Source organism: Tripterygium wilfordii, chromosome 16 (assembly GCF_013401445.1).
Source record: "Tripterygium wilfordii isolate XIE 37 chromosome 16, ASM1340144v1, whole genome shotgun sequence".
NCBI classification, from domain to species: domain Eukaryota; kingdom Viridiplantae; phylum Streptophyta; class Magnoliopsida; order Celastrales; family Celastraceae; genus Tripterygium; species Tripterygium wilfordii.
In genome coordinates, this window is record NC_052247.1 from 9,682,371 (window position 1) to 9,754,079 (window position 71,709).

At 37.4% G+C, this 71,709-nt stretch overlaps 5 protein-coding genes and 1 pseudogene across 10 annotated transcripts; 3 read left to right on the plus strand and 3 right to left on the minus strand.

The window, feature by feature from the left end:
* Positions 1–865: 865 nt before the first annotated feature.
* On the minus strand, positions 866–6,170 carry LOC119981473. Of its 5 annotated transcripts, none has more exons than XR_005464125.1 (6): positions 6,065–6,170; positions 4,719–4,875; positions 4,368–4,547; positions 3,492–4,041; positions 1,553–3,111; positions 866–1,110 (listed from the first exon to the last, which is right to left on the minus strand). XR_005464125.1 is itself a non-coding variant. In XM_038824605.1 (5 exons), exons 2-5 carry the CDS (start codon positions 4,827–4,829, stop codon positions 1,892–1,894), a joined length of 2,061 nt encoding a protein of 686 aa, XP_038680533.1. In that variant the 5' UTR covers positions 4,830–4,990; positions 6,065–6,170; the 3' UTR covers positions 1,231–1,891. The 5 variants fall into 5 exon arrangements, 1 of the variants encoding a protein (XP_038680533.1); XR_005464126.1 differs by having other exon boundaries at positions 4,719–4,955; XR_005464124.1 differs by having other exon boundaries at positions 4,719–4,990.
* Positions 6,171–13,801: 7,631 nt separating this feature from the next.
* Positions 13,802–16,147, plus strand: LOC119980634 (protein INAPERTURATE POLLEN1). 2 transcript variants are annotated; one of them, XM_038823419.1, is made up of 3 exons: positions 13,802–14,932; positions 15,067–15,158; positions 15,323–16,147. In XM_038823419.1, exon 1 carries the CDS (start codon positions 13,952–13,954, stop codon positions 14,819–14,821), a length of 870 nt encoding a protein of 289 aa, XP_038679347.1. In that variant the 5' UTR covers positions 13,802–13,951; the 3' UTR covers positions 14,822–14,932; positions 15,067–15,158; positions 15,323–16,147. The 2 variants fall into 2 exon arrangements, with proteins under 2 accessions (XP_038679347.1, XP_038679346.1); XM_038823418.1 differs by having other exon boundaries at positions 15,067–16,142.
* Positions 16,148–25,269: 9,122 nt separating this feature from the next.
* Positions 25,270–30,351, plus strand: LOC119980397 (probable trehalose-phosphate phosphatase F). The gene is made up of 14 exons (XM_038823079.1): positions 25,270–25,399; positions 25,497–25,555; positions 27,419–27,536; positions 27,637–28,114; positions 28,241–28,381; positions 28,479–28,550; positions 28,651–28,782; positions 28,948–29,004; positions 29,114–29,215; positions 29,318–29,395; positions 29,484–29,553; positions 29,678–29,748; positions 29,856–29,948; positions 30,027–30,351. Exons 4-14 carry the CDS (start codon positions 27,821–27,823, stop codon positions 30,081–30,083), a joined length of 1,167 nt encoding a protein of 388 aa, XP_038679007.1. The 5' UTR covers positions 25,270–25,399; positions 25,497–25,555; positions 27,419–27,536; positions 27,637–27,820; the 3' UTR covers positions 30,084–30,351.
* Positions 30,352–32,604: 2,253 nt separating this feature from the next.
* Positions 32,605–36,308, plus strand: LOC119980804 (acid beta-fructofuranosidase-like). Its single transcript, XM_038823596.1, has 7 exons — positions 32,605–33,187; positions 33,598–33,606; positions 33,745–34,601; positions 34,909–35,070; positions 35,165–35,400; positions 35,520–35,607; positions 35,899–36,308. Exons 1-7 carry the CDS (start codon positions 32,743–32,745, stop codon positions 36,118–36,120), a joined length of 2,019 nt encoding a protein of 672 aa, XP_038679524.1. The 5' UTR covers positions 32,605–32,742; the 3' UTR covers positions 36,121–36,308.
* Positions 36,309–38,100: 1,792 nt separating this feature from the next.
* On the minus strand, positions 38,101–45,447 carry LOC119980775 (annotated as a pseudogene).
* A 12,704-nt stretch (positions 45,448–58,151) lies between these two features.
* LOC119980829 (terpene synthase 10-like) lies at positions 58,152–61,069 on the minus strand. Its single transcript, XM_038823625.1, has 7 exons — positions 60,703–61,069; positions 60,316–60,586; positions 59,839–60,226; positions 59,397–59,615; positions 58,992–59,130; positions 58,641–58,886; positions 58,152–58,557 (listed from the first exon to the last, which is right to left on the minus strand). Exons 1-7 carry the CDS (start codon positions 61,033–61,035, stop codon positions 58,267–58,269), a joined length of 1,887 nt encoding a protein of 628 aa, XP_038679553.1. The 5' UTR covers positions 61,036–61,069; the 3' UTR covers positions 58,152–58,266.
* Positions 61,070–71,709: the final 10,640 nt, after the last annotated feature.

The window sequence follows — 71,709 nt, forward strand, 5'->3', positions numbered from 1 at the left end:
CAAGTGGTCCTAATAAAGATAACCTTATAAATCTAAGAGAACCCTAATAATTGCATTCCTACAGTCCATTGCATTCTACTGAGTTCAGAGTTATCCATACCACACTTTAATTCTTACCCCAGTAAATGTAGTAATTATTGGGGTGAAAATTAAAACCCATTAAGACCACCTCATACTTCACATTTATAAATCGAAATACAAATTTATAAATCGAAATACAAAGTGAAACCTAGTCGCAAGTTCAATTTCAGAAAACAACCTCTCGACATATATCTTATGTGAGGTAAGATATGTGTATATTTTGTTCATCCTCGACTTCACCCACTATGGGAGCCTTTTGCATAGAAAGTGAACAACTAGGTAGTAGGTACTACCAATGAGAGACTGATTAACATTGCATCACATGGGAAAAAGAAAACAAACAAACAATGAATAATGTTGACAAAGATTGAGAAAACAATGAACTAGAAAACAATGATGAGTTCAAGAGTAGTGTCAAATGCTCAGTGGTTCTAGTGGAATCTACAAAGCCCTCTGATTTGATTGGTTTGAACTTACTTTTGTGGTGTGCTGAAAGGCCAGGTTACTTACTTTGAGGATGGATAATAAGCCTAGCCTAGCTAGCTTGAAAAATTACTACAAATAATTGAAATGAAAGGGATTGTGAGGCAACTGGGGATAGTTTATAGATTAGGTCATGGCAGGCATCGTGGCACAGTAGAATTAAAGTATTGACATGACTCCTGAATTTTTATGAATGAATCAATTTAATCCCTAAACTTCGTTTAGAATCAATTTAACCCCTGAACTTTTAAAATTGTATTCCGTTACAATTTTCGTCTATTTAACTGATGTGACAGCAAGTATGAAAACCACGTGTCATATAAATAACGGAAAACATCTATCACATCAGTAAAAATTGACAGAAAATGAGCTCAAGAGCTAACAGATTACATTATTGAAAGTTGAGGGATTAAATTGATCCTAAATGAAGTTCAAGGACCAAAATGATCCTTTTATTAAAGTACAGAGGCCCTTTGAAAACTTCTCCCTTAAAAGGAATTCCACAAGCACATACAATATTGGCTTGCCGTTCAATCGCTCACGACCCTGTAATAATAAGCAAGTAAAATTAGAGAAAAGAGAATTGCACCACAAGCTTCACAAAAGATATCAAGTAAGCATCTTGCAATCAACAGCAAAAATGAAAGAAGTAGAAAAACATGATGCTGTCCGAGACCCTGTACATACTGTATGCATTAATCATTGAATCACAACCCAAAAATTAACCATTTTGATAGAGTCTACATCGCTTATATGTGAAGCATAAGTGCCAGTTATGAGGGTGGGCTTTGCACTTGTAAATCATAACACCAGGTTTTCTTGCGGGCTTGGGCTAACGTGGGCTGCGCTCACATTGGGCCCGCAAGAAGGCTTGGTGGGCCTTGATGAACTTCAAAAATACAATAGGGTCCAAGCTGGATAAGTTCGAGCTTGGTTTGTATTACAATATGGAGCTGTATAAGATTTTCAGTTTCAAGCCAAAACATACCTTGCAGAGCGCTCTAAAGGGCCACATTTGTGCTACTTGGCAGGCTGAAATACCGGGTTTTAGTGAAGATGATTCCAGATTTCACTTTCTGTCTTCTGAGGTGGTAATCCCCATGGAAGTTCAATGATCCTGCTTAAGATCGCCGCTGGGAAAAAAAATTAATCCACTGACATGTTGGAGAATTCTAAGATGCTGCAGTGACAACTAGACTAGTGATAATGTGCACAACAAATCATCTTGGTGTAACGGGAGGGTTTCTTTACCATGACTTGCATTGCATGTCATGGCTTCAAATTGTGGAAATAGCCTCTCCATACTGTTCCACTTCAAACTGAACTGTCATGAAATATTTCTTCGCCCAGTGTAATTGAGTCTTGAGCGTTTGTTTCTCACAGGGGTATACCAGTCCCCTTTATCAGCCGTTTTCGCTCTCATTTTCCGATACTCTCTTGATCTCAGAACCGCCTCCATGATATTCATATCTTCACGAATTTCGTGCCTGGAAAGAGAAGCCAAACTGGGCAATATCTCCTTCTGGAAGTCTTTCATTCTTCTTCCTCTTCTCAACTTCATACTAAAATCCCTTGTTTCCGTTTCGTTTACTTCAAATAGCTTTGATGATACAGAATCGTCATCCTCAGTACTTTCTGTTAGCTTCAGAACCATTAACTCGTAAGAATCAGAAGAATACCGTGGTAGCTCCTCCTTGTCATTTTCCGTCTCATTGGTCCCTGCTTGTTTGCAAGGATCTAGGCAAGATGAATTGTCCAAAGAGATTTTTAAAAGTGATTGTGCTCCTATTTTGATCAGACAATCAACCTCGGCAGAATCTTTGTTGTCACAGCTTTTATGTTTCAAGTCACTACTGTTAGAAGATCTTCTGTCATGCTCAGTTACTGAAGTTTCTACAATTTGAGATCCCAACGCGGTTCCTGAATATTGATTTGAACCAGAAATTTTTGAATTTTCAGATAAAACCTCAGATTGCCTGGTCTTTCCACTGTTCGAGTCATTATCAGAAATGCAGATAGACTTGCGGGAAGCAGAAGATTTGTCACCATGTCCATCTTGAAATGTACTTGGGCTTTGATGAGAACCACCCAATGCCTCATTAGCTTCTACATAACCGTTCTCGCACCCTGCTTGTCTAGTAACAGCAAACATTCGAAATTCCGATTTCAACCCAACCTCTTCATTCTTATCGTCACCACTCTGGTAGTCAATGTTTTCACAAAGACCAATCGATTGCCTTGACACGGATGAATTAGAACCAGAAAGACACACTTTGCCATCAATTTTTTCATTTGATTTGGATTTCCCCTTCCAAATTTCTTTTCCCATAATTTCACTACTGGAATCCATTAAAGCAAGATTGACAGCATCACTTTCTCGAACCACAGCCGAAGTTTTATATTCAACAACAGGGTTATTTGAGTAACAAGACAAGTAATCCAGCTGAACTTTGCAAACGTCTACATGACCTAAGTTCTCCGAAGTAAAAACCTGCTTTTTGTTGAAGAGGCTTCCCCTTAAGATATCCTTGTGATGTTCTTTAAAAGCTGCAAAGGGAATAAGATTGGATCATGTTAGCCAAACCAAAAAAAAAAAAAACACATTGCTTGGGTTGCATTAGACTAGAAGCTGAGAAGTACAAAGAAGCCTATAATAAATATAAAGACGGGTGCATGTGTTAAGTCAAGAATAAGATAAAGGACATACCATATGAGCACAGTTAATATGCATATCACCATATTTCCTTCCTCCCTTTAAATTCTAAAAATGTTTGGTGGCAATCCTTAATATTTGGCATGAATTTGTTTTAATCTATCTATCTATCTATCTATATATATATATAAATGTAGGGATTTCTTTTTGGGCCCAGATAATTGCAACTTCACCCATGGATATAACCAGTATTGTACAGGAAAATTTTCAGTACCTTTATTGAAAGAGCTCCGATCATGAAAGCATTCACTGTCATCTACCATGGAGCAACTCTCTCCAATCTCCAGAGCTAGATCTTTCGCAACACTTTTTGAAATGGTAGGATCAGATATGACAGAAAGCTTTGACTCAATTTTGGTCACCAAAAAGGGTATCGGGGCAGTGCAGCCAGGAGAAGTTCCATTTTTCGTGTCACCATTTGGTATCATCTCCGTCGGTTCGTCCAAGTCAATGATGTTTTGCGGGCTGGAATAAGTCTTTTTACCAAACAAAGTTCTCATTGGACTCCTTTTTCTCCTATCTTCATCTCCAAGGCTCAGGGAGAGCTCCAGTGACTCTGGATCTGAGCCATTACCATCAAAATGAGGATTTTTGAATTCCATATTTTTATCCCAACAGTTATAATTCTTTGGAAGATTTTTATCAACACAGCTTATAAAATCTTTGGCAGGAATCTGTAGATCAAGAGGCCTCCACTGAATCCTGTCACATGCACCATGCCGCCGTTCTACGAACTCTCTCCCAGTAAATTGCGTAGAACCCCCCTGAAGAACAAGCTCATCACATCAACGCTACAGAACTGAACATTGCCATTATCATCGAGTTCAATAATGGAGGATAAATAAAATGCATCCACTCCAATGCCACGCCATTAACAAGTTGCACATCTTCTGATGGGAATTATTGCCAAGTGAAACCATCTTAAAGGAAAATGCATAGAATCATTATTAGTACTACTATAATGATGTTTCTAGCTTTTAATTGACCTTTTTATTGAACTCCGGAAGGCAAGTACCAAGATATTTGGATTTATGCATCAGAACTATAAGAACACTCTGTAACATATTGAAAGTTAATAGCTATCACTTACCTTGGGCATGGACGAAAACCTTGGTTCTTTTTTGAGTGATTCATAATTTTTGGGAGGCGTAAGAGGTACTAAAGATGACCTTCCACTTGCATTATAGAAATAGTGTTCATCAAACTCTCCATAACCTGTATCCTGCATCAGTGTCTTTTGGATCTTATATAACTGATGGAGTTCATGGACCTGCAGTTTTTTAATCGGTAGGATGATAGATTAGTAACTGGTAGTCTGGTATATAGAGTAAAATGAAGGTCCCCTAGCATATAAACTTCTATCACAAGAAGCGTAACCTCATGGTAGAGCAGCTAAAAGAACACGAGCTAGCAAGTTATTAAAAAATGTTCTAAGCTATACCTGATTCCTAAATAAAGCTTCCTGGTTGAGCATTTTCTGCTTTAAAACTTGTTTAAGTGATTGGGTGTCCCTTTGCACACAGTTCAGGTCAAAATCTCCATGCACCAACATTTGTCCCTCGAGAAGTCAGATCTAATAGCCTTCAGTAAATTATGTGCTGCAATGTTTTTGAAGTTTTATTTTATTCTCTATGCTCACCAAGCTTCCAATGAAGGCCAAAAGAAGATAATGATGAACCTAGAAAATGTAACAATGCTCCAGATACCCACATTCTTAGTGGAAAAAAATAAGTGTCAGTATAAACATTCAGCAGCTATTAGTTAAGCAATGAGCGCGTGCTAATTGGTAGAGGAATGAAAAATACAAGCAAAATGAACTTCCAAAACACAAAGTCAAAAAATAGCATGATTTGAGAGCCAGAAAGTTAAAATGGTGTAATCCCTTTACTACAACAATTATAAAAGGCAACTCCCCTGCCAATCATCAATAACCATGATCGTGCAACTCAGCTAACAATTATTTCTGCTTTCCGACCAGGGTTCTCTATTATGTTAGTTCCTCTTATCTCAGAAAAATGAAAGCAGAGAGTAATTCCATGATAAAATTATATTTACCACCACAATTTGAAAAAAAAAAGGTCTAAGAAAACATTTACATAAGGAAAACAAACTCAACAACTTGCTTTTATACATCTATGCATAGATAAGATTTTCTTCAATGATCGTATGGTAGCCACCAAATTCGCCTCACAAAAGCCCGTCAATTTTTGATAGTGAACTCTCAGAAACAGCTAAAAGGGGTGCAATCATGTCTCAAATATATATAGAAATGGTCAGAAAGAATGCAAAAATTCTTAACAACATAGAAAAATATGTATCCTTGTCGATTCTTGATAATGGAGGGACATGTGGCCTTTAGGGGGGTCAAACTTAAATTTTTATGACATTAAAAGAAAAAAAATTATTTGAAGGGGGTCAACTGCCCCTCTCAGTATAAAGAGGCTTCACTTTCCTACAGTGCAGAGGAAATCTTAGCACAGTCTTCCCAGATGGGATTACAACTATATTCAACACAGTCTACAGGAACCATACAGTACACTGTACACATACGGTTCCCAATCCTATTATCAATAATAACAAAAATTAGAGAGATGAAGACTGAAACTGAAATAAACCCATGAACATCATAACAACCAAGAACACAAGTTCAATAATTAGATGCTGTGACATTAATCAAACTGAATATCGGCTATCACAAAACAGACGGTGAAAGCTACAATTTTTGACGAATAAAACTAACAATAACAAAGAACAAAACCAAACCCAGAAAGAGTTAGAGGAGTATACCAGGGAGTCCCAAAAATTTCCACAGGAAAAACCCTGCGTTTACTTTGTACGATCAAAGCCAATGTTTCTAAGGGCAAAAGATTCGTCATATACAAGAACAGAGAGACAAAAACAAGCGTGCTATGTTTTCTTGAACACTTCTCAGCAGTATATTGTTTACGGCTGCCGAGATAGTGGTGAGCATTTTCATTTATATTGAGTATACAATGTGAAACCCTAGAGATGGACCACTTACATGGTTGACAGCTGTACAATTAAATACATACCTAGGAAAGCAAATCAAGAATATATTAAATCTACTAAATCATGCTCTAACACACCCCTGCAAACTTGTGAGTGGTAAGGGTCGTTCAACTACTCCAAGTTTGTCTCTGAGACATTGAAACCGAGAATGGGATAGTGGTTTTGTCAAGCAATCTGCCACTTGATCATGAGAGGGAACATATCGTACATTGAGCTGTTTGGCTAGAACTTTGTCTCGCACAAAGTGAATGTCAACTTCAATATGTTTGCTTCTGGCATGATAGACTGGATTAGATGCTAACGCACTTGCACTTAAGTTGTCACACCATGTGATGGGGGTTGAAAAACACTTCAGAGACAGTTCTCGAAGAAGGGATTCGAGCCATGATAGTTCACAAGCTACTTGTGCAAGCGCTCTATACTCTGATTCTGCACTAGACCTGGCCACAACGTGTTGCTTCTTTGAGGACCATGAAACTAGAGTGTCTCCAAGATAAACACAATGTCCTGCTGTTGATCGCCTATCATCCACACAACATGCCCAATCTGCATCAGAAAAACCTTGCAACAACAACTTAGTACATGGTTTAACATGCAGCCCCATGTCCTTGGTACCTTTCAAATATCTCAAAACTCTTTTCACTCCCTGCCAGTGGATAGTAGTAGGAGCATGAAGAAATTGGCTCAACTTGTTAACAATGAAGGCAATGTCTGGCCTGGTATTGGTCAGATATTGAAGGCCTCCAACAATGCTTCTATAGGAGGTTAAATCCTTCAGAGGTGTTCCAGTGGTAAGTGACATTGGTCGTCCAACAACAGCTGGTGTGGGGCATGATTTGGTCTCCGCCATCTTGGTCTTCCTAAGCAAATCATCAATATATCTAGTTTGTGTTAAGTACATACCAGTGATGTCTCTTCGCACTTCTATACCCAGAAAATGGTGTAGATGTCCCATGTCCTTCAGAGCAAACAGGTTGTGTAATTTGTGAACAAACTTCTGTAAAGAATCTGCACTGCTGCCTGTCACTATTATATCATCGACATAGATGAGGACCAAAATGATTTGATTTTTATCTATGTAGAAAAAGAGTGAAGTATCGCACTTGGAGTTCCGGAATTTCCACCGAGTCAAGGTGTCCTTAAGCTTTTCAAACCATGCTCTAGGAGCCTGCTTGAGCCCATATAATGCCTTTTGCAGTTTACAAACAAGATTAGGTTGAGACAGATTCTCAAAACCTGCTGGTTGATGCATGTACACTGTCTCCTGAAGAATGCCATTCAAGAAAGCGTTATTGATATCCAGTTGTCTCACCACCCAATTCCTTGAGACAGCAAGTGTAAGCACAACCTTGATTGTAGAGGCTTTGACAACTGGACTAAAAGTTTCAGAGAAATCTACCCCTGGAGTTTGGGTAAAACCCTTGGCTACTAGCCTGGCCTTGCATCTCTGGAAGCTCCCATCAGAGTTGTACTTGGCCTTGAACACCCACTTGTTCCCCACAATATTATAAGAAGGAGAATATGGAACCAGAACCCACGTTTGATTTTTCTGAAGGGCTGCAATTTCTTCTTGCATTGCACGAAACCAATCTTGAGAGCTCAAAGCTTCCTGTAAAGAATGAGGGGCAGCAGGGACTGTAGTTGTAGAGGCTGAGTACATGTGATAGTCAGCAGAATGCTTCTTGGGTTTGTGAATGCCGACTTTGGCTCTTGTCACCATATGATGTCCCTGACCACCACTAGAGGACGAGGGCAAAGTAGTGTTTGGGTGCTCTAAATGCCCTTGTTGATCAAGCTCTTGTGACACGGGCTCTGAATGATTGATAGACTCAGGTTCTCTTTCAAAACTAGGGCCTTCATGAGATTCCCGTGGACTGTGTTCTCCTCCAGTGGATGTTGTTGCTAAGGAGTTAGCAGGGACTTGTTCTACTGTTTGAGGTGCTTGAGAAAGGATTGCACTGCTTGACTGGAGAGGAACAGAGCCAACAGAATTGTGAACAGGTTTGGGAGGTGGTGGAACATAGGACAGTGAAGGAAAACAGTGAGACGATGTAAGAGAAGTGAAATACTCGGGCTGACTGGTATTAAGAAAGCCATTCTTGAAAGGAAAATCAAGTTCATTAAAGGTCACGTGTCTGGAGATGTAGATTCTACCAGTGGAACTTACACACTTGTATCCTTTATGGGCATCACTATACCCAAGGAAAACACACTTTGTAGTATGGAATTGAAATTTTTGTGTGTGATAAGGTCTTAAGCAAGGAAAACATGCACAACCAAAGGTTTTGAGAGAGGTGTAATTTGGTTGTGTTTTGAACAATGTGTTGATGGGAGTATTTCCATCTAGAACAGTTGTGGGTAGTCTATTGATGAGGAACACTGATGTTTGGAAGGATTCAATCCAATACTTTAAGGGCATATGTGCTTGAGCAAGCAGAGTTAGACCAGTCTCCACTATATGCCGATGTTTCCTTTCAGCTCTACCATTCTGAGCAGAAGTGAAAGGACAAGAGTGTCTGAAGTGAATACCATGTTGTTGGAGAAAAGAAGTAAAGCTTTGATATTCACCTCCAAAATCAGATTGAAGACACTTGATCTTTCTGTCTAGTTGATTTTCAATAAGAGTTTTAAATTGGATGAAAGCTCCCAAGGCATCAGATTTGTTTCTGAGTGGAAAGATCCAGGTAAACCTGCTGAAGTCATCCACAAAATGGATGTAGTATCGAAAGCCATTTGTGGATACTACTGGTGAGGGACCCCATAAATCAGTATGCACAAGATCAAGAGGATGGACTGCACAAGAAGATGATAATTTAAACGGCAAGAGATGAGATTTTCCATGTTGACAAGCATCACAAAAAAACTGTTTTTCATTAATAGAGAATTTTGAATTACAGCTCTTCAAAATCTGATCAAGAACTCTAGAGGATGGGTGACCTAGTCTCCTATGCCACACCTCTTTTAGGGAATTTAAAGACTTACAACTACCAGACTTAGCTACAAAAGATGAGTTACAGCTAGAGTTCAGGGTTGACGGCAGAAACTTAGGAGTGGCCTTGATGGTATCTGAAGAAAGAGGAGCCAAAAACACAGATTTGTTGGGTGATATGTCAAGCTGGTACAATCCATCCTTAAGCTTCCCTCGAAGTAAGATTGTTCCCGTTGCCTTGTCCTTAACAACACAACCACAAGAATTAAACTCCACAGTGATATTGTTAAAAGCAGTAAGTTGAGAAATGCTAAGAAGTTTTTTCTTGATGTCAGGAACGTGCAAAATATCTTTCAAATATAATGCTCTATTGTCAGATATATGCAAAATAGAATTTCCTACATTCTCAATTTGAAGCTTATCACCATTACCAATAGTGAGAGTAGTGTTACCAGTGTATTCAGATCTCTGTCCAAGATGTCCAACATCATCAGTCACATGTGTGCTAGCCCCACTATCAGCATACCAGGCAGGATCACTAACAGTCTCAGAGTTGGCCACATAAGCAGAATTGTTGTTGTTGTTTCCTTGTTGGTCTGGTGGTGTTCCCTGGTAGGTATCATCATACCTATAATAGCATTTGACAGCAGTATGGCCTATTCTGCCGCAGACCTGGCACAAAGGTCTAGAATTGCTGTTTCTGCCCCTTCCTCTAGGAGGCCTTCCTCCTCTATGACCATAACCTCCAGGAGGTCGAACGTAATTCGGGTTATGGTTGTGAAAGGATCCGTGATTCGGACTATGGTTGTGAAAGGATCCTTGATTTCGGAATTGACCTCCTCTATAATTACCTTGATTTCTGCCTCTTCCAGTGAAATTTCCCAAATTTCTTGCTCCAGCAAAATTAGCCGATGGTTGACCTAAGTTAATAGAAGCAATACCAGCATTAATCTGTTCCAATCTCTTTTCATAACTAAGTAATTTAGCTTGTAGATCAACCCAGCTAATGTGCTCCTTCTCCTGAATTTGACACACTACAGGATTGTACTCTATTGAGTCAATTCCAGTCAGAATTTGTTCGACCAGATCCTCCAAGGGAACCGGTTTTCCAGCTAGAGCAAGGTTGTCAGCATGCCCTTTTGCCGTCTTCAAGTACTCAGACATCTTCATACTGCCTTTTTGAAGTTTCTGAAACTCTCTTTTGTAGTATGTAATGTTGGATTTAGTTCTAATTCCAAACACATCTCTTATTGACTCCCAAAGTTCTTTCGAAGTCTCACATCCCATCACTTCTGCCGCAACATCTATTTCCATCGAGTTGTATAACCATCCTAGCAGAGTCTGATCTTGAACATTCCATTCTTCATGTTCAGGGTTTTCAATCACCTCTTTTCCTTCTCCAGCTATGAATTTGGGTGGACACTTCCTGACCCCAGTGATTAAACCCTCCATCCGATTTCCACGAATGACAGGCAAAACAAAGTTTTTCCACAAGAGATAATTTTCATGGCTGAGTTTAACAGAACAATAAGAGCCTAGTGAATTACCTGCCTGTCCTGCTGTTCTTGAGCCAGCTACCATTGAGACAGTAGACATCTCTCTGCCTTTAGAATTGCTGAGAGTTGAGAGTTGTTCTTTCTCAACAGATTTCTCACTGTTAGAAGAAGTATTGGGACCACCATCCTTAAGACCATCGCCATCCGTGCTGCCAACCATGGTGGCTCCGATACCAAGACAAAAACAAGCGTGCTATGTTTTCTTGAACACTTCTCAGCAGTATATTGTTTACGGCTGCCGAGATAGTGGTGAGCATTTTCATTTATATTGAGTATACAATGTGAAACCCTAGAGATGGACCACTTACATGGTTGACAGCTGTACAATTAAATACATACCTAGGAAAGCAAATCAAGAATATATTAAATCTACTAAATCATGCTCTAACACAGAGAGAAGAGATATGCTTAGAAAACCTAAAACGAGAGTGAATCAGATCACAAAGGCAGCGGTCATTGATGGGAAGAGAGAGAGAAAACACAATCACTCTCTGTTTCTCTCTCTCTCTCTCTCTCAATAAACTCCCCTCGGTCCTCAGAGAGTCCGAGAGCTACATATAGAAAAATCGGGATGCCAGTGGATTATATGCAACGTATTTCGTTTATTCTGGTATTTATGTCCACTTTGTGTCCTTTTCATATATCTTTGTGATTCCTTCCCCTAGATTTGCAATTTCCAGTTTGACTAAATCATTCTTTATGTCCTCGAAGTTACATCGTCTTCTCAATCCTATCCTTCAAGTTTAAAATTTCTTGATTATGTCCTTAATATTATAAAAAGTCACTCTACTATGTCCGAAGCATCACTTTCCGACGACTAAGTGCCGGAATTTGCCAAGCTGACTATTGAATGACACTGTGGCATACAAGCAAGCTGTCCACGTGGTGAATGATGTAGCATTTAATTAAAAAATTAATCTCTTAAATAATTTGATTTTACACATGTAAAATAAGAAAAAATATATATAAAAAATGCATCAAATATCTCATGAGTAGTTGCAGTTTAACAATATCAATTCTATGTTTGCGTTCAAATCATTCATTCTTGGAGAATCAATCTGACAATCTGATTCAGGAACTTCAAATGGATGGATCTATGAGTTATGATGGTGGATCTATGGGTTTTGGATGGGTATGGAGTTTTCGTGGGTATATAGGCACGAATCGCACGATGATGGGTTTGGGTTGAAGGAGATAAAGATTAAGCAGAATCTGTTTGGGTTGAAGTCTTTTAGGTTTTTTCCAAGTATTTAGATTACTGGGATAAAGACTAAGCAGATCAAGCCCCTTCTACCTCTATTTCGTTTTTTCCTTGCTTCCCCTTCTTTCGACATACGGTCAGAGAGGAAATCTGACTTCAAATCAAGATCTGGAGCCGCAACTTCGTCCAGTCATAATCAACAACCATAAGAACATCTACATGTTCCTAGAAATTTACAAGTTTGGCAACATCCTCTAATCAATAAGCAAATATCTTCGTCTCCTAACCCGCAAACTTCTCTCTCATGCGTTCAAGTAAGATTGAAGGTTAAGAGAAGAACTGGAGCACAACAGATCTAGATACAAATACCCAACTCCAATGACTTGATTTCACGAGATCCTCATTCTTGGTTTCTTAAGATTTCTCTCTCTTTGCTCGTCCTCCTCAACAGAAGACGATTTTTCCCTTATTTTATAAATTAGGGTTTTTTTGATGAGTTGGGGTTAAATTTATGATGTGGCATTTTTTTAAAATCAATTAATGATGTGGATATGCCACCCTGTCATTCCGGTTGTCATATTTGCAAATTCCGGCACTTGGTCACCGGAAGTGGCGATCGGGATATAATTGGATGACTTTTTAGAACATTAAGGACATAATCAAGAAATTTTAAACTTGAAGGATATAATCGAGAAAAGGATACAACTTCAAGGACACAAACAATGATTTAGCTTTTCTAGTTTTTTGGCGGTTTCAACGGCAACGCTCACATTCCAACGTTTTAAATATCGGAATAATATGATCAACGTGGGACTGGTATTAGGGTGTAAAAATCAAATCAAACCAAGATTCGAACCGAAAATCAAATAAAAAATACTTATTTGGTTTGACCATTTTGGTTCTCGGTTCGGATTTAAAAATCTCATTTCGATCTCAAATTGAAAACCGAACTATATATCAAAGTTGATATATTAACTAATACACATACATTTTAATTGACTAATTGAATCTAATTGAAATTGACTAATGGAATCTATATATACTACTTTTCAAATGCTCTAACAAACGAAACCTATTGACTTGTTTTCTCCTCGCCCGTTAAGGACTTGCTGGCATTTGCCATTTGTTTTCAAAAATAAAAACAAAAGGTTTCAGGTAGAGGTCACCATTTGATCCGCGGGTCAAAGCCCGGCCCGACCCAAAATTACATCTGGTCTGGACAGTCCGGCTCGATGCCTTGGGCGGGCCTAGGCTCCATTTCTTAAGACGAGCCTGGCTCGAAACCCGAAACCTCGGGTCGACCCGAGCCAGAGCTCGAAGCCCGACCCAAGGCCCGATCAATGTTCTACATGTATGTGTGTGTATATATGTGTGTGTGTGTTTGTGTATATATATATGTTCTACATGTATATCTATATGTGTGTGTATATGTTCTGCATGTGTATATATGTTTTGTGTGTTTATATATATGTTCTGTGTGTATATATGTTCTTCATGTATATATATGTTATGTGTGTATATATGTTCTGCATGTGTATACATATCTAAAAAAAATTTTAAAAAAATAGTTAAGGCAAGAGCCCGAGCCATTGTTCAAAGGCCCGAGCTTTATGGGTTTGGGCTGCATTTTCCCAATAAATCCGCCCTGAAACCCGATGATCAATACCGAACTTGGGCCAGGGTCAAGCCAAGCCTGGGCCTGAAAAGGTCGGGCGGGTGTATCCCGATGCCGAGCCCTAGTTTCAGGATTTTAGCCTTGTGGGCCCTAAAGTCTTAACCTGGCACATTCTGTTTATACCGGAATTCTGGCTCATAGCATAACAAAACTGAAAACCCCACACATTCTAAACATCCACCACCGCTACCTCCAATTTCCCTCCATAAGCAATCAGTCTCTAGACTCTCTACACTGTGACTGTTATATTTTGCTCTCTCAAGAATCGATCTCTGCAATCTCCATGTCCAAGATGTTGAAGCCTTTCTCGCTCCTTTCACGAAAGAAACCAGCCACTCGACCTTTCAAAGACTACTACTTGGACTGGTTCAACACCCTCAAGAACCACCTTATTCCGCTCCTCGACCGCTCTCTCTCCTCCTCAGCCCCAGCTCCGCTTCTCTCATCCTACGTTCACCTCCTGCTACACCACATCCTCTCCTTCTATGACGCCCTGGACGCCGCCGCCACTCCGGACTCTATTCCCCACCTCCTTTTCCCTTCCTGGCGAACCCCAATTGAAACCCCCTTTCTCGTTCTCGGTGACCTCCATCCCTACCTCTTCACCAATCTCCTTCGCTCCTTCCTTGACGATCAAAGCGACGATGAAGTTACACAATCCGATGTCGAAAATGAAGAAAGGAGCCAACTTTATGATGTGGGTGATCTTGATTTCGATCTTGAACGGCCGTGGCAGGTTGCGATGGCATGGAAAGACGTGTCAAAGAATTTGATGACCCAGATTGAGCAGATTGAGTGCGGGGTAAGGCTAATGGTGCCAGCTCTTTTGGATAGAGCGAGGAAGGCCCAGACTGGTTTTGTGCGGAGGGTCGCTGAGGCTTGGGTGGATAACGAGGGGAAGAAGGAAAGAGTGGTGGGGGTGGGGGAGGCTGTGAAGATGGAGATGGAGGAGATGGTTGTTGTTTTTGCGGATGCGAATAGGTTAAGAAAGAGTGTTATCACGGAGATTGTTGGTGCGTTGGATGTGTTTCAAGGAGCTCTGTTTCTTGAAGGTTTAGCCCAATTTCTTGTTGGGTTTAGGGACCCTGATTTGCTTAGTGAATTTGAGAAGTGCAAGACTCCAATCAATAAGCAAGCTCGCTTGGCACTTTGAACCTTCTGTCCTATTTATGTTTTTCAAGTTCTTTGGATGTGTTCGAGGATTGAATGGTAGAGTGTTTTGTTTCTGGGTCTTGAAGTTTGAAGGTTTTCATAGTAGTCCAAGGTAAGCATTTTCTTTTACAATCCGGGATCAATTTCATTTTCTTAATATCTAGATTTCTATATGTTGAGCTTTGTGATTTGCTGTTATTAGTGCTACTCTTAACACAATTTTCTGGTCGATAATTTTGGTGGCAGGGCATTACCTAGTTGATGATTCAAGATAGCTGTATTGCAATCATCCGGTGTCTTTTCATGGGGCATGAACTCTTCATTCCAAAACTTTCCTGGTAAGGGAGAGAGCAAGTTATGTTCTTTTGAAGTTACTAAAGGGTCGTAGTATATGATACTATAGAAGATGATGCTTTGTTTGTGGGGAATCAACAAATTGCAATACATTGAAGCCACTGGGTCTTGTCAATTCACACAGCTTTCAATACTTATTTGTTTGTAGAGTTTTGGTGATAAAACCTTGGTGATTTTCACAACTATGGCCATCGATTGTGCTTCCTTTTCTGCTTGTACCATTCTATGGGTTACTGTAGGAGCGAAGAAGACTGATTTCTGAGGGATATAGCCATATAGGTAGTAGGAGTTGCATAGAAGTAGTGGTGCAATATCAAACTGTATAACCAAACAATTTATTTAGGAGGATCACAGGTTCAATGGACTGCCCATTTGTTAGTAGCTGGAATACTCATTCCTATTTTGTCCATTCATCATGTGGTACCTGGGCTGTGGCTAATGCCTTATAAATGCTGTTTTGTTTCATCTCACATTAATTCATACTTACAGTTTTTGTTTGTTGGGCCGTCATGTTGTACCTTAGCTTGTCTGCTTGGGAGATGGATTCAGGTGGGTTGGGAGGTGTTGCATAGTATTGGGTTCCCCATCTTTGCCCAACACCCCAACATATAATTGGCAAACAGAGATTTGTGATGAATCCTTCCTAATCTAACACCTCCTGAAATCAGCTGCCAAAGATTGCTTGCAGGAACCAAGGATTGCGTTCCACATCGGTCCTTGTGATCAAGTGTCGACGTGTCAGTCGTGCAGAAAATGATTGGGATCAGGTGTCGACGTGTAAGTCGTGCAGAAAATAGTATCAACAGGCTGTATAAGAAAAATTGTGCCACATCATCAATTGGTTTAATCCCCACCAGACTCGTTGATGAACTTGAAGACAGAAGATAGAATTTCCGATGTTCAAATGAGATAGAAATGTATTGGCTAACTGGTGTAATCACACAAGTTCCACATTAATTGCCATCTATTAACAGTTTGACTTTTAGTGTTCGCTCTGTGACCATGTGTCTGGGCTTGCTTTCTTCATTCCTGGATGGATATATACAGGGGTGGAGTCCAGGATTTGATGTTGCGGGACTACTACTAAAAACGATCTCTTTCATTTGTATGAAAAAGTTTACGGGGGTTCGGCCCCGATTTTTTTTTTTAGGGCTATTTACAACATTATAATCGATGTACATTCATCTTGATATTTGGTGGTATAAATTAACTCAAAACGTTGACATAAATGCAATGGTAAGTCACCTGCATGAACTCTAATATTGATGGTGAATGGTTGATATCTTCACGAGCGACTTCAATGTGAACAATAATATGATTTGAAGATAGAAAGATAAAGCTAATAGAAATTAGAAACTGTATTCAATTATCTCAAAGAGCAACCGTGTAGATAAGAAATCACTTATACAGTTATACTTTCGTGATTCAAACAGAAAAGGAAAACAAGCAATGGTCATAATGGTATGACTCGTTTACTGTACAAAAATATAAATATAAGTAAAACTGTGTTTCATGTAAAGTAATCTCAGGAACTAGCTAGATATTTTTTAGTCGTGTGTTATTGATAACCTTGAACGAGCTAGATGGTTAACACTGGCAGATTTCTTTTAATCTCATCTGACAGAGATTATATACAAGCATGACAAAGCTTACAACGTGTTTCACGAGTGCATGAGAGCTAATTATTGGAGCATTCAACTTAATCAATCCGTTCGCACATTCATCTTGAACGTCGGAGACACTGAATTAGAAAAATATCCATCTCTACACGATCGCTCAAATAATTTACTAAACTTGTCCATATATGCATGGGCGTCCTTAGGTGGGGTGACATAGGCCGTCCTCCATAACTAAATTTAGAAAGAAAAAAAAAATTAGCTCAAGTACACCACTAATGTAGATGAATAAAGAATTAATATTTTAATAAAGTAGATAATCTAATTCAGTATTGGTTGAATAAGAAATGTGTAAAATAGAGAAAGTGATATTTTGTTAATCTATTAATTAAAGAAAATTGATGCGGATGTTCTAATGCAAGGGAATAAACGAAGCTGTCGAAATTTTTTTTATTACACAAACACAAACTCATTTCAACGCAAGCTGTCTGTATTTTTTGAATTAATACGGCTAAAATGATGCCGTATTAATTAACATGAATTGAAACCTCCCTCTAATTTCTAAAGCTTTGTTTTTTTTTTTTATTACAAAGGATTTAAACCTCAGCACTTCATTCCATAGTAACAAATGTTACACCTAATGCTCTATTAGTAGCCTAAGAATTTACAAACACCAGCAAAGGAATTATAAAATCGAAGAACAAATACTGGACAAACACCGGACAATATCGAGATGTATCAGAATAACACTGTTTCGGCTAAACCCGGACATACTAAACAAAAACAGAAAGCAAAACAACACACATGGATTGGATCAAGATTTTTGACTTCCCTTTCATCGATCAAGAAATACCATCTCTACCAAATCTAGGAGTCCATCACTGTGCACCAATATGTGTCGTTGGAACGCATCAACAAATCGGTGTTATGAAGAATCCATGACAACTGGATGAGAAGAACCATATTTCATATCTATAGGAAACGGTATGATGAAGAAATATTGTATATTCCTTATTGAACATAAGAGAGATTGTAGACTAAATCTACGAACCAATAACAAATAAGCAAAATTAGAAGAACATACTATAAAAGGCGTATGGAAGAGGAAGAGATTGTGGTCTCCTCTTCATCCTCAAATCTATACAACCCATTCTTCTTCTTTTGACGATGAAGCAATCCGGTACACCGGAGAAATTTTGATTGAAGGAAAATTTGAGAGAATATTTAAAAGGAAAATGTTAATATTCCAGCAAATTTTGTCCCAAATCTATGTGGCATTGCCACCTAGGATGCTTACATGGATAACTATGCTTACATGGCACATATTTAGAATTCAAATATTCCCTCCTCTCACACTACTTTTCTTTTTAAAAATTTGAAAATCAAATAACCCCTCTCATATTTCCCTCATTTCTCCCACTCTCATCTTCTCCCATATTTTTTTATGCACAAATCAATGTAATTTCCAGACAGACCTGCGAGTTACACTGTTTTTTACTAAACAAACCTACAGGTTACACTGTTTTCTTACTAGACAATCCTGCGGGTTACACTGTTTTCAAAATAGGTCAAATACAAGTTGGGGAGAAAAATAGTCTATAAACCAATCAAGAATAACAAGGTAGATACATTGTCTCAAAAGCATATTCATTCAAATGGTATTCAAACATATTATTACATTGTGATCAAAACAGTGTAAATTTCAAAATAAGCCAAAAATAAGCAAGAAAAAAAATAAGCCATAAAGGCTAGTTTTTACATTGCTGGAGCTGGACAAACCTGCAAGTTACACTGTTTCTTACCAGACAAACCTACAGGTTACACTGTTTTCTTGCTAGACAATCTTGCAGGTTACACTGTTTTCAAAATAGGCCAAATGCAAGTTGGGGAGAAAAATAGTATACAAACCAGTCAAGAATAACAACTTAGATACATTGTCTCAAAAGTATATCCATTCAAATGATATTCAAACAGATTATTACATTGTGTTCAAAACAGTGTAAATTTCAAAGTAAGCCAAAAATAAGCAAGAAAAAAAATAAGCCACAAAGACTAGTTATTACATTGCTGGAGCTGGCCGGAGGTGCTGTTGGAGATGGCTGGATGCCTGGATTGGAAAATTACATTGTTGTTAGAACAATGTAATTTGCTCGGATTACCGGATTCCAGTAGCTATTTGGTCTGAAAATGGGTGGGTTAGGAGCGCCTAAACGCGTGGAGTCCAAATATGAGGTCAGTTGCCGAAGATGTCGCCGGAGGTGGCCGGATCGACTCAATTTGTGCCGTGGTTACCTCCTCCTTTGGATGCCTTTTTTCGACCATATGAGCGACGATGCGTGGTGCGGAGGGTCGGGAAATAACTATGGTGGTCGGGCGCTTCCGTTGGGTGGGTCGATGGCTTCGATCGGTGGTCGAATGGAAGAGCTCTGGTTGGTTGTGGTGGTTGTCTCGTGTGAGTGAGGGAGAAAAGGAGAGAGAAAGTGGAGAGCGAGAAAGTGGAAAGAGAAGAAAGGGAGAGGGAGAGTATATTTATAGACAAAAATGCTGATATGGCATGTGATGTGTAATGCCACATGGGATTGGGAATAATTGGGATAAAAAATACTGGGATATTTAGCAGGACTGTATTTAAAAACGACCTTTCAGTTGAAGATACAGTCACATTTTCCTAGAATCTGCCTCCGAGTCAGCTCCAAATCCAAGTCAAGGAATTGTTCAGCGCCACGTCATCCGGCAACTTTCCTCGTAATTTGCGACCTTTGATGTGGGACCCCTGCAGCATTTCCACAGCAACTTCCTTTTCGTAGTCGCCATCTGAGGCGTCTGTTCCACGTCGGTAATTGTTAAAAAAAAACAATTATTAAAGGCCGAGCCCAAGTAAAACGAGTTTTTTACCCAAATAACACTCTCCCCCGTAATATATCCCAATATAACATCTGCGGGAAAGTATTTCCCAAAATAGCACTACATGCCACTGTCAGTGGCGTGTTCTTTGTATGTTTTCAACGATCACGCCATCTCTGATGGCGTGAATAATGTATAAAAACCAATCACGCCAACATAGTTGGCGTGACTATTTGCTTTGTAAAGGTCACGCCAACAAGGTTGGCGTACCCTTAGAAGAAAAAAAAAAAAAAAAAAAAACTCTATATATATGTGTGTGTGTATATATATATCTTAATGCATATATGTATAGATATATACATATACATGTAATATATATGTGTACATGAATTTTCTTATGTGGACTAAAAGTGTGGATCAATTTTGTGGACTTGTTTTTTAACCATAGATATGGTGGATCTCATAATAAATATGTGGCCCCCACTTATGTTGTGCTTTATCACAACCATTGGATTTTGATTCACAAAGTTGGTTCACATAGGAGAATTCCTATATATATATATATATATATATATATATATACACACACAAATAGAGGAATTATCCTATGTGAACCAACTTTGTGAACTTCAAATCCAATGATTGTAATAAAACAAAACAAAAGTGGGGACCATAAATTTTCTGTGGAACCCATCACATCTATGGTTGAAAAGTTGGTTCACACTTTTTGTTCACATAGAAGAATTATTCTATACATATATAGATGTATATATGTATGTATGTATATATGTATGCATGTATATATATGTATAGATGTATGTATAGATGTGTGTACATATATATATATATATAGATACATATATATGTGTATATGCGTGAATGAAAATATCCATTAGTCACTCCATTGCCAATGGAGTGACCAATGTTAATTAGATCACGCTATCAGAGATTGCGTGATCATTTAAAATGTTCAAAGAACACGCCACTGATAGTGGCGTGTAGTGCTATTTTGAGAAATATTTTCATTCGGGTGTTATATTGGGACATATTTTGAGTGAGAGTGTTATTTTGATAAAAAAACTCCAAGTAAAACCCGTTTGCAGTGTGGGGCCACTCGAGTTTTGTCCTCTACGGTCAAGACAGGAAGGCATTCGAGTCCATGGAGTAATCAATCATAGGGTTCGCTTTTTTGCGAATAGCAATGATTTTCTCTCTTTGAATTTATCGAACACATTTATAAATTAAGAGTGAATTTTGTTGTTACTGTTTTTTTGAAGGATACTATGAAGATTTTGTTGTTATTGTTTTTTCGAAGGATACCATTTGACAATATTATGAATGATATACAGCCTGTTTGGTGAAACAGGCTTTAAACTCAGTTTCTTTCCCATAGCTTTTTCGCTAATATTGAAAATCAATATAACCGCTTTACCAAAGAGACACATAGAGCCCACAAATCGTCGCCATGAGATTATCGAACATAACGATTAAATAAAGGGTAAAGAACCGATGAAATCACATTCAAATAACTGATTGTCGATTCAATTATATTAAAGAAATATGTAATTTTTAAATAACTGATTGTCGATTCAATTGTAGGTCAGTTACAATTATTCAATTTTTTTTATTAACAGCCGTAGATGCTAGGAATTTACTTCTATATATACCACTAAGTTGGTTATGCCAATCCGATATGTAGTCTTGACACTTCCTCACATTTGTATGTCGTGTATATATGTCAAACCCAATAAGTGGCCAGGTAGAGGCCACATTCAAATGGACCGAGTATTTGCTCTAATACTATGTTAGAAATTCAAGTTCAAACACATCAATGATATTGTCCGTGTTGTGCCAAGAATCTGCACGAATTTGTTCTTCATGGGTTGTTATCATTTGTAGGATTTTACTTATATACCACTTGATAGGATTATGTCGACCGATGTGGTATATAGTCTTGACAGCATTCCATTGCCCTTAATTCAAGCAAGGTCAATAGTTTATTATAAATTTTTAGCTTTCCGCCTAATAGTAAAGATGTTCGGATCAATAGTTTCTCCTCCTCTCTCCTTCTCTCTCAACTTTCCTCCAAATTTTGTCTAAGCCTACCAGCTGTCTCCTCCTTTCATGTTTAGAGAGGAAGAGTCGATGCTCTTCTCCACCGACTCCTCCTCTCCGCTAGAATCTTTTCTCAATACTTTTCTTTCTTTGTTTGTTACAAACTTTCAATAATAAGGACAGATGGTGGGATTATCCTCTAAATTTCCATATGGGATATGGTTTTGCTTCAAAAACGATGTATAATCAACGATCCTTTAGCACGTTCTGCGTTCTTAGTTCCAAGATCAAGTATGGATAGTCATGATTTTAATTCTTTTGATTGTAATCCATATTTTATGGTAACTGGAGTGCCTATGAGTCTCATATTCTATTTTATGTTTTGAGTCAATGAATATATTTCGATCTCCATGACCATTTTAAAAAAGATGTTCGGTTGCCATGTGTACCAAACGTTAATATTAAGGACTTTAAACAAGTCTAGTAATGTGAACATTGTATAACTAAATTCAAATTAACAATACCTGCTAGACATGGTAGTCACGTGGATCATGCAATTTGCATCAAATTATAGCAACAAATATAGCATTAAAAATGCTAATTAATTTCCATGTTTTCATTAAGGTGGCTAGGTTTAATTAATTAATTTTTTTGGTAATATTATACACCTTGAATGGTTGGTTGGTTCATTGGTTGGCATGGGTTGTGTGGGGTTAATTAAGAAATGACATCCTTTACTTACTATTTGATATTTCAATTTTCTCAATAACTTAATGAAAATGGCGTGGCCAACACTAACAAGTAGACGTTTAGGTGGAGTAAGGCATCTCTCTTTTCATATACTTACTTCCATATTATTCAAAAACTTTGATCTATAATTATATTTCCCAACTCTTCCTTCTTTATGAAAATTATGCTACTTTAATTTTTCAAAATCAAAGTTAATTAAGGCCACATCATACTTTCTAGGTATTTACATCTAAATGCAATTACATACTTACATTAAGGGTGTGTGTGAACTAGGGATGGCAAAAAATCGGTTCCGAGTCAGAAAATATCACGTGTTCACGAAATACTTACATGTTTGGACCTTAACTCGGAATGGATTTTGGACGTACTTAATTGATCAAACCCAGATTGATTTAAATTTGGATAATTAAATCGGATAATAACCTAATCCGAGTTAGGGTCTGGACAAGTAAATTGAACAAGATTTATGTGTTTGGACTCGTACTCGGTTTTAAACCAGACAAAAAGTTTGTGTTTGGACCCGAACTTCAATATATAACTTATGTCTAAACTTAGTTTAATCCGGGTTGGATAAATTCGATCATCCGGATCATTATTTGCCCCTAGTGTGAATTAATTGGCCCTCCTCGATTATGGCCAATTTATTTATTTGATGAACATTATTTGCACCTCATTTTTTTACTAAATACATCACACTTTAGCGTGTTTTAAAATGATTAATGGAATGTATTTAATAAAAAATAAGTTGCAAATAATGTTGATCATATATTTTTCATATTTCTACCAATAATTTTTCGATTTGATTTTTGAAAATTTTTTTTAATAAAAGGGCGTAACGAATATAATAGAAGATTCCGTCAAAAAAAAAGAAGGTTTGGGTCCCACGATCACTTCTTTTCTTTTTGAAAAAGACTTCTTTCTTTTCTCTGACCATTGAATTTTACTCTCGTACAGTCCCATTTGACATTAAAAGCTTTTTTAGGCCAACTTGCCAGGTCGGATCGCGTCTCTCGTGACTCACTGCCAACGAGATTTGTGAAAATACCGTTTTCCCCCACGTGATAGGTGAAAATAAGACCCTCCAAAAGCCGCCATCAACCGCCACATGTATATACTACAATGATGATGTCATGCGCTGTAAAAATTGTGAGAGAGACGTCAATACAATTAGGCTGGAACTGGGTCGGTTTTATCGGTCAAAAGATCCATTATCGACCGATCGATAATCAATCATAAACCGATTCACATAATAGGGCCGAGATAATATAACCCGACCCATATATAAATGGGTTGGTAGATGGTTTTTAAAATACGGTTGGTTGATAATTATCGACCAACCGACTATTTAAAAAAAATAAAGAAAATAGTATAAATATTAGTACTTAATCATTATTATTGAACTAAAATTATTAGTTTTGTTATTGTTATCGACCAACCAACCCATTACCTGTCGGATGATAATCAACCATCAACTGATAAAAAATGTCGGTTGCCAATGGACATCCGACCCATAAAATTCGAGCCGATAATAATTTTCACTTTTGGTTAAAATCGGTTGGTCGGGTTGGTTACATTATCAATCGATAATAAACTGATATGACTCAGTCCTAGCCCTAAATACAATATGGTATAATTTGTAATTTCTATCCTTATTCTTATTTTTTTACTGCCTTTATTAGATTTTTTTTATTTGTTAATTTTGTCCTTATTGATAATTGTTTTATTAAATTAGACACTCCTCTCAAAACGTTGGAGAGCAATCCCAATCCGGTTGTAGCCTTTTGTTTAGATGAAGCCCACAGACTCCAAAAACCTCAATAAAGAGGAAACTTCTACGTTTACTGGGGGTGGGCCGGTTATCATCTCCAACGATGCTGATCGCATGCACGCGACGTGAGATGAGATCTGCCCGTCGACTCCTCCTGGGTCCCACAAGAAACGTGGCTTCCATTGAGGGGGCGGCTCAACATAGGGCCTTAGGGAAATATTATAACCGACACCCTTTAAATTTAATATAATTTTTAATTCTTATCTAAAATTTATTTTTCCTATTCATTAATTAAAATTTTATATTTAAGATTATGTAACAATTCTTTTTCAATCGATAACATAACCAATTCATTTAACCTTTGTGGTTACTTAGTTGACCGTAAATAATTTTTTACAAGTTTAAGTTTTGAAAGACTTCGTTATGTAGAAGCTACTCTGTTACAGGTGTCATTAATAAAATTCTATAAGCTATTCGTGCATTCAAAAAGAATCTAACTTTTTTTTTTTATGAAGTTTAATATTTCAATTGAAGTTTTTTTTTCTTCCAAAATTTCTTTAAAATTTTTAATATTGGAAATTTATTTTGTCTTGTAAATTGTGTTTTAAAGGTGTCAGTTAAAACTACACTCATAAATGTAAATGCAAAGAAATGATTTTTTGATAACTGATAATTAAAAATGAAAAAAAGAAAGATGGACCGATTGACTTGACAATTGCGTGTACAACTTGTTGTGAAGGAGACTATGCGAGTTTTTAAACTAAAAGACAACTTAGACAATAGGTTAATAGCTAGCTTTTTAATTATTTTGGATCTAAAGGTCACAATTATCAAGTGTATAATAAAAAAAATTGAGACCCTCAAAAATCTGGGGCCCTAGGCGGCGGCCTCATTGGCCTAGGGTTGAGCCGCCCCTGCTTCCATTCACCACCGGTAAAACAGGTGGCTCTATAGTTTACCATTTACACGTCTACTTAAAATGGGGAGGGTAAAAAACCTAAACCCAAAATAGGACGGGTTTAAGAGCTTACCTTGTTAAACACGTCTGGAAAAACACTATAAATACGCGTTGTTTTTCTCCTTCAAATCCTTCCATTCCCTTTCTTTCTTTTTTTTTCTTCTTCTTCTTCTTTCTGTTACATTCGCCTTCTCTAGGTTTTTTTCTCTGCGACAAATTCAATTTCCTTTTGAGGTTTAATTCTTTCTTCTCCACCTCTCGCCTTTTGTCCCCATCCCTATTTGTTGTGTATGCATATCTTGATTTTCTTTTCTCGCTTTCTTCATTTCAGGCTTTTGATTTGAGAACTGCATTTTAGAGATCAGTTTTTGTTTATAACTCGTAAATCAGGTATGATATCTTTGGTTTGTATGATTTCATTAGTAGAATCTGAGTTCTCGAGTTTTCAATGCAATGATGCCGGAATCAATATCGTAAACATTGATATTTTCTCTCGTCTTATTCAGGGATTTTAGGTTTTTATTGGCAATCTGTATGTATGTGCTTATTTTGCAATTTCAACCTCTAATCGGCACCGTTTAACTGCTTTAGGCGAGACATGAATGGTCCATATTAAACTCAGAAGCGAAGCATTTTTTGTTTTGTGAATCTATGCGATTGTTTTCAATCAGAGAAAACAACGGCCAGACGGTCGCCATTCATTGTTTTTTCTGGATTGAGAGTTTTTGTTCTGCAGTGTTTTAATGGCAATTATGGTATTTAATGACATGATTTTTTTTTAAAAAAAATCGTTAGAGAATCTCCTTGTACAGAGCCTGATTTGGACGGCCATTTTTTTTTCCCTATAATCTTCACCATTAATTAATATAAGTTATAAATTTTGTCGGTAGATGTGAACGAGTTAATTAAAGATGTTGAGATTTTGAAAAGACGAGTCCCAATCAATTTCATTTTCATGTAACCTCGAATAGGAAACTCTAGCTGTTTTTGTGCTCTAGCAATTTTAGGTGTGATACTGATAACGCCTCAAAAGTTCAAGTTAAGTTTTCAGTGTGGTGCATCAACTACGGCATAATCTGTTGTAATTTGCCTCTAGCAACTGATTATTGACTTTTAATGAACTTTCTTTTGTTCTTTTCTTCTATTCCTTGTATTTCGTGTTTAATGGTGGGGTTTGTGTGGTTTTTCTGGTGGTTGCAGTGTCTTATCATTGCTGGAAGATTTACACTTTTGTTTCCCTTTCCTATTCATTTAACATTGTTGTTTTGTTTCGGTATGAATTTGATTATTGAGCTTTTGGATGGGACGTACTAGATCTACAAGTGAAATCCCCATATGTAGTCCATGAGCAGCTGTCATGTACATGATATTGAAAAAGACAGAGAGACATATGATTGTTTTTAATTATTAATTTATGTGTACAGTGTACTGTATTATGATTACTGTGTTGTGTGTATTGCTGGCTAGCTGGTCAGACAAAGTAGTGAGACCTTGAATTAATTATTTGTCACATATGACTTTGAAAACACTTTTGATCTATCTACCTAGACATGAAGTATACAGAAGGATGTCGCAGTAGATATTGTAGGTTTGGAGATGTGGATCATATTCAGATAATATAAGCATCAAATTTCTCTCTGTTTTGTTTTGTTTTTTTTTTTTTTTTTTTTTGGGTCTTAGTAATGCCACTTCATTCTATTTCTTCGCTGAAATATATTATCTATATAAGCATCAGGTCAGCGAACATCTTTGATGTCTGGATAATTGCAGTTTCTACTAGGCTATGATATTATATGACTACATTACAACGTTTTCCAGTAAGCCTGAGGTGAATAGCTATTGCTTGTGAAGTACTTGCTGGCCTGCAACACAATTTTAAACTCAGAATTAGTCCATTAGGTGCACAAGGGCTTAGATATTGAAGTGGACAAGCTAATGTGTCAAACCTAATGGCATCATAGATCAGTACAAGCCTCAGGCTGTGATCAGCCATGTATTGGAAGTTTGGAACTATGTATTGGTAGAGTCGCGGGCAGGCAAGCATATGAGTCACATTGAACTAAGAATTTTCACCATTGCTTCTTTCATTTTTTATCTCTAGAAGATTACATTATGATCTCAGACTGTTGCAAATTTTGATTAGTTATGTTTGAAGTTGACTAGTTTGTGTGTTGGTGAAATTTTCTATATATTCCTTTTTTGTGTATGCTTGCAAGTTACAAACCAAAGTTACGATTTTTCACATCAATGCAGGAAATAAGTGCAATTTGCAAGGATTTGGAAGCCTTGTAATATTTCCTTTTCAAGGATCCTGGAGCAAATCATGTTCGGCCACCTCCAATAGATGCAGTTTACTTTTGGAAATGAGAAGGTTTCAAATACTATAATTTTTTATCATTTGGGTAATTGTTCACACTTGAAGCGGTTCGAAAATTTAATTCACTCGTTTTTATTTATCTTCGGGTTTCCAGGTTGCCTGCACTTGATGGACTGCTCGCCTAGCAGCTGTGACAAGAAAACATTACAGAGGTGGTTTTTCATAGACAAAAGGGTCGGATCAAAAGCATTTGTCTAGGGTACATACTTTTGCTTGTGATTGAGTGGCTGATATCATAGACTTAGTTTCTCCATTAACACTTCGGAAATCCAAACACCATGGAGATAAAGTCAAATCAAACATCTCCTGTTCTTACTGATCCTGCACCAGTAAACAAGTCAAGGTTAGGCACGTATTCAGGCCTCTTGCCTTACCCACCAGCAGGAGCAACATTCTCCTCTGGGAAGTACGTAAAAATTCCAAGGAAAAAGCCAGGGACGCTCGATGATGTTCGCTCCAATGGGTGGTTGGATGCCATGAAATCCTCGTCACCTCCTCGGAAAAAGCTAATTAAGGATTTCACTGTGCAGATTACTTCTGATGATACTGATACTGCTCATCTCTCGTGGATGGTAGGCTCAATTATTTTTGATATGTAGAGAGCTTATGATCGATTGATCGTATTCTTAACTAGTTCTTTCTGCATGTATTTCTCTACTTATAATAATTCTATTCCTGTTTTGTTTCTTGTTTTGCAGCTCAAGTATCCTTCAGCACTTCACTCTTTTACACAAATCACAGATTACGCAAAAAACAAGAAGATTGCAATGTTTCTTGATTACGATGGGACTCTTTCACCAATAGTGGATGACCCAGATTGTGCTCTTATGTCCAGTGATGTAAGAATTACACAATGTTTATCTTGTCTTTGATGTCTTTCTTTCTATATGTCTGCCATCTTGGTCTTTTATTAACACAAAAAGGAATTTCTATCAGATGCGTTCTGCAGTAAGAAATGCTGCAAAGTATGTCCCTACAGCAATAATTAGTGGAAGAAGTCGTGATAAGGTAGTTGGAGATTTAATTGGAATTCAATATTTTCCTCTGCTTTTTTCCCCAGTTAAATCCTTCAGGATGCCATTTAGTATGATCCATTGTCCTGTTTCAGGTTTATGAGTTGGTAGAACTAAGAGAACTATATTATGCTGGTAGTCATGGAATGGACATCATGGGACCCGTCAATCACTCGGCCACTGATGACCATTCAAATAATTGTATAATTAGATCTACTGACCAACAGGTATTTGCAACAACCCTTTTCTAGTTCTCCTTTTTTTAATCCCATTTCATATTGTAAAATTGGCTTGATGATATTTTCTCCAGTAGAATGTTCAATACCTGTTCAATACCAAACATAATATATTGTTGATTCTTCCTTTATGTTTCATTGTTCTAATTGTGGCAGGACAAGGAAGTAAATCTGTTCCAGCCCGCTAAAGAATTTATACCTATGATCGATGAGGTGCTCTGTTTGTTTTCGGGATCATGTATATATATGTTGCAGAGAAGCATTGTTTGATTTTCTTCTGTTCTAATATTGATTGCTCTTTTTTTGATTTTTCTTTTTGCAGGTTTTTAGAACCCTTGTCGAGAATACTAAAGGAATCCAGGGTTCAAAAGTCGAGAATCACAAGTTTTGCGTCTCTGTACATTACCGTAATGTAGATGAGAAGGTGAATATTTCTAGGCCTCTATAAGATTAATGTGGCAACTGATAGGTGTGTTTCTAATTGGATAACAAATTTGATATTTTGTGTTTGGGCTTCTATTTTCAGAACTGGCCAACTATTGCCCAACTTGTTCATGATATTCTTAAAAATTACCCTCGTTTACGACTAACACATGGGCGAAAGGTATTGCGTTTGTCTATTTTTTGTGCAGATGCACCACATTCTTTTATCCACATAATGATTTCTGTTTAGTACTTTTCTCTCTACATAGGTTTTAGAAGTCCGTCCTATGATTGACTGGAATAAGGGAAAAGCAGTTGAATTTCTGTTGGACTCACTTGGTAACTTTCTGGCTCTCTCTCTATTCTTGAACATTTGTCAAATTTTCAGTAGGTTGAATAGCAATACAAGGTTATGACATAAAACTACAAATAATACGAGTTATGTATTTTTCAAAATTGACAGGGTTAAGTAAAAGTGATGATGTGCTCCCAATTTACATTGGAGATGATAAAACTGATGAAGATGCATTCAAGGTATTTGTGTAATAATTGCCATGGCAAGTTACAACAAGTTTGTTTTGAGTCTGTTGCTCATTATTTAGATGGCTAGTTGTATAAAAAAGAATGCAACCCTTTATCAGGTGTTGCGGGAAAAGTGTGGAGGTTATGGAATTCTGGTGTCTCCAGTCCCAAAAGAAACCAAGGCATTTTACTCTCTCAAGGACCCATCAGAGGTGCAAATCACTTCCATGCCCTTGCCCACATCGATTTTGTATTCTGGTTTGCTGAATCTGATGGAATTGTGTGTGCAGGTAATGAAATTTCTGGAGTCTCTTGTGAGATGGAAGAATAAGCAGGAAGGAGCTTAATAGACTAATGAATTTTCAGAAATGGAGAAGCTGCAGTGTGATTTTCAAGTAGGCTATGATCACTTGGTTCTGTTTTTTTTTTTTTTTTTTTTTCCCTTTTCTATTTGTTCCTTATTATTGAGGCAGCGTAAGCTTTGTCCTCATTTTGTATTTATAGCTAGGGAGTTAGAATACTATCAATGTTATCAATTATGGAAAACTATTTGCCAGTTATCTTTCCTTTTACTTGTAACCAGTTCCCAGGTTGATGTTGTCTTCTCTTCCACTATTTTTTGATTGGTAAATTTTATTTTACTCAGAAACAATCTGATGCAAAGCCCAACGGTATTAACTATAAACCCAGCTCCTCAATAAAATGGAACGACAGGAACATTCTACCCTCCCAAAATATCTTCCTAACATTACAACAAAAGGGCCACACTAAGGGCTCTAACAAAAGTAACTTCAGTTTAGTGGCTTGAAAAAAATTGAGTCAGTGGCCTATATTATTCTGTGACTGTGGTGGTCATATATAGGCCACTCACTCATAATTTTTTTATTTTTTATTTTTTTACAAATCCACTTTCAATGCTATTGAGTCGTTTGGTCTTTTTACTTTTCTTGCATCCATTTGTTATCGAAAATGATATAGAGCCCAAGGATCTGGTAGCCCAAAGTAGTCTAAGTATAGCTGGTGTTGATGTGGCATTGCCATGTCATTTGATAGTGTGGACGATTTTTAAATTTCTAAAACTTTGTATTAATAGCTTCAGTTAGGGCAGATGATTTGCGAGAGCCGCAGACAAGTCGTGACAACTTTACGTTTTTCAAAGACGAAGATCGTTTTGACAAAAGAGCTACGTCGGAGCATATTAGTAATGCTCCGAACAGCCGCATATCCCCTTCACAGGTAGAGCTCGACACTGCGATAGTTACCACTTGTTGCGTTCGTGCGTTGAATTGGCTGAGACTAAGAAGATATTCTTAGTGCATCGCAAGGCAATTTTGTAGAGTGAAAAATTGGCCTTGTGACAGTAGACATAACATTGTCCGCTAGTTCTCAGACGCGACTGAGAGGGATCCCGCATATGAGAATCGTGCGAACATGCTTTTTTATGTTGACCAAAAGTAACGGGTAGGTCCGCATGCTTCTCAGGTGCGAGATCCTACACCTAAGAAGCCCTCTAACATTGTCTATCCAATAATTTAATTTATGTAGCATGGATTGAGCCAAATGTCCACAAATCTGAGTCACCAATTACTCAACACTCCTTGATTGCTAAACATTTTAGTAAAATATTATCTTCAACCTACTACACCACCAATAATTCATGAGTAAGCCATCCCCAAGTTGATCACTGCCTCTAATTTTCTTCTCAAATCTCACCCAGAATTGAAATTTTTTCAAAGCTTAAGTTTGTCTCACTGCATAAATATTCTGCTTGTTTCACATGATTTAAATACTCACGCAGTCTGAGTCTTCGATTACGTGTTCTTCAATTTACCATGTGACTTTGAATATTCTGATTTTAAGAAATTACTTGCACGCGACAAAGAAAGAAGATTAATAGGTACGGGTTTCAATATTAAAATTAAAAAAAAATCACTTTCAAGTTTCAATTAAAATGAATAAGGAAACTCAAAAAAAAAAAAAAGTCTTTTGGCATATTATAATTTTTGGTCACTGAAATAGCTGATCAAATTCAACTCGGTCAATGAATTTTCAAACGTTCTAATTTGAGAACCGAAAGTTGAAAATTGTTTCAATTTACACACATGGACAAATTTTCACTATTCGGACAGTAAACTAGCTGATGTGGCATAAAAAGTAACAGAAATGATAGGGATTCCAGTAAAAAACATCCCAGTAGTGGATGTGTCACTCTCTAGTTCAATCACCAGGTTTTGTGGACCCCTACACTTACATCAATCAAGGGATAAGATCCACTACTGGGATAACTGACATGTTTTTTACTAGGATCCCTAACATTTTTGAAAAAGTAAGGAATTTGCCCGAAGAGTGAGAAATATACTCGTGTGTCATATTGCAAAAATTTTCAACTTTAGATTTTCAAGTTGGAACGTTTGAAAATCCAGTATTCGAATTGGACCTGATAAATTCTTTCAATGATCAAAAGTTACATTATCCCATATTTTTAGTGTACTACTCGTAGCGACTCAAATTTCGAACAAGTTTGCAGAAGCAAATAATCATGACAAGAAAAACTTAAACCTAAGCTAAGGCCCTTTTTGTATCAAATAATTTAGGAAATAATTTGGTTACAAAACTTAACAAAATTTTGGAAGCAAATAATTCAAAATTAGATTGGTTCCAAAAACATGTTTAGCACAAAAATGCTGGATCCGCATGCTGCATGTTGTCCTCTCATGTCTTTATATGTTAGGAAATTTCATGGAATTTACAGTTGTTTGTCTCAGAATTCAGACAAACTACCCATAACCCATTCTCTCTCTCCCTCTCTCTCTCTATATATATATATAGGTACGATTGTACAATTGTATACATATAACAATGAAGATCATCGCCTCTCCATATTTCTCCAGTTAAGCAAGAAATTCATTCAACCAAACAATTGCATTTTTCCCTCATTCGTTTTGATGTAATACAATTACAAGCTCAAGTTTTTCCCAAATCCTTGTTTGTTTTTTATCAATTAAAATGTTTAGCAACACCAGAACAAAACAATTCCTTCCAGTCTCGTATGATCCCGACGACTCCTCCAAGGCTCCACTTTTAAATGGATCATCACATCACGTCGGAGACGAGCCCCACGGCCGGCGACCCAGGAAGGAACTCCTGGTGTTTGTTTCTGGGTTTTTGATGTTTGCTCTGTTTGTGGCATTTATTGGCGCCAATAATGGATCAAACGACATTCATGTTCAAAATAATGCAAATGCAAATGGGTCTATTTTGTCTTCTCCGAAGATTGAAAAAACGACGCCGTCGGAGACCCTGAGGCCGCCAACGTCGCGTGGCGTGTCGGCTGGTGTGTCCGAGAAGGCGAACCGGATTTTTGGCGGAGAAGCGTATCCGTGGGACAATAAAGTGTTGTCTTGGCAAAGAACAGCTTTTCATTTTCAACCCGAGAAGAACTGGATGAACGGTAATTAATTAATTAATTAATTCTTCAGACATTTTTTTGTTCTTGTTTATTTTAAAAATTCACTGTTTTGAAGGAAAAAGAGTTTCCAAAAGTGCTACAGCTATGACTTTTCGAGGGTTTGAAAGTTGCAGAAATCCTTTTTAATTCCAAAATGTTTGGATAACCAACAAGAACTCAAGAAATCAAGCCACTTTTCTGGAATTCCCATTTTTTTGTGGGGGGCCATAACTGGCTTTGCTGAGATTAACAACATTGTTTATACATTGTTGGAATAGTAATGTAGCATTGTTTTTTAATACATTATGACATAAACAGATCTGATTGTTCTTGTCATTGTCTTTTTCCCTTGATGGTTGGGTGATTGGATGAATTCTGCTCTGATGGGGAAACATGGTTTATCTCTGCTTCAGATCCCAACGGTACCGGCATTCTTCCTCATTTTTAGCTTTCTCACTTTTCTGTACATTCTATTTGTTTCTGGTTCTAACTAAGTTGTATGACTAAACCAATTTAGGATTGTTAATTTAGCTCCTAATATTCACCTGCAAAATATACAGGTCCATTGTTCTACAAGGGATGGTACCATTTCTTCTACCAGTATAACCCAAATGGTGCAATGTGGGGTGACATTGTTTGGGGCCATGCAGTATCCAAGGACTTAATCCATTGGTTTCACCTTCCATTGGCAATGGTTGCTGATCAATGGTACGACTCGAATGGTGTTTGGACTGGATCTGCCACAATCCTCCCTGATGGCCAAATCATTATGTTATACACAGGATCCACCAATGTGTCTGCCCAGGTGCAAAATCTTGCGTATCCTGAAGACCCCTCTGATCCTCTCCTTGTCAATTGGGTAAAATACGAGGGCAATCCAGTCCTAGTACCACCGCCAGGCATCGATGTCAAGGACTTCCGGGACCCCACGACTGCCTGGTACACATCAGAAGGGAAGTGGCGTATTACTTTGGGGTCTAAGATTAACAAAACTGGCATATCCTTGGTTTATGAAACAGAGGATTTTAAGAGTTACAAGCAGCTGGATGAGGTACTCCATGGTGTCCCCAACACTGGGATGTGGGAGTGTGTGGACTTCTATCCTGTTTCTTTAACAAGTGAGAATGGATTAGAGACATCAGCTAATGGACTTGGAGTGAAGCATGTGTTAAAGACTAGCCTTGACGATGATAAGATCGATTCCTATGCACTCGGAACTTATGATGAAAAGGCTGGTACATGGGTTCCAGATGATCCCAGAATTGATGTTGGCATTGGAATTAGGTATGATTACGGCATATTCTATGCATCCAAGACATTTTATGATCCTAACAAGAAGAGGAGAGTCTTGTGGGGTTGGATTAAGGAGTCGGACAGCGAAGCTGCTGATCTGCAGAAGGGATGGGCATCTCTTCAGGTTTGTTAGCATAAATTTTCTTCGCACATTTCATTTTTATTGACAACAGATACACCATCATTAATAGAAGAAGGCATGTCACAGCAGTAAAGTCACTTCATAGCAACTTAAGTGTGGGTTCAAACCACAAAAACTTCACTTCTCATCGCGGAGAATAATGATATCGCTGTATCAGAATACCATTTCTTTCACAAACCATAGCTTGCATCAAGTCCTAAATTTTCTATCTTTCTGAAATCCAGGACTAAAATTTTGTTTCTATTTTGAGAGTGATCAACATTAATGTTCTAATGGTGATATCCTACAGGGTGTTCCAAGGACAGTGATGTTTGACAAGAAAACGGGAACCAATCTTCTTCAATGGCCAGTGGAAGAGGTAGACAGTTTGAGATTCAGCAGCAAAGAATTTAACAGAGTGGAGGTCACAGCAGGATCAGTAGTGCCATTGCAAGTTGGCATTGCCTCACAGGTTTGTATTACTATCAAAGCGTTGATAATGACTCTCTCCAATTAAACAACAATAATGCTGCAATCTTACTTTCTAATTGTTTCGAATGTAACAGTTGGATATCGTTGCCGAATTTGAGTTAGACCAGAAGGGTTTGGAGAGAGCTGCTGAATCCAATGTAGAGTTCAGCTGCAGTGCTAGCGGTGGATCAGCTGAACGCGGTGCACTTGGACCCTTTGGTCTATTGGTTCTTGCAGATGAGAGCCTCATTGAGCAGACTCCAGTCTACTTCTATGTTGCCAAAGGAGCCAATGGCACCCTCAAGACTTTCTTCTGCACAGACCAGTCAAGGTACTTATTGTGCAATCTCATTATGCATTGTCAATCGAACATCATCGTTATCATCCAAGCCTTAGTCTAATAATTATTGATTGTAGCAGCATTTTTCTCTAAATTGGTTTTGTACTCAGGTCTTCAAAGGCCACTGATGTCAATAAGGAAATTTATGGCAACTATGTTCCAGTTTTGGAGGGTGAAAAGTTATCTTTGAGGATACTGGTAAGCTGATCATACTTGTGTTTTTTCTGCTATTTTAAGTAGGGTTGTACAAAATTACCTATCTATCGGAACCGACCGATAACCGAATCGATCGATAAGTTATTTTCAAATAAAAATTACATATTTCTTTAAAGAACTGACCGAAATAATCAAGCGACAGTTAAAATAACTGCATCTAACCGACCGACTGGTCGGTTAAATTCATGTCAAAAAACCGACAATGTGTTGTTGTTCATTATGGTACAAATCATTCTTAAAACATGTTTGGTGCCATTTTTATGTTGAATATAGGTTGATCATTCAGTAGTAGAAGGATTTGCTCAAGGTGGGAGAACATGCATAACATCCAGGGTTTATCCAACGAAGGCAATCTATGGTGATGCTAGACTGTTTTTATTCAACAATGCAACAGAGAGCAAAGTTACCACATCACTCAAGATTTGGGAAATGAAGTCTGTGCCCATGAAACCTTATGTGAATAACCCATTTGTGGGAAAATATAAACAGAAGTGAAATATTGTCTTGAGTTTTACAATTGTATAGTGAGCTGCTCTCATTGCTTGATTGGTGTTGTATCTCATGTAACTCTATTATTCTTCAGGCTCTGTTGTACAAAGAATTTGATTACTTGATTTAGTCCATGAATTGTACAAATAGCTGTTGCTATTTCCTAGTCCTTTGATCTCCTGGGATCATATGAGGATCGCCCTTTTAAATATTTTATGAGGGATTTAGGTTAACACGGGATGAATTGTGTCTCCAAATTTTAAATAGGAACCCCTAGAACGCCTTAGTTCAATTTAAACTAAATGAAAATACTACAAATAGTAAAACACAAGCAAGATTGATTCCAACTGATGAAAATGATCACTAGCAACCTAGAGTTGATCGACAAGAACCCTAATCGGGTAGATTTGACAACTACTAAGCTATTTACACTAAATCAATGAATCAAGCACAAATGTTATGGCACAAAAACAGATTCAATACAAGACTAATGCTACGGGAAGATTTAGGGCAAAAATTAGTTCAACAAATCAAAGCACCAAATTGATCCAACAATGAAACCTATAATCCACCAAGTATCAATATAGTTCGACCACTTGCAAATTCCAACACACAAGTGAGCTGAAAACAAGATTTGAAACAAGTAGAGCACGAATCAATCAAAGACAAAGCAAGCACCCTAATATCAAATCTAGGGCATCAAGTAAATCATTCAAAATAATGTTAGACTGTTCGGAGTAACCCTCGTACATCCATTACCTAGTTTCACGAAGTTCACTCAAGAACTTGCACTAAGCAAGATGGGGAGACGAACACTCTTATTTTACAAGAACAAGCTCACCGGTAGGATGTATTTAAGCACAAGTAGAGTCTCTCTCAAATAGATGTTGAATTTCTTCTCCAAATATCGCAACAATAAATTGTCTTTCGATGAATCTGAAAAGGTTATTGCGCTGTTTCGATCTCCTCTATGGTATGGTCTGAAGGTGAACTTCCACAAAGATGACTAGTGATCTTTCTATAGAGGAAAGACTGACTCTGATTAATTCAGCTCTGTCTAGTCTACCAATCTATTAGCTGTCGAGTGCTGTGAAAAATGATCATCTGGGTGACAAACACCATTTTTACCATTCCAACTAATAACTCGGACGAGAGAAAGTTGCATAACATCAATTCAGAGCACATTAATATTATTCAATGTGAGATATTTGAGGATTAAAAACAAATATTATTAAATTAATTGTTGTCTTTTCATTACATTTATCCATCATGATTCAGGAGCAAGTAGGGGTCGGTATCGGGTCTGCCCGACCCAGTTTTTTCAGGCCCATGCCCGATTTTGAGAAATGCGCTTCGGACCGGGCTAGGCCCTCAAAATGAGGTCCAAGCCCGGCCTGGGTCCCTAACGCTTGGGCCTTTGGGCCGGGCCCGACTTTTAACTATTTAATATTTATATATCTATTATATATATGTATATGCATTATGTATATATATATATATACATAGGAGTGCATATATACACACACAGAGACTGCACGTATATATATATGTATTATATATATGGATATGTATATATATATCATGTATATTTATATGCACGTATATGTGTGTATATATATACACACACATATATGTGCAGAAAGTGCACAACTGGACTGTCTGCACATATATATGTATGTGTGTATATACATACATATTATATATATATAAATTATGTTGGGCTTTGGGCTAGATCCGACCACAAAAATAGAGCTCAAATCCACGGGTCAAATGCTGACCCCTAGGAGCAAGGCTCTATCTTCTTTCTTTGGTCATCTGTCCGCTTGTTGGAATAAAAAGGAAGAAGATAATTACTGATATGATACAAAAGTGTGCTATAATTTTTCTTGCATTTGTAGATTAGCAGTACTGATTGTCATGCTATTAATACCTCTAGATGTGGCAGAAGCTGGTTGGATATTTTAAGAAAACAAAAGTACTTGTTCAAAATGAAAAAGCTTGGGCTTTCTAGATCAAATTATACATATCAAATCATTAAGCAAAACCATTTATTGATATCATTATAAAACATGGTGATTTATATAGACTATTGAAAGTCTTGTAATAAAACAAACCCCCAATTTCTAAGAGATGGGATCTATGAACAGTGATTTCATACGATCCCTAGTCTGGTTGTCTTGGCTAGCATGACCATCTCCATACAAGTACGTGGCTTGGGCCATCCGTGCTAGATTTATTGCGATGTCAATAAAAATTGGAGAGAAATCAGAATCTGCAAGTTTTTCTGCGTTAATTTTCTTCCATGTTTCGCTAATCAAATGTCGTATGTATTGCCTTGATTCTTCTTCTGATGAGCCTGTTTCATGCATGTAACATTGGATTGATTTAGGATTATCTCCTCTCTTAATCTCATCCTGAAATGGAGTAACACAATTAGTTGATCATGATAACCCAATTAATTAAGCTATTGTGTGCTAAAAATCGCTACATTCCATACCGGGGAAGTTCCGAGATCGTCTGCCAATCGTACAATCATCGATGAGTAACGAAGTATATCTGGATACTTTGCTAAACTTTTCAGGATGTCATTGGACAAGGGACTTGTAATCAAACAAGTATGGACAAGCATTGTTGGCGCTGTTATTGAAATCCATGATTCCTTCATGTACTCTTCTAGAGTCGGTGTATATCCACTATAAAACCACTTCGCCTCAGATAAATAACATCTGAATAAATCTGCCAACTGAAAATACATACACACAACAAAGATTCATTCATTATAAAATATTTATATACATAGACTTTAACTCAATATTTAATAAACGAGGAGCAGGTATATGTATTTTACAGCTTTCTTCAAGCAAGGAACAACATGGAATCCTTTTTCCTTTAGAACATTGAAAGCTACTTCATTCATGGCATTGTAGAGAGTGAAGAAAGGTATCTTCATATAGTCTGGAAGTTCTTCCATTGCATTCACGTCCCATCTGAAAATTCATCAAAAACTTAAAACGGTTAGGAAACTGTGGAGTTTAGAGAATTGAATTTATGATCTAACGTTTGTAAGAGGCGCCAACAACCCCTCAACCGAGGTGGTTGAGGCATATATCGAATTGCATGGTATCTAAGTTTGAACTACCACTCCCACTTACCTATCAAAAAAATATGTAAGAGGCTCTAATACGATAACTGACCTTTGAATAGCGTCCGTAAAGAGTTCGAGCTCATCCAAACTACCGTAGACATCATAAACATCATCGAGTACGGTGAGGAGTGCATGGACCCTGGTTTCCATAATCCTATAGTATCCAAATTGAGGCTCAAATGCCATCCCAACAGACCAGAGAAAGTTCTCCATCAATCTATCTCTTGCAAAGCTCAATGTTTCACCTACTCCGGTAGACCTCCACCACCTTTTATTAGGAAAAAGGAAAGTATTATTAAGTCTACAATCAATGATGATAGGGATCCCAATAGCTGGTATCCCAGCTACTGAGTTGTAAGTACAAGATTTTATGAGCATCATGTGGGATCCATGAATTCACTTGAATCTTGTGCATCCAACTCAACAGTTGTTGGGATAATTGGGATCCTAATAGTTAGGATCTTTATCATTTTCGGACTACAATTCTCCTATTAAATGTAGTTATGCATAATCAGAAGATAATGACACCTGGAAGCTAACCGAAGATCTTCCTGGTGTTCAGCTTGAACAATATTGAAATCCAACTTAGCAAACTCAAGTAGAGTTGGATTCATGCCTTGTATTCTCTCATAAACATCAATAAACCACTTAGCTTCCAATCTTAGCATCCTCCAATGCAATGGAAGCTCCAAGGCATGACTTACTAGCTCGCACAAAACACGATCTTGATCTCGGTTTTTGTTGTTAACATACTCCTCCAAATGTTTTGAAGCAAAATCTCTTGCATCCTCCAAGATAGTTTCACCTCCAACCATCAGGAATGAAGCTTCATACAGATGTAGCATTCCCTTTATATCGTCACTAAGACACGCCCTGAAATTCCCACGATCATCTTGGATGAAGCTTCGAAAAACCTCTGTGGAAACAAGCAGAAGCAGATTAAAGTAAGCCATGCCAAACTCAATTTTACATGGCTAAAAAAGAAAGATTGAATCTTTAAGGACTTCACCTTGATTTAAATTATAGCCGTGTTGGCGTAGTATTCTAAATTCTAGAGAAGTAGCATATAAATTCATCTCTCTTTTACTCTGTTTATTGTACTGAATATTGTTGTAGATGTTGTCGATTATTCGCTGAATGTCTTCTTCAAAGTGATAGGACAATCTGAGCCTCTGTAAGGTATCGATTAGCTCAAGTTGTTCGACATGATCCACCACTTTCTTCAGCATCATCTTCACTTCTCCCTTCAGCTTGTTAGTCTGTTCAACATGTGATCCTCCCTGTATGTATATATATATATACACACATATATATACACACACCAACTACTTAGAACGCTTAGAGAAACAAGTAACTGAACATTAGGTAAAAATACAACACACTTGCAAACACACTCTTAGTATAGGCTACGCATGTACGTACCGAATATTCACTGTTGAGGGACTGAATATAATTGTGATCCCAAACGGGAGGTTGGTAGTTTGCGGATCGTCTAATAACCATCTTTTCATGATCTACAACGACACATTTGATTGTACAAGGGGCAAAGGTTTTGCTGATCAGTGATGTGAAGAAAGTGTGGTTTCTTTCCTGGTGCTGGCTAGAGAGTGTTGAGATATGTTAAAAAGGTGTTAAAGGGATAAAAATCCCACATCGATTGTTGAGGGGCTTGGTGTCTAGTTTATAAGCTTGCCCAAGTCTTCAACCTATTGTCCAGCCTTTTCCAAGAAGGTGGGCTGGGAACTGCCACGGCCCAATGGGTCGAGATGGTGGGGAGGCTGGCTCTGGGTTGTGCCATAGTGGGATTTTCTACATGGTATCGGAGCAAATTATGCCATAATTTGAGGAATAAATTATGCCATAATTTGAGGATTTAATGTCAATACTCCCCCTCAAGCTGGATCAAGAGGATTGATTGAGCCAAGCTTGGACAATAATCGGTGAAAATGACCAGAAGACAGAACCTTTGTAAAAACATCAGCAAGTTGATCATGACTTCGAGTGTAAACTGTTTGAATAACTTGATTCTGAACTTGATGACGAATAAAATGACAATCAACTTCAATATGTTTTGTGCGTTCATGAAACACGGGATTAGCAGCAATATGCATAGCAGCCTGATTATCACAAAAGAGAGTCATAGGAAGATTACTTGGAAAACCCAAATCTGTGAGCAAACTCTTAAGCCATATTAGTTCACATGCACTGGATGCCATTGCACGATATTCAGCTTCAGCACTAGAACGAGCAACCACATGTTGTTTTTTGCTACGCCAAGAAACAAGATTTCCACCAACAAACATACAATAGCCGGAAGTGGACTTTCGATCAAGGGCATTTCCAGCCCAATCAGAATCACTATATCCTGTAATCCGTAAGTGACCGTGCTTAGCTAGAACTATGCCACGACCAATAGAACCCTTGAGATAACGTAAGATTCGTTTGACAATGCCCAAATGGAAAAGAGTAGGAGCGTGCATGAACTGGCTAACAAGACTTACACCATAAGCAATGTCAGGTCGAGTAATAGTGAGATAAATGAGCTTACCAACCAACCGTTGGTAATCACTAACTCCTTGTAAAGGTTCACTGGCTGTATCAAGATTTAATTTGCTATCCAGTGGAGTGGATGCTGGCTTTGAATTCATCATTTCGGTTTCCTCTAGCAAATCAAGAATATACTTCCTTTGATTTAGAAATAAACCTTTGCTGGAAACTGCCATTTCAATGCCAAGAAAGTAATTTAAGGAACCAAGATCCTTAATAGGAAATCGAGATCGAAGAGTGGTTTTGAGTTGAGAAATAGCATCAATACTATTCCCAGCAATAATAAGATCATCAACATAAATTAGGACCACCACTATAGTATTGGAAGAATGACGAATGAACAAGGAAGAATCAGCTGTACTGCGAGAGAAACCAACCTCTTGAAGAACGGTACTTAACTTGGCGTGCCAAGCACGCGGAGATTGTTTCAACCCATAGATTGATTTGTGTAGGTGACAAACCAAAGAAGAATTCGAACTCTGTGGATGTCCTGGAGGTAGTTTCATATAGACTTCTTCTTCAAGATCCCCATGCAGGAAAGCATTTTTGACGTCCATTTGACTCATAGACCATCCACAATTTACGGCAACTGAGAGGAGAGTACGCACTGTATTCATCTTAGCAACAGGAGCAAACGTCTCTTTGTAATCTACACCAAAGGTTTGAGTAAATCCCTGGGCCACAAGGCGAGCTTTATGTCTGTCAATGGTGCCATCCGAGTGAAATTTAGTTTTATATACCCAGCGGCTCCCCACTGGTTGTTTTCCAGGAGGAAGTTTAACAACACTCCAAGTTTGATTTTCAGCAAGAGCTTGAAGCTCTTCACCCATAGCTTGTCGCCATATTTCCTGAGAATTTGCTTCCTTGAAATTCTTAGGTTCATGAACAGTAGAAATAGCGGTGAGAAATGCCACATGAGCTGAGGAAAGACGATGATAAGTGACATACTTGGAGAGAGGATGGCAAGCAGAAAAAGTGACATAATCTTGAAGTTTTGTTGGAGGGACGCGATTTCGAGTAGGATTCCGTCGAACCAATGACGGTGAAACCTCATGATTATTAGTGGAAGCAAGCACATGCACATCTTGGAGATTCTCGGGCTGTTCAGCTGGAGGATTTTCAACCAAATTTTCAGCTAGAACATTTGGAAGGAGTTCAGCTTGTCCAGTTGGAGGATTTTCAGTGGCCTGGTGCGGAACAAACTCAGCAATATTAGGCTTGTGAGGAACCCCTTCAGAAATAATCTCGGATATAGGCAAGGGAAACACGTCCTCTAAATCATCTTGAGAATTTGTATAATAAGGTGTTGCTTCTTCAAACATAACATCTCTGGAGACAAATAATCTTCGAGAATCAGGATGATAACATTTATACCCTTTCTGGGTCGAAGAATACCCCAGAAAAATACACTTAGCAGCTCGGGCATCAAGCTTATCACGATGAGCTGCTTGTATATGCACAAAGCAAGTGCAACCAAATACTTTCAAGTGAGACACATCAATAGTTTTCCCCTGCAAAACTTCAAGGGGAGATTTAAAAGACAGCACTCGACTCGGAAGCCGATTAATGATATAAACTGCTGCTAATACTCCATAAGACCAAAAAACTTTTGGAACATGCATGTGAAGCATCAAAGCACGAGTTTTTTCCAACAAGTCTCTATTTTTGCGTTCTGCTACTCCGTTCTGTTGAGGAGTACCAACACAACTAGTCTGATGCACAATGCCATGAGAATATAAATACTGTGTCATATTTTTAGACATGAATTCTGTGCCATTATCAGAACGAAGTGTTTGAATTTTAGAGGAAAATTGAGTCTGAACAAGCATATGAAAATCTTTGAAGATATTCATAACTTCACTTTTTGATCTCAACAAGTACACCCAAGTAACACGTGAGAAATCATCAATAAATGTAACAAAGTATTTAAAACCATCAATTGATTCAAGAGTAGGTCCCCAAACATCGGAGTGAACAAGTTCAAACATTCTAGTAGTTCTAGAAGAAGAAGACACAAAAGGTAATCTAGTAGATTTTGACAAATGACAAATTTCACAAGAAAAATAATTGGTATCAACATTTGGCAACAATTTAGTGAGAATATTATCTGAAGGATGTGCTAAACGTTGATGCCAGAGAACATGATCTGCCGAGGAAGAAGGAAAAAACGAGACTTGAGTACTTTTACTAGGTTGAAAATTTCCTGAGATGTAGTAGAGACCTTGTAGAAAAAATCCTCTACCAATGATCTTTTTAGTGACAAGATCTTGAAAAAGTACCTCATGAGGAAGAAATATAACACAACAATTTAAAGCTTGAGTGAGTTTTCTAACCGAAAGTAACTTGACTGGAAAAGATGGAACATATAAAGCCATTGAAGTCACATCTTTAGACAACAATTTAAGTTTACCTTCACCAAGAACAGGAACACCATTCCCATTGGCAATTGACACATGGGATGGAGTAGAAAATTTTTTGAAGTCAGACAAATTGGTTAATTTATTTGTCATATGATCGGTGGCACCAGAATCAACAATCCAAAAATCATGCACGGTATTAAATTCTATAGCAGTAGAGAGTGCACTGAAAATACCTTCAAAGTTGTCATTGGATTGATGTCCCGAGTTTGATAAGAACCCAGCAAACTTACCAAGGAGGGTTGTGGAATTAGAGTGTCCTATACCAGAAGCTCCATGTATTGAATTTGAGGTGTAATTTACTCTTCCCTTCTCCTGAAGATAGGTTGCAAACTCATTTATAAGGGAAATTGGATTTAAAGTGTAATTTACCATATTTCCCTGTAATGTTTCTACGGTGGGCTGGGAACTGCCACGGCCCAATGGGCCGAGATGGTGGGGAGGCTGGCTCTGGGTTGTGCCATAGTGGGATTTTCTACATGGTATCGGAGCAGGTGTGCTCGTCCCCGATGAAAAAGTCCACTCGTTGGGCCTTGGGCTTTGATACCCAGTCCACGAGTGCGGGGGAGTGTTAAAAAGGTGTTAAAGGGATAAAAATCCCACATCGATTGTTGAGGGGCTTGGTGTCTAGTTTATAAGCTTGCCCAAGTCTTCAACCTATTGTCCAGCCTTTTCCAAGAAGGTGGGCTGGGAACTGCCACGGCCCAATGGGCCGAGATGGTGGGGAGGCTGGCTCTGGGTTGTGCTATAGTGGGATTTTCTACAAGATAGATAGGGCACAAGGTATGTGGATAAGAGCCATTGAGGAGAAGTTAAGGCCTTGGTCTCGAGATGGAATTTTATCAAACACTTGTTATTGTGCATATGAGATGACTGTCAATATATATATCCCAATTTGATCTTTCGCAACGTGTTTGACGTATATAAATATAATAATTTACTCAGTCAATGTTAATACCAACTTTATATTTCACAACCCCTTTCACGTGTATATATAACTCATTAGTGGACCACCAAATCACAACAAAATATAAAAATATCTTGTTCTTATCCCCTGGACGAAAGCAACAACACCCCATTCAGGACCACCGTCCTTAGTTTTAAGTTGCTCTTTATTTGACTAAATTTGTGATCCTCCCGTTTGGTGTTTTATCGGGGGGTTAATACCACTTTTACACACCAAAATATAGTTAGTGTTTTAATTTACACACTGTTGTTTAACATGTTTCAATTTTATCACCCAATCATAAACCTTAAAATAAGCCTAAGGGCAGTTAAAGGTCCATGGTTTGAACCACGAAGGACCTCTATCGTTAAGGAAACAATTGCAAAATCGCCTTAACATAATGGTGCAATGGTAGTGGTCCTCACCCTAAACCTTAACACAAGCCTAAGGGCAGTTAAAGGTCCAGGGTTCGAGGTCGGGTCCATCCCAAGACGGTCTTCAGGGTCAAGTTCGTCCCGGAATAGTCTTCAGGCTACGGACCTGAGACGGTCATCGGGGTCAGTTTGGTCCCAGGGCAGGCCTCGCGACCATGTAGATCTTGGGACCGTCTTCGGGGCTTGGTCAGTCTTGGAGTCGGGTCGGTCTTCGGGGTCAGGTTTGTCCCGGAATGGTCTTCAGGGCTTGGTTTGTCCTGGGATGGTCGGTTGGGTCGGGTCTCTACTCGGATGGTCATGGGGGCCGGGTCGGGCTACGGGCCAATTAACATCAATTCATATTAGGATTAGCAGAAAAATTATTTGGTCACTGACCATAGAATGCATCCGCCTCTACTTTATATTTTTTTAAAAAAATATTATGGGCTTTATAAGCAATGGTTTAGTACGATTCTTAAGAGAGAAGAGAGCTAATCGCCGTGTAGAACTAGAAGTGTGTTGTGGGTAGGAGGACTAGAGGAGAGGGTGTCTCTCCTACTCTTCTCTCTTCCTTATGCCCATGGATTAGATCTGTATCCAAGTCTATCACAACAACCAATGGAGGTGTTCCTCTTTCTTTTTATTTCTCTATATCCACAAAAAAAATAATAATTATGGACTCTATAATGAATGGTTTAGTATGATTCTTGGGCTAGGCTGACCCGTCTTGCTAGCTAGGTTCATTGAAGATAATGTATTGCACCAAATGCGAACAAGACATGAAGAGAAGACAACTTCAAACACATCGTATAGTGAATATATGAAATTATTTTGCTCTCATTTGTCGAGTGCTACTAGTTGGCTCAAAAATATCATAAAGTAGTCCAAAGTTGCATTCAAACCATAAGAGCAAATCAAGCTTAAGCAGGTATACCATAGAAATATTATTATATGGGGATGATGATTGGAGGAGATAGTGGTTGCTTTAATATTGATTTGAATATCTTATTTCTGTAATGGTTCTCCTGCTACTGGACTTTAATCTCCTGAAAAAGGAGAATAAATTTTTTTTATATGCTCTATTTGATAATCTTTAGGCCAAGTTTTGGTGATATATATACTAGCAAGCAATCCGCGATTTGCTGCGAGTTATTATCAGGGGTTTATGATTTAGAGTTTAGGTCGAAATAATTAATATCATATCGAAGAAATAATCGAGAATATGTTGCACATGCATAGAATCATTATCACTTAGAGAAACTCCGTTAGATTTGAAGTGAAAATAAAATTGGTTGCGGAGCAACGATATAGCATACAATTATTTCTTGTGAGAAAACCTATCAGTTCAGCTTTCCTTAGAGCTAGGTTTCAGACATATTATCTTAGAGGGAGATTCTTCAGTTATAGTTGCTGCAATTAAAGGTGAGGAGCTCAACCTTACAAGCTAGCGTTCAGTTATCCTGGAAATTCGAAGATTGCTACTGAATTTTTCGGGATGGTCGGTGTCTCTTGTGCATCGTGATGCTAATGCTTCTGCACATTCACTAGCCAAGATTTCCTTCCAGTTTCAAGAAGCAAGAGTATGGATAGAGGAGGCTCCAAGGTCAGTCATGCAAGTTGTAATTTCAGATAAAAATTCTTGGGAGAGTTGGCAGCAACATGGTCTCCATGAGTCCTCTAGTAATTTTGATTATAGTATGTTGATATAGTCTACCTTTTTAGGCTCATTTCATTCCACCTATTGGTGGCCTGAGTGCCAATTTTGGCCTCATGTTCTTTCACTCAGTTGATGAGTTGATAACTCTAAAACTAAACAAAATAACGCCCCTGCCATTCACCATGGGAGCTATGAGGCGGCCTCAGACTCCTCCCTGCTAACTTTGCATTGTAGATACCAAAAATTGTGTAGCCCCACTGGCCATATAACGACAAACCCAATTCGGACTACCCAAGTCCATGGGTCTAACCAATACAATTAGGCTCATATTAGGGCTCAATCTGAGACCCATATACAGCTTTCGAGGCATCGTCTAGTGACTATACTGTCATATAATAGCAAACATATTGTCTGACACCATGTCTGACTACAACGGCTAACATCTCCTCCTATACCTACTTTATTGTATTTATGATGACTTTCCCTTAGACAGGAACTATCTCACTCAATATCTTTATTGTATTGGTGCCTGCATGATGGCGGCGCCATAACTAAGATGTTGGCTCACCCGAACACCAACTCACAGCATGATCATTCCCCTAGGGGGCATCATCCAATCCCGTTCACACCAACATCCGTGGACATGACAGGTTCATATCCCCAAGTATGATCTTTAACCATACAACATCCATGCATTAATTGTTGCCCACGCTACTATCCATACCCCGACCAACACGTGTCGCACTCACTTCATATGTCCTAACATTTTTATCATACTTTTCGGCTACCAACCCTGACATCATCGAAATATATGACTTTCATACACCTACACCATGCAGTCCCATCCAATAGGACAAAAGTGGGCAACACAACTTCTGAGGGCAGTCCTCACTCTGATTGAAATACTCTTCTCCTACCTTGGAGAGGAGGATCCGAACATTGAGAACTAGAATTCTAAACTCTCCGACCTCTCACTAAAAATACTCAGACAAACACTGAGACCATCGTCGGTCTTCTACCTCCAACGATTACTGATTTGATCGCCAGAGCCTCTACGACCGGCACCCCCCAGTCTAGTCTAAGAGCTTTCATGGTCTCTCTTGCTGTGTTGTTTGCAGGATTCAAAGTTGCTGACGAACCTTTATGTATTAAAAGTTTACATTTCAATGATTGTAGAATTTGCTCCTACACGCATCACCATCGATGTCAAGACAAGTAGCGATCGTCGATGAAGTTGTTGATGGTGTTAGGAACAGAAACACTAAGCTTAATGACATAGTTAACAACATCGTAGAAGGAAGTGACAAGCACGTGCTCATGGCACCTAACGAGTGGATTTGGGTATTTGGACAAATGTAAGAAATTGGAGTTGCAGTCAAGAATTGATGCTTTTTGTCTCTCCAATTGGATCTAGAACGGGTTTCAATGTAAGTCTTCGGAGCTCACTGAGTACGTTGGTGCAATCCAGATCAAGTCTGAGCTTAGTGGGGGTGGCCTATTTGCTACCAAGAAGATTGGGGAAGAACATTGAAATTGGTGATAATTAACCAGAGGTTGTTTGATCGTGAAGATGATCGTATCTGTTTGTGAAGGTTGTTGGGCTCTAGGGTTTGTCTCTGGTTTTGGGCTGCTTCACTTGGGCCTCTTATCAGTTTGGTCTCAGCCCAATCACCTAAGTTGTAACAGTATAGGCATATATACCTTTTGCCTCTTAGTTTGTACTTAACATGAAATCATTTACAAACTCTCCTCTCTTTTTCTTCTTCTTCTTCTTCTTCTTCTTGCCTCTTCTACTGAAACCTGCAATCAATCAAACAAACTTTCAAGTTACAACAATTGGTTGAACTTCTTTTTGACTGGTCTTCGTAGTTTTTAATTGGAAAAATGAATTTATGATGTGTCTACCACATGAAATATCAATAAGAAATTACTCATTAGCAACTAACGGACATGTCTGTTGGACAGGAATTTTATTCTAGGGTATAAAGAACACTGTCTATTCCATCTGCAATAGATCCAAGTTGTACTGTGATCTCAGTGATTGCTTCGTGCAATTTATCTGGGTCATGAGTACTTGCTTGTCTGCCCCATGACATATATCGAACACCTTGTATGGCATACCTTGAAACCATAAGTTGCCTTTTGTAGTCTTGAACTTTGTCGGTTGCTTTTTTAAGTCTCCTTTTGGTTTCCATCAAAGCTTCTTGTAGAGATTCGATGGTTTTCTGGGGATCGTCCTCGTATACGTCTTCCCTTATAGGGGAGAGGTTGAATCTGGGATCATCTCCACCTTCTTCTTCTTTAGAAGTAGAACCTTCATCAGTTCTAGACCTTTTTGCAGGTGGAGAGTTAGGAGTATCCATCCTTTAAGATTTCTTGAGGAAGATATTGGTTTATGCTGATTCTTACTTTTGAATATTTATACGAATGGAATATGAAGGAAGTGTTGGACCAAAACTTAGTGTCTAGGTCAACATTGTGTTTTTGATGATTGTGTATGATTGTATACTAAAATGTGTGTGAGCATGCTTGACTTGAACATATCCTAAAATGCTAGAAAACATGCTTAAATGGTTATTTGGTTAATTGTTTAATATCTTAATTGTGCATATACAAATGAAGGCTTATGTATATCTCTATGTGAATTTGGTATCTATATATTTTTGGGATAGTGCTGGAAATTAAGTTTTGGAAACAAACATACATGGACTAAGTTAGGACATTAATCTTCTAATGATCATAATTTATTTTACTTAGGTCAAAATGACTTGAAACTTGAACCACATGCACATGAAGGTCTAATATATGTTCTAGGACTATAATCATGATAAATTAAGTGCATCACATATATATTTGGTCATATGCTTAAATTCCGCCAAAACTAGGTTTTACCTAATTTTGTGCATATGTGTTCTTTGTGAACGTGGTGAACCAAATGAACTCCGATTTAAATGAAATTTCGTGTGCATCTTAGTTTCATCACCTGAACATATTTGATTTAGTAAAGTTCAAGAGAAAAGGTCATTTACACTGAGTTTGCAAAATGACTTTGAATTTACACTTAGAATTCATCGGTTTCACTATTAGTGACTTATTTGCTTGGTTGAGTGACCAAACGATTTCCGATTGTTATGAAATTTTATATGGACATTCTAATATATATAAAATGATTTATCATGCAGTAATATGAATTTTCTGGGTTGTTTTTCTAATGTAATTAACCTATGCGCTCTATATGAAGCTCTTTGAGCTTACATGCAATTGGGGAGTTCTACCTCCTATTTCTTTGTAGGTTAATCATCATGAGGATGTTATATCACTCAGAATTCAGTTTGCGCAAGTGAATTGAAGTCCGGTTTTCAAGTATGAGCTTGGATCTCTAGAAAACCAAGAAAAAGCTATGTTCATCAACCTTCCACTAAGGCATTTTGATTGATGATTGGAATTAGCCTTAGGGCTGTATAATATGGATATATTGGTGCTGCCAAATTCAGAGTTTGAAGTCAAGATTGGAGGGACATGTTTGGTCACGTGAAGGATCTCTTATCTTCATCAAACAAGATCTTGCACATGCTTCCTTTATTGAGGTCAATGATCAGATTTTTGTGAGAAGACAATTGATGAAGCTAAAGGACAAATGCAATGGTTGAAATTTGTAAGAGATGAGAAAGTATATTTTGCAACTAGACAAGACTTAGATTATGAAGATATTCTTGAAGACTACAAGCTCCAATGGTACACTAATCTATGGCTGAGATTGAATTGTTTTGAATTATGAATGGATCAGATTACAACAAAACTTGAAGGGTTAAGATGACCATTTAAAAGGTAAATCCAATGGTTGTGCATGAGACCATATTCTTGCTTGCAATTTTTGACTTAAAAGAAGATCTTACTTGATTTTTGGAGTCAAAGATGATTGCAAGTTGCTACACATTTTGTAGGAAATCATTGGAGATACCAAGGCTAAGATTTGGTGTAAGTTTGATCAAATGGTCAAAGATGACAAAATTGTTGGAGATACCAAGGTCAAGATTTGGTGCAAGTTTGATCAAATTGTCAAAGATGGCTGCAAGTGCACATGACAACTCAAATCTTGGAAAGCTAGACTTGGAAAATAATGCAAGTGCAACGGCTACATATTGTAAGGTCATGATTTAATGATCTATTCATTCAATGGCCAAGATTTGCACATGTAATTGAAGGTCGAGATTTGAAGATGGAAAAAGATCCAATGGTGGAAATCACAAGAGCTTGGTAAATTATAAAGAGGGGTTCTTCCTCATTCCAACTTGGAGAAGCCAAAATTACATTGAAGAAATTCTTGTTCTCAAAGCTTCCAAGCTAGTTTGTGCCATTGAATCCAAGCTTCTACCCAAGCCACTCTAAAGGCTTCCTCACTATTTTGCTTTTGCAAAGAGGGAGTACTTCTCATTTGGCTTCTTATTTTCAGATTCGAAAATCCTCATTATTCTTCATTTTTTATCCAACCCGTGAGGTGATATTGTGATTCTTGAGTGTTCCTCAACCCCATTTGCTTAGTGCAAACCTTGAGTGAACCATTTATACCGAACACTTGTAAAAGTCCCTTCATTGGGCAAAAACCTTGTTGAGGTTGAGTTTAAGGGAGTGCTTGAAACCCTTGGTTGTAAAGTTTGAAGATTATCTTGAAATCTTCAGTTTTAAGGGTGACCTAAAAACCCTTGTGAGTTTTGTGGAGCTCTTGAGAAAACCACATCCTTAGTGGAGGTTGGAAAATCCTAGGTTGGTAACCTAGGTAGTAGATGTAGGAGAAGAGTCTCCGAACTACTATAAATTGCTGTGTGGACTTTCTTGATTGCATTGCTTGCTTGTTGATTGATTAAGTGTTTTGATTGCAGAATTTTCTGAACCACTAGTCTGTCCGTCCACTGTTCACATAGCTAAACTTTGAATTTTAATCTGAATTTTTGATATAGTATTCATTAGGGTGTTGTGATACTGCATACCAAATTTCATTGAATTCTGACTTGATTTGCTAGGTGAAATTTGAGTTGTAAAATCTGTGCGCAGTGTGTTGTTTTAAAAAAAATATGTTTTTGCAATTCCTTGATTATTTGATAATTGATCATTCACCATATTGTATCACATCTTGCATTGAAATGAATATTGATTAAGATAATCATTAGAGTCCAAATTTGTGTGCTAATTGTTAATTGACATTGATTTCCTTTTAAATTATAAAAAGAGATTCCTATCGGAATTTGGGGACACAATTCACCCCCCCTCTTGTGTTAAGTACGATCCATCAATGTCATCTCTCTAATAATGAAAAAGTGGTTGAAGGGCTACTTTGGATTGTTGCTTGAAGTTGAGGGGCTTGTTTAGCTTAAGAAAATAGAGTGGCTCAATTGACCCTTTTTTGAGAGTACAGAGACAGTTTCGTTACTTATCTCTTTTTTGATTGAGGTATTTAATTTTGTGGGTTCAAAGATGTGTCAAACAACCAGAAGCATTGTCCTAGAGCGAGTGCTTTTGAGTAGTTCATAAACTTTCGAAGTTGAAAAGGCGTGGAATCCTGTTCCAATTACTGTTACATAAGCATTCAAGTAAGCAGCAGCTCTTGAACATAATAATTTCTTATTGTCTTCCACACATTCAGTTGATCTTATTTGGAAATGATGGTTAGTTCCTTTCTTAATGCAGACACATACATAGAGACAGAGAATTAAAGAGGCAAGAGAGAGAATCCAAACCATATTCCTCAACATCCTAACTGCATGAAAAATTGTTTGTTGATCGAGGTGTCCAGTTGAATTTTTGTAAGTTCTTTAGACTTTAAGCAGCCTAAACTGCACATAAAAAAAAAAAAAGAAAAAGAAATGAAGGCTCAATTGCTGAAGCAATCTAGAAAAAGTAGGGAAAGTTCCACACTATCTTTAACAGTGATGTGGTTCTATAGTTATGATCAAGAATGTACAGCATCAATAAAATAAAATCTCAATTTCACATCATAAATCAATAAATTAAAATTACATTGCGTATTTTTTAGGAGATGAATAGGAGACACAAGTAGAAATTTTACCCGTGAAGCACTGTCTATTTTGTGAGGTGAATAGGGGACACAAGTAGGACTTACTACGTGGAAAACTGCCTATTTTGATAGAAGGGAGTTTACAAGAGTATGATCGTCACCACTATCATTCATAAATTTCAGCGGCAGTTAGGGGACTCGTGGATCGTGATTTGACTTGTGAAACTGTTTGAAATAAGAGGTGAAGAATGAAGAAAATGACTCGTGGATCGTGATTTGACTAACTCAATTTTACATGAGTTGCTGGGTTTCAGCTAACCCCTACCTTCATACTGGTTTTAAGCGGTTTGTTGGGTTACCTTCTTTCATGATTGGACTACATATTTCTTGTATGGAAGTATATATACCTGAGTGTGGATCTCTCTGGTTCTACTAGTTACTTTCTTCTTCTTCCTTCTGCATGCATTCTCGTTTCTTGTCCTTGTTTGTCCTTAAATCCCCGCTCTACAAGTCTCTTATTTTTCTATTAATCTCTCTCCAAAAGTCAATTTCTAGATGCCAAAGACTCTAATCTCTAGCTGCCAAAAACTGATCACATTTCTCACGAAAGACCACTGTTCAATATCCTTTTTGCTCTCAATATTGTGATCACCGTATGCTTTTTGTCTTTTTTCAGGTTTGCTTTATCCACTTGCACCGATTTGGTGAGTTAAAGTCCGACACTTGCATCTCACCTAAGACCACACACTACAAGAAAAGAAAACAATTTTTTAGTGACGGATTTTTGCGATGAAAATTTCACAATTTTGCGTCGTTAAATTTTATGACGGAATTTGCAACAAAAATTTCTATCGCATCCGTCACAATTTGTGGAGTGAATTTCCGTCAAAATTAGCGATGAAATTTGAATTTTGTCGCTAACTCAAATTACATACATCCTTTTTGCTCTAAGCCACCATGATACTGTCAACGGCCGCCTGCACTAGAACATTGTTCTTTACTGGCCGTCCTCTCAACTTGTTAGATCTGATCATGTGACTGAGATCTCAACCAAGAAAAGGCGTGGACTTACTTAAGAGAATAAGACTCCGTATAGTATAAAATTATCCTTTAATGAAATTATTCGGTGTTTGGTGGTTTCTAAAAAACTCAGGATAGTATAACTTTATAAAAAATGAGGCTCTTATACGATGCATGTCGTATAATGTGGGTGTTTGGCAGTGCGTTTGCACTGCGTTCAGTTACAACACACCTCACAGCACCACAGTTTTTTGTGACACTTCAAACAGCTTTTGCGTTCCAACTCACCTCACAGCACCACAGCTTTTTACCTCACAGCACCTCACCACACCTCACAGCACTCCCAAACGCTTACAATGTATGTTGAATTGTCATACGTAATCAAATTAGGTCAATTATTTTATTTTAGATTAATGTACAATATAAACATTAAGTGATTTTATATTAATATTATTAGTCATCTAATATAACCGTAATTTAGATACGCCAAACGCACCTCACAGCACCACACCGCACCGCACCACAGTTTTAAAAGTGATGCGCCAAACAGCTTTTTGCGTTCCAACTCACCTCACAGCACCACAGTTTTATAACTCACAGCACCACACAGCACCTCACAGCATTCCCAAACAAGCCCAATATTAAAACACCTCTGACTCGTTTTAATTTTATACGGAGCGTATAGGATAAGAGATAACATGACAAATGACAAAAACACCCTCTTTAAAAAAACAAACCCTAGCCACTTACCATTTTATACACTGCATATACTTTTTCAAAAAAATTTAGCCACACTAGCCACAAAAATCTAACGATTTGTTATCTTTAATTTTTCATAAGAATTGATAAAAGGAAAAAATAATTAACAAATAGTAATTATTTTAATTGAGGGTAGTTTAGACATATTACCCCATATCTTATACTATCATTTTGTCTAACAATAAACTAAATATTGTGTTATATAAAAATTATACTGTACAACCCTAATACCAGTTTTTTTCAAACACTAGATACGATTAAATTATACATTCACTTATCCGATGATTAACTTATACATTGGATAACAAAATTATACTATCCTATACGAATCTCCAAACAGAGGTTGAAGGAATAAATTAATTCGGCCACTACTAGATGTTTGGGCTATGATTGGGCCTCTATTCCTAGTGGGCCGAAAGCATGAGTTTAACGCATTGGACTTGTGATCAGCCTGGCACGACATGAGGCGCTTCAACGAGAAGTAATTCTCTGAGCCTGTAGTTCCAATTTCAAGACATGTTTCTTCTTTATGACGTCTTGAAAATTTGAAGACACTGTGTTCCGCATATATATCTCGAGGAACTGGGCATTGATTGTGGCACTTTGTTATCCCGGATGTCATTGATTACGAGCTGGGCTATATAAGGAGTATATGTTCAGCAGGTTTTCTCAAATAATTGTGGGATTGAAATGATGAGTTTTGAGAAATTAGTGAGGATGATCTTTCTTTTCTTCTGCAAAGCATTTTACAAAAACTAGAAATAGGTGAGAGGGCATTCCTCCACAGAAAAACCAATGTCTCGCAATAGTTGCTACTTATGAGGAAGCAAGTCCAGGCTATGTGGTGCCATTGAAGACCTCGTTATAGTTGCCAAAAATCCTGTGGCCCCACTGGGTCATGTAACGGCAAAACTAAGCTGGACTACCCAAGTTCACGGGCTTAACCAATAAGTTTGGGCCCACACTAAGGCCCATTCCGAAGCCCACGTGCTACCTTCGAGGCATTGTTTAGTGACGTTGCAGTCATACAAAGCATGTCTGACACTATGTCTAATATCTTCTTTGATGTTTATTCTATTGTACTCACAGTAACTTTCCCAAAGACAGGAACTATGTTTCAAGGTGTATTTACTGTCTTGGCGCCTAAACGGTGCCGGCGCCATAGAGAAGGCGTTGGCACGTCCGAGCGCCAACCCATCACGTGATCATTCCTCATTGGAGGTTCATTCAATCTTGTTCACGACCGACATTCGGGAATGTAACAAGTATAGATCCTTAGGTATGACTTTCTGCCATACAAATATCCATGCATTAATTGTCGTCCACAATACTATCCATACCCCAACCAACACGTGTCACAGTCACTTCATATGTTTCCATATCCTTATCCTACTTTTGGTTTGTCAAATCTGACACAAACGAGATACTTGACTTTCGTACTCTTACACCATGCAGGCCTATCTAATAGGAAACAAGTGGGTAACACAATTCCCGAGGTCAATACTCACTTTCATATAAATACTCTTCTCCTATCTAATAGCTCACAAGTGGGTAACACAAGTAAGTTGTTCTCATTGCTTGATTGGTGTTGTATCTCATGTAACTATTATTCTTCAGGCTCTGTTGTACAAAGAATTTGATTACTTGATTTAGTCCATCAACTGTACAAATATTTTATGAGGGATCTAGATTAACAAGGGATGAATTGTGTCTTCAAATTCTAAATAGGAACCCCTAGAATACCTTAGTTCAATTTAAACTAAATGAAAATACTACAAATAGCAAAACACAAGCAAGATTGATTCCAATCGATGAAAATGGTCACTAGCAACTTAGAGTTGATCGACAAGAACCCTAATCGGGTAGATTTGACAACTACTAACCAATTTACACTAAATCAATGAATCAAACCCAAATGTGATCAATGTTGATAAGAAAAGCATTGTGGATAATGATGAACAAGTATTGAGCAAGTTAATGGCACAAAAACAGTTCAACAAATCAAAGCACCAAGTTGATCCAACAATGAAACCTATAATCCACTAAGTATAAATATAGTTTAACCACTTGCAAATTCCAACACACAAGTGAGCGGAAAACAAGATTTGAAACAAGTAGAGCACAAATCAATCAAAGACAAAGCAAGCAACCTAATATCAAATCTAGGGCATCAAGTAAATCTTTCAAAATAATTTTAGACTGGTTCGGAGTAACCCTCGTACATCCATTACCTAGTTTCCCGAAGTTCACCCAAGAACTTGCACTAAGCAAGATGGGGAGACGAACGCTCTTATTTTACAAGAACAAGATCACCGGTAGGATGTATTTAAGCACAAGTAGAGTCTCTCTCAAATATGTAAGATCTCAGAATAATAAGAGAGAGAAAAAAAAAAACAACTGATTTAATTTGCAAAAGAATTCATGAATAAAAGACTGGGGCAGAAGCTTTTGGATTGCAAGATGCAGGCTTGAGTAAGTTGAGAGCGGAGGATTTTTCTTAGACGTTGAATTTCTTCTCCAAATATCCCAACAATAAATTGTCTTTTGATGAATCTGGAAAGGTTGCTGCGCTGTCTCGAGCTCCTCTATGGTCTGAAGGTGAACTTCCGCAAAGATGACTAGTGATCTTTCTATAGGGGGAAAGACTGACTCTGATTAATTCAGCTCGGTCTAGTCTACCAATCTATTAGCTGTCGAGTGCTGCAAAAAATGATAATCAGGGTGATAAACACCGTCTTTATCATTCCAACTAATAACTCGGATGAGAGGAAGTTGCATAACATCAGTTCAGAGCACATTAATATTATTCAATGTGAGATATTTGAAGACTCAAACAAATATTATTAAATCAATTGTTGTCTTTTCATTACATGTATCCATCAGGATTCAGTAGCAAGGCTCTATCTTCTTTCTTTGGTCACCTATCCGCTTGTTGCAATAAAAAAAAGAAGAAGATAATTACTGATATGATACGAAAGTGTGCTATAATTTTTCCTGCATTAGTAGATTAGTAGTACTGATTGTCATGCTATTAATACCTCTAGATGTGGCAGAAGCTGGTTGGATATTTTAAGAAAACAAAAGTGCTTGGTCAAAATGAAAAAGCTTGGGCGTTCTATATCAAATTATAAATATCAAATCATTAATTAAGCAAAACCATTTGTTGATATCATTATAAAACATGGTGATTTATACAGCCTATTGAAAGTCTTGTAATAAAACAAACCCCCAATTTCTAAGAGATGGGATCTATGAACAGTGATTTCATAAGATCCCTGGTCTGGTTGTCTTGGCTAGCATGACCATCTCCATACAAGTACACGATCTGGGCCGTTCGTGCCAGATTTATTGCGATGTCAATAAAAATTGGAGAGAAATCAGAATCTGCAAGTTTTTCTGCGTTAATTTTCTTCCATGTTTCACTAATCAAATGTCGTATGTGTTGCCTTGCTTCTTCTTCTGATGCGCCTGTTTCGTGCATGTAACATTGGATTGATTTAGGATTATCTCCTCTCTTGATCTCATCCTGAAATGGAGTAACACAATTAGTTGATCATTATAACCCAATTAATTAAGCTCTTGTGCGCTAAACATCGCTACATTCCATACCGGGGAAGTTCCGAGATCGTCTGCCAATCGTACAATCATCGATGAGTAACGAAGTATATCTGGATACTTTGCTAAACTTTTCAGGATGTCATTGGACAAGGGATTTGTAATCAAACAAGTATGGACAAGCATTGTTGGTGCTACCACTGATATCCATGATTCCTTCATGTACTCTTCTAGAGTCGGTGTGTATCCACTGTAAAACCACTTCGCCTCAGATAAATAACATCTGAATAAATCTGCCAACTGAAAATACATACACACAACAAAGATTCATTCATTATAAAATATTTATATACATAGACTTTAACTCAATATTTAATAAACGAGGCGCAGGTATATGTATTTTACAGCTTTCTTCAAGCAAGTAACAACGTGGAATCCTTTTTCCTTTAGAACATTGAAAGCTACTTCATTCATGGCATTGTAGAGAGTGAAGAAAGGTATCCTCATGTAGTCTGGAAGTTCTTCAATTACATTCACGTTCCATCTGAAAATTCACCAAAATCTTAAAACGGTTAGGAAACTTTGGAGTTTAGAGAATTGAATTTACGAAAATGATAAAGATCCCAGTAGTTGATATTCCAGTTATTCCAATTGGTGAGTTGGACGCACATGATCCAAGTAAATTCATGGGCTCCACATGATGTACACCTCAGCAGTTGAGATAACTGGTATACCAGCTGTTGGGATTCCTATAATAACTGTTCAATTTATTATCTAACATTTGTAAGAGGCTCCGATACCATAACTAACCTTTGAATAGCATCTGTAAAGAGTTCGAGCTCATCCAAACTGCCATAGACATCGTAAACATCATCAAGTGCGGTGAGAAGTGCGTGGACTCTGGTTTCCATCCTCCTGTAGTATCCAAAATGAGGCTCAAATGCCATCCCAACAGACCAGAGAAAGTTCTCCATCAATCTGTCCCTTGCAAAACTCAATGTTTCACCTACTCCAGTAGACCTCCACCACCTTTATTAAAACACAATGAAAAAGAATTATTAAGTCTACAAGGGACGAATTGTATCACAATTATCTCAGCTGCCGAGGTGGATGCACATGATTCAAGTGAATTTGTTGGCTCCACATGTCTCACATAATGCACATGAAATCATGTGCGTACAATTTAGCAGCTGTGATAACTGAGATACCAGCTGCTGAAATCCCTATCATTTTTGTTAGTAGATAATTGCACCTGGAAGCTAATCGAACATCTTTCTGGTGTTCAGCTTGAACAATATTGAAATCCAACTTAGCAAACTCAAGTAGAGTTGGATTCATGCCTCGTGTTCTGTCATAAACATCAATAAACCACCTAGCTTCCAATCTTAGCATCCTCCAATGCAATGGAAGCTCCAAGGCATGACTCACTAGCTCGTACAAAACATGATCTTGATCTCGATTTTTGTTTTTAACATACTCCTCCAGATGTTTTGAAGCAAAATCTTTTGCATCCTCCAAGATAGTTTCACCGCCAACCATCAGAAATGAAGCTTCATACAGATGTAACATTCCTTGGATATCGTCACGAAGAAATGCCATGAAATTTCCACTGTCATCTTGGACGAAGCTTCGGAAAACCTCTGTGGAAACAAGAAGAAGCATATTAAAGTAAGCCATGCCAATCTCAATTTTACATAGCTAAAAAGAATTGAATCTTTAAGGACTTCACCTTGATTTAAATTATAGCCTCGTTGACGTAGTATTCTAAATTCTAGAGAAGTAGCATATAAATTCATCTCTCTTTTACTCTGTTTATTGTTCTGAATATTGTGGTAGATGGTGTCGATTATTCGCTTAATGTCTTCTTCAAAGTGATAGGACAATCCGAGCCTCTGTAAGGTATCGATTAGCTCGAGTTGTTCGACATGATCCACCACTTTGTTTAGCATCATCTTCACTTCACCCTTAAGCTTGTTAGTCTGTTCAACATATGATCCTCCCTGTATATGTACATGCCAACTACTTATAACACTTAGAGAAACAATTAACTAAACAATAGGTCAAAATACAACACACAGCCAAACGCTCTCTTAGTATAGGCTACGCATGTACGTACTGAATATTCACTGTTGAGGGACTGAATATAATTGTGATCCCAAACAGGAGGTTGGTAGTTTGCGGATCGTCTAATAACGATCTTTTCAGGATCTACAATAACACATTTGATCGTACAAGGGACAAAGGTTTTGCTGATCAGTGATGAGAAGGAAGTGTGGTTTCTCTGTTGGTGCTGGCTAGAGATTGTTGAGATAGAGAGGGCACAAGGTATGTGGATAAGAGCCATTGAGGAGAAGTTAAGGCCTTGGTCTAGCGATGGAATTTTATCGAACACTTGTTGTGCATATGAGATGACCAAATTGCAGAGAAATCCACATGCATTTATACACATATCATGTTCTTATCCCTAGACGAAAGCCAAGGCAAAACAGCACCCTATTCATGATTGTCCTTCCTTCTTAGTGTTAAGTTGCTATAGATGGAAACAATAATTGTTCTTCTTAATTTGGATTACGACCCCACATGCATTAACTTGCAATCTATTATGTGTCGGCTCAGATCTCTTCGTAATAATTGCTAGCCAGATGTTTTTTCCCACATTATTTTACTAAATATGTGATCCTCCCCTTTGGCGTGTATCTGATGGTGGGGTTGTGAAAGATAAAGTTGGCATATATATATATTTGTTGTTGCATTACAAGCAATAATGAAAAATCTAGAAACTGAGACACGGATATCTCACTTTTTTTTATGGAGATTCAAATCATCTGTAGTTCTTTGGTTCAAAATAGTTGCACCAAAAATCTCTTGGCTCGACTTATCTAGGATACAATAATGCAACTTGATCGTGTAGCTAACTCGGACAGAGAGCATTTTTTGGCTAGGAACCTATACATCAATCGATATTAGGGTTATTGAAAATTTTACAAGGTTATTGGGGCCCGTGCCCATAGAATGCGTTCGTCTTTGCTTTGTTTTTTTTTCATGTGATCGAATGAAAATCGGTAAAAGTGGATGGTCGGATCGGGAACCAGTGACTCGGCCAGTTTTACATGAATCGGAGAGGTTATTTTCTGGAGTTAAATGACTACAAAATATTGAATTTTTTTGTAATTTCATTGTATGTATTTCATTTTTTTACATATAATATGATAATATCAATATATGTATATTAATTATCACTTATCACTTATCAAAATATATCAATATAATCAATATGTCAATATAATATATTATTATTACATTGTTAAATGTCAATATTACATACTTTTTTTGGATGATCATATTTCATTATTTGAGTATTTATTTTTATATTTTAACATTAAATTTAATTATTATATATATTTTTATTTATTACTTGAACATACAGTTAAATTGTTGAGCCACTGGATGAACCAGTGACCCAGTTCCTTGTACGGGTCGATGTCCGGGTTGATTTTAATAACATTGTCTATAAGCAATTGTTTAGTACGATTATTGTGTTGGGCTGTCTTGCTAGGTTTATTGAAGATAGTGTATTGCGACAAATTTGAACAAGACATGAAGAGAAGACAACTTCAAACACATCGTCCCTATTTCAGAATCATCATACTGCATATATGCAATTATTTTGTTCTCACTTGTCGAGTGCTAGTTGGCTCAAAAACATCATAAATTAGTACAAAGTTGCATTCATCAAGCTCAAGCAGGTATACCATAGAAATATTGATCAGAAGTGGGATCGGGCCGCGAAAGCGGGCCTGCTTTACCAAACACATCATTTAGCAAAGTGGTACCGCCCTTTTCTATGGGGCGTTTTGGTGATTGGCGTGGGTCCCATGTCAAAAGATGTTTTTATGATTTTTTTAAAAAATTTTTGGTGTGGGTCCCATGATTATTTATTAAATATATTTAAATATTTTATATTGTATGTTATACATATTATTGATATTAAATATATTTATATTGATATTAAATAGATTAATTTATTAAGATGAAATAAATATAATAATTAATATTTATATTGAAATGAAATAAATAAAATCAAAAAAATATAACAAAATATATTTTACACAACTTAACCGCTAACAACAGTTAACAATTCTACCAAACACCTCACAGCTTTAAGCTCAGCTGTTTTCTCACAGCTTAACAGCTAGCTTTGAAAATCAACACAACCGCTCTATCAAACACACACATTATTATATAGGGAGGATGATTGGAGTAGATAGTGAGTGCTTTAATATGACTGTAAAATATAATATATTTTGATTGAAATTATTAAATTCTCAAATCTATTAAAAGAATGGATTTGAATATCTTATTGATGTAATGTTTCTCCTGCTACTAGACTTTAATTTTGTGAAAAGGCGCATAAACAAATTTTATATGCTCTATCGGATTATCTTTCGGCCAAGTTTTGGTGATATCATTTTTTTATGGGTGCGTTTGGTGCACCATATATTCTACTTTCACAATATATTGTCTTGCTCCACCAAACGGTATTTTTTGGACTAAAAAATCGAGACAATTTTTTAACAATATATTGTGAAATCTGGAATGCTCCCATTTAGGACAATTTTAAGACAATTTGAGTATAAGATTACCAAACTACCCTTGATTTTAATCTATCTTAACCTTAGTACCCTAACCCTCCTAATTGTAAGTAGCACCATTGGCGTCAGACTCGTGTTGCGCAACATCCTCTGATTTCACCATTTTTTCGGATTGCTTCTCCGATTCAAGCTCCAGAAGATGTCATGATCAACCACCACAAATGCACGAGGATAAATGGTCCAGATGAATTGATTATTATATACTATATAAATAACTTCATGTTATGCTACCAACAAAAGTATACCAAACACCTACCAGCATTTCAAAAATCATATCTGTTACCATTTATTACAATCATTTATTATCTATCATATATGCTACAATATATGCTACTGTCAAAATTGTGCGTCAAACGGACCCTATATATATACTAGCAAGCAACCCGTGTTTCGCTATGAGTTATTGTTCTCTCAAGTAGATCGAAATAATTAATATCATACGGAAGAAATAATCGAGAATATGTTGAACATGCATAGAGTCATTATCACTTAGAGAAACTCTGTTAGATGTGAAGTGAAAATAGAATTGGTTGCGGATCAACAATATAACATATAATTCTTTCTTTGTGAAAAATTTGTCAAAGTTAATTATATTGGCCATTTGAGAGAGTTACATTGTTTTTGGGGATAAATAATGAAACAGCCCTTGTACTTTTAAAAAATGGTCAATTGAGTCCCTCTATTTTTTGGGATCAAATAAGCCCCTCAACTTCTGACAACAGTATATATTAGTTTTTCATACAATATACCGTTAAAAAGTATGATGTGGAGTGTATTTTATGACATGGTGTGATTTTCCTAAAAATACAAATTATGTGTAAAATCTGACATGACATTTTAAAAAAAAAAAATAAAAATAAAAATAAAACACCCACTGTTGCAAACCCTAAAACTAAACAAAACAACACCCCATCGTTCACCATTAGAACTAAGAGGCGGCCTCTGCTCCCCCTGCTAACGTTAGCGTCACCATCATTGTCGGAGAAGTAGCGATCATCGATGAAGTTGTTGATGGTGTTAGTAGCAGCAACACTCAGCTTGACAACAGAGTTAACAACATCATAGAAGGAAGTGACAGGCACGCGCTCATGGCGCATGGGCGCATGGCGAGTAGATTTGGGTATTCCAGAAATGTAAGAAATTGGAGTTTTTTTTTGATAAACTATCTGATTTTATTCAAAGAAAATGAAGATAAATACACGTAATAGAGACAAACCCAAATAAACCAATCAGTCGCACATCAGTATAATAAACAGCCTCCCACTATGACTAATCCCCTAACCATGCAACAAACATAGCATTCCTCACAGCGCCATGCTTGGCGAGGGTATCTTAAGAAATTGGAGTTGCAGTCAAGATCTCTCCGATTGGATCTACAAGGGTTTCAGGCCGGGTAAGTCTCCGGAGGTCGCTGAGTACATTGATGTAGTCCAAATCAAGTCTAAGCTTAGTGGGGGGTGGGCCTATTTGTTACCAAGGACATTGGGGAAAGAACATGGATATATTGGTACCATTTTCAACTTCTTGTTGACTGGTCTTTGTAGTTTTTAACTGAAAAAATGAATTTATGATGTGTCTGCCGCATGAAATATCAATAAAAAATTACGCATTAGCAATTAACGGACATGTCATCTCTCTAATCATAAATGTATTTTGATAATAAATGTATTCTAATCATAAATGTATTTATGATGTCATCTCTCTAATCATAAAAGTAGTTTAGTTAAAAAGAAATTTCAATCATAAATGTATTTTGATCGGTTTACCTATCTCATAATATTTTTTTTAATCTCATTTCAATTCATAAAAGGAGACACATACAAGAGTCATCCAATAAGGTTCATCACCACCAACTCCCAACAAAGAATATATATATAAATAAACACACACACATCCACGTATATATAAATATAATAATCTATTCTGTCAATATATATCTATATATGTATGTATACATACCAATTTGATACCAACTTTATATTTCACAACCCCTTTCACGTGTATATATAACTCATTAGTGCACCACCAGATCACAACAAAATAAAAAATATCTTGTTCTTATCCCCATGACGAAAGCGACAACACCCCATTCAGGACCACCGTCCTTCCTGTTTTAGTTGCTCTTTATTTTACTAAATTTGTGATCCTCCCGTTTGGTGTTTTATCGGGTTTATGAGTCCGATCATATATTTTATCGGGTTTTCTTCACAAACAATGTTTGGCAGATGTTCAATATTGAAAATGTTGTAATTTTTTTTTTGTAATAAAAGTAGCTTAGTTAAAAAGATACTTCAATCATGAATGTATTTTGATCGGATTTACGTATCCAATAATATTTTTTTAATCTCAAATAAAATTTCAATTCATAAAAAAAGATACATACAAGATTCATCCAATAAGGTTCATCACCACCAACTCCCAACAAAGAATATATATAACCCAATTTGATCTTTCACAACCCCTTTCTCGTGTATATATAACTCATTAGTGCACCACCACCAGATCACAACAAAATAAAAAATAGATATCCTAAGGCATGTTTGATACGACTACCGTTTTCTGTTTTTTGTCTTGGTTTTTGAAAAAAAAGAAAATAAAAGAAAAATAGTGTTTGTTTGTATCTTTTGTTTTTGTTTTTATGAAAATCTCTAGTAGGTTTTCAAAAATTTTAAAAACACAAAAACAAGTTTTCAAAAGTTTTTAAAACACCACAAATATGACGACCTCCTTTCTCTCTCAAACAACATGTGTACTGACCCTTCTCTCAATTTCTCATTTTCGGGTTGGGTTTGACTCAGTCTTAAAACGTGGGTTTGTCTCGGGCCGAATTTCAGGCCCGTGTCAGTCTCGAGTCGGGCTTCGGGCTAGACTATGGGCCCATGTCGGGTTTCGAGCTCAAGTCGATCTTAGACTGGGCTACGAACCCTGATCGAGCCGGGTAGAGCTACGGGCTCCGGACAGTCTTCAGGGTTGGGTCGATCTCTGAGCGAGCTTCGGGGTTGGGACGGTCGTCGAGGTCATGTCGGTCCTCAGGGTCGGGATTGTCCTAGGATGGTCGTCGGGGTCGGGTTCGTCCCCTGGACGATCTTCGGGGTCAGGTCCGTCCCGAGACGATCTTCGAGGTTAGGTCGGTCCCAGGACCGTCTTCGGGGCTTGGTCGATCTCGGAGTCGGGTCGGTCTTCGAGGTCGGGTTTGTCCCGGAATGGTCTTCGAGGTCTGGTTTGTCCTAGGATGGTCGGTTGGGTCAGTTTGTACCCGAACGATCATGGGGGTCGGGTTAGGCTATGAGCCAGGGGCGATCTTAGGGATCTGGTCAGTCCAAGGACGGGCTTCGGGGTTGGGTCGATCTCGGGACAACCGTCGGGGTTTGGTCGGTCTCGGGATGGTCTTGGGGCTGAGTTAGATTATGGGCCTAAGACGGTCATAGAGGTCGGGTCGGGTCAGTCTCGGGCCGGGTTGTGGGTAGGGTCGATCCGGGGCTGGGCTTCGTTATCCGTTCGGGCCTGGGCCGAATTTCGGATAATGACTTTTTCCTTGAATCAAGAGTAGAGTTTTACGACATCTCGCTTGATGATCTCATCTTGAATCATGTTTATGTTTTCATTTTCTTTTTTATATACGTAACCAAACAGGTAGTCAAATTTATGTTTTCATTTTTCAATTTTTTATTTTATGTTTTTTTTATTTTTGTTTTCATAATTTTTGGAAGTGATACCAAACATCACCTAAGTTTATCTTTCTCAACATATTTGACGTCTATAATATTCAATTCTTATTTGCTCAACTCAATGTTAGTGCGTATCCTATCCTATAGTAATATAGAATTACAATTGAAAGAATATGATTGCGCCCATGGATTAGATCCATATCCAAGTTATCGTAACAACCAATGAAAGAGTTCCTCCTATTTTTCATCACTTTTATCGGTGGCAAAAACGGATTATTTGTCATAAATTCACAACCCCATACACACCAACAATATTGTCAACTTTGGGTTGTCCGATTCTCGATGATACATAAGATTTTGTTCGTCCTTAGCCCAACTACTATGGGCCGAAGCCTATGCAAACCCCAACTCATTTGAGCAAGGAAAAGGCCTTATTGGTGTAATAAGGGAGGACTTGTACTTATAAAATGTGAGGAACGTGTCATATCTTTCGATGTGGTACTTTTAACAGTATCTTAGTGGACTTTGTCAAAATGAGATATGTGGGTGACTTAGTGGGTTGGGTGAACATTTTTTTTATTGAGTAACTTAGTGGACTGAGATCATTTTTTGCCGAGGGGCTATTCATCTATTAGTATTTTCAGCCCAATACACATCAGTAACATTGTCTGCTTTGGATTGTCCTGTTCCTGTGGATACATCAGACCCCCATGGTTTTGTCTTCCCAGGAGGTCACTTATCCCAATAGTGCTCTCGTAGAAGAACACTTAACTGCAGAGTTACTACGGGATGTTATTGTTGGACCAAAGGTCCTACATTTTAATTTTGATGATTGAACCATTTCATGCTATTTGATTCAATGTATTATGTGATGAATTTGGTTGTCAAATGATTGAACTTGAAACATGCACAAAATCGGTTTTCATTGAAGTGCATAAAAACTAGTTGAGAACTCAACGATCATTTTTATAACAAATGAATTCGGATTAAGCTGAAATTTGGTAGAGACATTATTTACATCATAAAAAACATTTTTCATGAAGACATGATTAAGAAATTTTGAACTTTTCTTGCTCAAAATCGTTGCTCAAATATCTGTCCGAAATTGTTGTGCAATGTTATTATCTGATTGATTTATGTGACTTATTATATGACTATATGATATTTATTTGAGCTGGAAACTTACATGCACATTAGTCTATATATTTTATGATATTATATGCTTAGATTTTAATTATTTAACCTCAATTAACCTATGGTTCAAGCATGAAACTCAAATGAGTTTACAAGTAAATTTTCAGGAAAGTTGAGAGGGACTTCATCAAGAGTTCATTATAAAATGTTTCGTTACATATGCAAGACGTGTGATCTATATTAAAGAGGATGATTCAGTTTCCATGAGAAAATTTTTGATTTGGTGATGTTTTGGAGATTAAAAGCAAAAGGTTTACTTTCCTTACTTATTATTCGAAATCATGGAGAGCTGGAGGTCAATCTCTCATAAAGGAAATCTCCTGCTTGTGCTGCCAAATTACAGAGACTAAATGGAAAGATAGTTGGCCGGCATTTTATTTTAAATGAAGAAAGACTTACCATATTTGATTGAAGCCATTAAGCCAAGAATTATGAAGAATTATATCAAGTCTTAAAGTCCTTATATGGTGCACTCAAATAAGATCTGTGAAGGGAAACAAAATAAAGGCTATTACACGTTGATTCTCAGAACCCCTGAATTCAAGGGAAGTGATTTGGTGAGAAAATTATCAAGTTGATTCGAGAATAAAGTGTGATATCACTTTCCATTTATAAAGCTTTGAATCAAGCTATTCTTGAAGATTGAAGGGCAGTCCAGCAAGCTATGATTCTAATATGGCAAGCTTCATTAAAATATTTAATGATTCATACAAGCAAAAGTCAAGATGTTTCTAAAGTGGTGGAGTTACAAATAAGGAGATTATTTCTTATCAAAGACAAAACGTGAAAGAGATTGAAGGATATCATATGAATCAAAGCTATTAATTGATTGATTCATTTGGCTTGAGAATAATCAAATTACCAAGAAAATCAAGAGGAAATCAAGGAGTCCTTGTGGACTATAAAAGGAGCTCTTGGGACGCCACCAAAGACACAAGAAAAGTTTTCACTCTCAAGCATATTCTAGTGTTTCAAATCAGAGAGCTATACTTCATCTTTTCCTTCACTCGGCTACAAAAGTTTCTTAACATTCTTTCATATTCTTCACCTTTAGCTTAGTGCTAATCCAAGTGTGAAGAACTGATCTTTATTGTTTATCTTCAAACTCAAATCTGATTTTCTATCCGTGAGCCTCACTTTAAAATCTTTTGAGAGTTCCTCCTAGTTTGTTGAGTGCAAACACTCTGTGAGTGAATCATTGAGCCTATCTTTGTAAAACTCAAACCGGATACTATATTTGTGAGATTGTGGAAGAGTTGGGGTAATTTTGAAACCCTTGTGTAAGAGTTTTGTGGAGCTCTTGAAAAGCCACACCTTAGTGGAGGTTGGAAAATCCTAGGTGGTGAACCTAGGTAGTAGATGTTGGAAAAGGGTCTCCGAACTACTATAAATTACTTGTGTGCTCTTTGCTTGCTTTACTTTTACAACTTTCATTAATTCTTCTAGTCTAACATAACTTGCTTTATTTTATTTACAAAACACTAATTAACAAAGTACTATTTATTTATCGTATTTTTATTTCTCTAATATACTCTAACCATAATTATATTTGATTAATCTGTCTTTCTTTATATTATTGTTTATTCTGTTCATATTGCTATTGTTCTATAAAATTGCAAGTTAAGTATTTTCTAGTGCTTATCTTGTTAGAAGCTTTGCTTCAATTGGTTCCTATTGTGCAATTTATTCATATTGCTCATATAGGCACATTTGTGTGCAATTATACTTTGTCATTGATTAAATTGATAGGATTTTGCATCTAGACACATTATATACTTAAGTTACAAGTCTAAAGATAAGATTTGATTTGTTTGGAAATAAATTAGGGCAATTGTATTAGTAAGACTCACTTTGTGTGCTTGGTGTAGTGCTTGATTTGTGAAATTGGTATTAGAGGATTCCTAATAGGAATTTGGGGACACAATTCACCCCCCTCTTGTGTTGCCTAGGTCCTACAGTTATCCTCTAGGAAAATGCATTTCTGATAGTTAGGAACTGAAATCATCTATATATGTTAACACTGCCCTTCACTTATGGGTTGGATATACCATACCCAACAAGGGTACTGTGGGTTAGGATTACTTGTTGGTGGTTCGTCCATTGAACATCCGAAAGGCCCAACAATTACCCCTCACCTATGGGTGGTCCATCCATAAGGACATCCAATACAGGTCAATAACATTGTCCGCTTTCGGTTTTCCGGCTCACGTGGATACATCGAGCCCGCACGGCTTTGCCTTCCCATGAGATCACCCATCCCAATAGTGCTCTCACAGAAATACGCTTAACTGCAGAGTTGTAACGGGATATTAACATCAATTCATATTAGGATTAGTAGAAAATTATTTGGGTTGTCTTGCTAGGTTCATTGAAGATAGTGTATTGCACCAAATGTAAACAAGACATGAAGAGAAGACAACCACAAACACATCGTATAGTGAATATATGCAATTATTTTGCTCTCATTTGTCGAGTGCTACTAGTTGGCTCAAAAATATCATAAATTAGTGCAAAGTTGCATTCAAACCATAAGAGCAAATCAAGCTCAAGCAGGTATACCATAGAAATATTATTATATGGGGATGAGGATGATGACTGGAGGAGATAGTGGTTGCTTTAATATTGATTTGAATATCTTATTTATGTAATGGTTCTCCTGCTACGTTCTGGATTTTAATCTCGTGAAAAAGGAGAATAAATTTTTTTTATATGCTCTATTGGATAATCTTTAGGCCAAGTTTTGGTGATATATATATGTACTAGCAAGCAATATGCGTTTCGCTGTAGGTTATTACCAGGAGTTTATGATTTAGGGTTTAGGTCGAAATAATTAATATCATACTATACAGAAGAAATAATCGAGAATATGTTGAACATGCATAGAATCATTATCACTTAGATAAACTCTGTTAGATGTGAAGTGAAAATAAAATTGGTTGCGGAGCAACGATATAGCATACAATTCTTTCTTGTGAGAAAACCTATCGAAATTAATTATATGCGTCATTTGAGAAGTTACATTGTTTTTTGGGATAAGTAATGAAACATCCTTATACTTTAAAAAAAAGGGCCAATTATTCCCTTCTATTTTTTTTTTGGGCCAAACAAACCCCTCAATTTTAAGTAATTATTCACATTAGCCCTTCATGCAATATGTCGTTAAAAAAGTTTGACATGGATGTGATTTTGCTAAAAATACAAATTATGTGTAAAATATGACAAGATATTTAAAAAAAAAAACAAAGCAAATAAAAATCAAAACACCCCTTGTCGCAAACTCTAAAACTAAAGAAAACAACGCCCCTGCCATTCACCATGGGAGCTACGAGGTGGCCTCCGGCTCCACCCTGCTAACTTCGCATCACCATCGATGTAATACAAGTAGCGATCGTCGATGAAGTTGTTGATGGTGTTAGCAACAGAAACACTAAGCTTAACGACATAGTTAACAACATCGTAGAAGGAAGTGACAAGCACGCACGCTCATGGCGCCTAACAAGTGGATTTGGGTATTTGGACAATTGTAAGAAATTGGAGTTGTAGTCAACAATTGATGCTTTTTATCTCTCCAATTGGATCTACAACGGGTTTCAATGTAAGTCTTCGGAG

Excerpts from the sequence above, each read along its gene's own strand:
- LOC119981473 (XM_038824605.1), bottom strand. The coding sequence starts at position 4,829 with ATGTTGGTGCATGGAGATTTTGACCTGAACTGTGTGCAAAGGGACACC. Across the intron at positions 4,548-4,718 it reads AAGCTTTATTTAGGAATCAG|GTCCATGAACTCCATCAGTT; the intron begins GTATAGCTTAGA and ends AAAAAACTGCAG. Across the intron at positions 3,112-3,491 it reads TCGGAGCTCTTTCAATAAAG|CTTTTAAAGAACATCACAAG; the intron begins GTACTGAAAATT and ends TTCCCTTTGCAG.
- LOC119980634 (XM_038823419.1), top strand. The coding sequence starts at position 13,952 with ATGTCCAAGATGTTGAAGCCTTTCTCGCTCCTTTCACGAAAGAAACCA.
- LOC119980397 (XM_038823079.1), top strand. The coding sequence starts at position 27,821 with ATGGAGATAAAGTCAAATCAAACATCTCCTGTTCTTACTGATCCTGCA. Across the intron at positions 28,551-28,650 it reads GTGGAAGAAGTCGTGATAAG|GTTTATGAGTTGGTAGAACT; the intron begins GTAGTTGGAGAT and ends GTCCTGTTTCAG. Across the intron at positions 29,949-30,026 it reads CTCTCAAGGACCCATCAGAG|GTAATGAAATTTCTGGAGTC; the intron begins GTGCAAATCACT and ends TTGTGTGTGCAG.
- LOC119980804 (XM_038823596.1), top strand. The coding sequence starts at position 32,743 with ATGTTTAGCAACACCAGAACAAAACAATTCCTTCCAGTCTCGTATGAT. Across the intron at positions 34,602-34,908 it reads AGGGATGGGCATCTCTTCAG|GGTGTTCCAAGGACAGTGAT; the intron begins GTTTGTTAGCAT and ends GATATCCTACAG. Across the intron at positions 35,071-35,164 it reads AAGTTGGCATTGCCTCACAG|TTGGATATCGTTGCCGAATT; the intron begins GTTTGTATTACT and ends CGAATGTAACAG.
- LOC119980829 (XM_038823625.1), bottom strand. The coding sequence starts at position 61,035 with ATGTGTATAAATGCATGTGGATTTCTCTGCAATTTGGTCATCTCATAT. Across the intron at positions 60,587-60,702 it reads CCCTCAACAGTGAATATTCA|GGAGGATCATATGTTGAACA; the intron begins GTACGTACATGC and ends GTACATATACAG. Across the intron at positions 58,558-58,640 it reads ACGATCTCGGAACTTCCCCG|GATGAGATCAAGAGAGGAGA; the intron begins GTATGGAATGTA and ends ACTCCATTTCAG.